Below are 72089 nucleotides of genomic sequence, written 5' to 3'. Positions count from 1 at the left end.
GTTTAAAAGCTGTGAGCTGTCTGGGGAAGTTAACCTTGCATTACTGCGCAATTTTTTCACCAGGTATCCAGTCTAGCTTACCAAATTCCCAACCAGACTAACATTAATTATAATCTTTTGATAGTCATACGACCACCGGTGATATATATATATAAAGAGAATTTAAATAAAAAGAAATAAATCAGTTTATATTTGGAAATTTATTTTAACATTGATCATTGAAATATCAGCATATTAAATTTGATTCATAAATAAACTGGTGCCTTATTTAGGATTGTGAAAATGTGAGATTGTAATCTTACAGAACACATCAAATATGGAGCCAAGATTGGGAGACTGCATACAACACTGCATTCATAAAACAACACACAAAGAACGTTGAAACATATGCAAGAGAAAATTAACCACTACCAACCGATTCAATTTTCACCCACAGAAGTTACGTTCGTAGCACAAGCCTGTCCGTCATGTAATTACCACACACTGGTATACTAAATTCATATTAACTCTTTGTGAAATCTTCCCGAAAAGAATAGCTGAGGGCTACTTTGATGATTACACCACATGCTTCACGTGGTCAACTTGGTTTACACAAAGAGTGTAACTCCACAATAATTTTGATAATTAAAATAAATTAGATCGAAAAGCAATTTACAAAAGAAAAACCTCGAACTGGTTACTAACGTCTTACTGTTAACCTGACGGGTCAAACAGTTATATAAGCACGTGGTACTGGTCTCGCAAAGTACACCCCACGTGGGTTGAACATAAAGAAAAGTTGCTATATTGAAAAATATTGTCAAGACGAGACGTTATAATCTCACGCACATTCGCATTTAATATTGATGAACTTAGTTAGAGTTACTGATCAACATGTGGTTCCACTTTACTCACAAAGTAGTGACAAAGCAACTACCGGAATATATTCTGAACTTCACACGAGAATTACACTGCGCTGCAATTTAAGATAACATTAGATATTTTAGAGCTAAACCTGAAATAAAGGTGATTAAATTTTCCGTTAGGCTGAACTTAAGAAATCCATTGTCCTACGGACTTAGCAGACACGCGCTTAGCCGGAGATCTTACCACTTCAGACGCTCGCCACGGACAGACTGACCTGGTCCCTTTCTGAGGGTGGCTCACAAATACAAACGGAAGTGGCCAGAGGGGCAGCTTCCTATACCAACATGACAAGAGACTGACAGGACCATACTAAGGATAGAAACCTCTTTGCTTTTAGAAAGCGTAGCTACCTGTTCCGATGTTGGTCCTACTGTTCTCTAGCAGACAGGCTTGTCTGCTACCCTGAGGCATGCAACTAGAAATACATTTGCTCATTCATCCTCTCATAATGAAGGGAAGGGGGTTGACAGTATCTTATCATATACAGTATATAAAAGGAAGCGGATGTAGGTTCCGTATGGGACTGTGTGACATGAATTAAATATAAACTGTGTTTTAAAGTGTAGTAGTGTGACAGATCGTTCTTGTTTATGTGTAAAAATAACACGTTCTACTACTCAGTCTCCTCCCAGATAGTCAGAAACGCCACAGTAAATTTAGAAGAGGAATTTATGCCGTAAATGACAACAGATTTAAGAAATTAACATGAAAGGAATCCAACAGAGACATTTCAATATGAACTAACTGTTCTGTTTTGAAACACGTTTTTACACCAAATTCAGAAATTCATCGTAATATGCCTAGGAAAAAAACAGCAAGAGACTAAAAGTATGGCTGTAGAACAATAAACTGGTAGCCAAGATTGCAGGAATTCTTTTTATTCCATGATTACCGGTTTCGGCGAAACTAAAGCCGCCATCATCGGACCTTAGGACACATACGGGTTACAACATCAAAGCAGACATTGGTGATATTAATAATTGCCTGCAAAACGCAGACCTTACAAAATTGTCATACGTAGCACATAAGCGTCCAAGAGAGATGACATTATAAATGTTAAGTGTCTCTATCACACATAAGCGCAAGCTATCTCTCTTGGACGCTTATGTGCTACGTATGACAATTTTGTAAGGTCTGCGTTTTGCAGGCAACTATTAATATCACCATTGTCTGCTTTGATGTTGTAACCTGTATGTGTCCTAAGGTCCGATGATGGTGGCTTTAGTTCCGCCGAAACCGGTAGTCATGGAATAAAAAGAATTCCTGCGATCTTGGCTCCCAGTTTATTGTTCTACAGCCATCTAGATCGCTCCCAATGAGCACAATGTGCTCCCTGTAAGAATATGGCCTTCTCGAGGACTTCATGTTACAGTAGAAACGTGTAAATACGAGAAACTTCTACTTTGCGGTTATTACCAAAAAAAAGGAAAAGTCATCTCTACAGCGTGCACACTTTTTTTCTCAATTTCCCCTACTTACACAGTGGAGTTGCGTTTAGTGCATGCCTCGCTGCCGTTGTGAAAGCTAGAAAGAAAAGCATATCCCAGAAATTATCTTCGACAGTCATTAAACAGCGAAGAAAGCTTAAAGTGAATTTATGTGGTACATCAAACGCCCTCAAATAACCCGATAGATTAAACAGAAAACATAAAATACATAGAGACGAAATATTTTAAGCAGTGACCATAGCGCGCTCTTTGCGAGTACTATTCAGAGCAGTGGTTCCAAGTGTTGCCACTGCCAGTGATAAACGCTTTTCCCCTCAAGACACCGAGTCTTGAGTTCCCTTCCCTCATTTTTTCCGATTAAGTTCACATCTTGTGAAGCGAACTTCAGTTAATTGGAAGTAATTTAAGAACTTTTCGCCGGGATAAAAAGTAAAGGTCATGTTCAATTTTGCGGTTTATTATTCAATAATAATGAAGCCCCAAGTTTTTCGCCAATTCCCTGCCAGCAAGTCGCGCCGACACGTTTGATGAACTGCGATAACGTCGTTTCCTTTGCTACTTTTCCTTTCCATTCTTTCTTTTTTATGGTCTCTTGGTGCCTTGCATAACGTGCTGTAAATTCTGGAGTACGCTGGACGCAGTTTGAGATTAGGAGTTAATATTTCACTTCGTAGAAGCTTGTACCGCCTTTTGAGACAACTATTCATCTCTGCCGACACCAATGACAGAAGGAAACGTAATATTTAGATCAGTTAACAGAAATATAAAACTTTAGTGGTACTATAGTATTACAAATTTAAGTATGAAGAGTATCTACGGTATTAAGTGTTACATCGATGTTGCAGAAACAATTGAGAATATTTTCAGCAGTAGATTGAGAAATAAAGTAATTTCTCACGAAACTAATTAACTTGTAACGCAGCATGTGCACCACGAACATGCTGGGATAAGCGTAATAAGGTATCGCGGCCTCTTTCAGGCGTTTTTCAAAAGGATCAGATGCAGTGTCTATGACGCCAAACCCCAACTTCAAACGATCAGTGTTTAAATTATTATTCGGTCTTCCCGATTTACGCTTTTCGTCGTTTTTCCTGAAAGAGTTCAGGTGAACTCCGAGGCCGTTCTTCCAAATTAGGAGCAGTGAAATCCTTCGCCCCAGTGTTCTGCAAATAGGTAGATGTTCTGCCTCTCGTGCCCTTGATTTCGAATATATGTTACCAACTAACGTAGAATTGCAGAATGTGGCTTGGTGGCAGAGAAATTGGACTCGTAATGGCATCTGAGGTGTTCAAATAGCATATGGGCTAATCAGATTTTTGTTTTATGTTGCTTGCCTGATAACTTGTAGGCGAATGTCGGGATGATTCCTTAAACAAGGCTCGGTCGGTTTTCTTCTAAACCTTATTCAGTCGAAGAAACTGCGCTGCTTCTGTGACCTTGTTGCCAATAGGATGTTAAACTCTGTTATCTCCTAAGGCAGAAGCGAATTACAGACATTGGCTGCGTGTGGGAAGAGATTTAAATAAATGGGGAAAGTTGAAAACTTATGCCGCACTGGGATTCGAACCCGTCGCTCCAGCTTTGTAGGCAGATGCTCTGACCAGTAAACCACACGGACACAGTCATCGCAGCTGCACAGACTACCCCAGCACGCCTGACGTCGGACCAAAAATCTCAGCTTATCCGCAGACTACGGTTGTAATGACCTCTGCCCATTATCCTCATTACTAGCGATATTTACCTGATTCCCGTCAGAGTTCGAGTTTGTGGTGTATTCGCACCTAAGAGATTCTAGCCTTAATTATAAGTGTGTGGTATCCGCTCTTGCGAACATGAGCGAAAGAACAGAGACCAGATACACATGTAATATCTCTGTCATTTCCACTGACATTCCCACCCGTCAACCTTCTAGCAGATTTAAGAAAATACCTCAAGAACGTGAAAAATACTGCATATTTGCAGTAAGTTTATCTAATAATTATATCTCTTTTTGTCATACATGTTGCCGTTACAGCTGCTAGGAATTAAATTTGTTGGCAAGCGGGCAGTATTTAACTCTTTTCGAACATCTAGACTCAATCATTACCACAGTGTTATTCCTCGGAAACTCAACGCACGCTGTGGGTCATAGCGAAGTGACAAGGGATGACCTGGATGACACTGCTTCGAATTTAGTGTGGGATGTTATAAAAGGCATTGGAAGACACGGAGACCTGAAGGACCAGTAAACGCCGTGCTCGATCATAGCTCCTCTGGAAACACAGAGACCAGCACTTCATATTATGTAATTAGCACATAATTCTTAAATAAATCACCATTCCACCTTTAAAGATATTTCATTCACAATCTTCAGTGTAGCATCTACTGCAAATCACTGTATTACTTACAGACAAAAGTCAGACTAAACAATTCTCAAAGGTTAGATGTTTCAGTATTGGTTAAAAAACAGTCTTGGTTGCAATACCAAAACCGTTAATCACTGGTGTGCTGTGTGCCACGTATGGATTGGAATAATTTCTTAGATGTTTCAGTTCAAAAGTGTAGAAGCAACTCTTATAGCAGTGTTATCATTTAAGAAAAAGAATTAGTAAACGCGGTTATACTCCTCCTGTAATCAAAGAACTGACACGTATCATAATGATAATTTTAACGTTGGGCCCATCTTAGTACAATGGTTGAAATGGCTCTGAGCACTATGGGACTTAACATCTTAGGTCATCAGTCCCCTAGAACTTAGAACTACTTAAACCTAACTAACCTAAGGACATCACACACATCCATACCCGAGGCAGGATTCGAACCTGCGACCGTAGCAGTCCCGCGGTTCCAGACTGCAGCGCCTATAACCGCACGGCCACCGCGGCTGGCTTAGTACAATGGTCAGCCTTCGGCGGTGCTAAGGTGCGGACACCTTCATTGTGGTTCCTCAGCGAGGGGCAGCTGGAAGGTGTTTGTGTTGACCGCGCCCGCAACCGCGTGCCGTCGTTTACCTAACAATACACAATGGAATACAACTACCGCAAAGTGACATAGCGATTCAATTGTTGCGCCTATTTCGCTCGTCTCATAGCGCTCCGTGTCGAACGATATCCCGGCGACGAAGCGAATATACCGCCGAACGACATCGTAGGAATCCATCTTTCCACAGTCAGTAGTACTGTCTACGTGAAAATGATTGACGACGCGGCATGTGAGGAAGTTGTACGCGAGGCCCAGTGTGGACTACACTTGTGTCTGACGGCAACATAGGAGCAGTCACCCTTGATCAACGCCAGTTTCTGTGTCAGAACGATCAGAGTATTCGAACTACAGCTCAAACTTCCAACGGACGTTGTGATTGAGGCCCTTCGATCCTACCATACAGTCATCGAACACTTTGCCGAAAAGTGGGCACATTCCAGCACGTATCCTGTCCTGAATGGTGTTAGGCAAGTTCGCACCGAACCTCGCGGCCATGTACCCTTCTACATCCAGATCGGAGGTTCCAGAGCCATAATTTTGTAAGACGGTCAACCACGCATATGCCCTGGTTGAGCGAAAGAGGATCATCTACGGCCAGAATGCATTCAACGACGTGTTATGCACGTGACTCCCCCGACTACTGCAACAGTCCTGACGGTGACGTTTGCGGTGACACCGTGACAACGACAGCCCCAAGTCCGTCGCATGGCCACCTTGAACAGCGCCATACGTCTCCCCATCATCACTAGGACGTCGTTGCGGTCACTAATAACGAGGAGGCCGCCTTACGGTTGTTTTCGCCGACCTCCAACCTATGGCCGCTCCACGCAGTTATCCTGCCTACGGCCGGCTTCAATTAGAGACCTTACACCTCCTTCCCGTGCTCTGATGCGGACGAAAACGTGCGTAAACAACGATCACCACGCCGAAGCAACCGCCGCCGTCGGTCAGTCACGGTGACCGGCGATATTCCCCTCCACGGCGACACTGATCCTGCCTAGCCGGAAGCCACACAACAATGTCAGCCGACGTCGACGGCTTTGCGTCACCTTGGCACCATCGACGAACGCGCGGGTTGAGACCACAGTCTCCTCGCAGTCGGCCCAAGACAGCCCTCGCTTCAAAGAAAACTGTATGGTTACAGCACAGTCCTCCAACTTAGAGAAATGGGGCGACGACGTCCAGGCCGAACCGGCACCTTAATTAGGTATGTCGATGCCATCCTGCACCGATACCGAACAGAGTTTCCATCCACATCGTGATGTCCGCTTCTGATGACGGCAGACCCGCTCCAAGTACTAACACGCACGCAATGATCGGTACCAATATGGTCAGCGACACAGCCAAGTTGCAACTCCTTCACGAAATGCTCAGGATATCAGAAGTTGACGTCTCCCTTCCACAACAGATGTGTCTTGCTGCCGCTCTATTTACGTATTCGCGTTGTTTTCCTTAGTCGGCAGTCAAGCAGGTTTGCGGAATGACTCTCTACATCCAGAGAGGTATACCGGTCACAGATGTGGTCATTCTCCCATCCGGACCGAGTATGCCCCTCACATTGCTTTGATACATGGGTTATCAATTTACACACCACGTCAGACTCGGCACACCGACGCCAGCGAGCTACGTTGTTACCAACCGTTGATTATATTACCAACTATCGAATATGTAACTGAAGCCCGCACGGAGTGGCCGCGCGGTTTGAGACTCCATGTCACGGTCTGCGCGGCCCCTCCCACCGGAGGTTCGAGTCCTCCAGCGGGCATGGCTGTGTGTGTGTGGTGTGTTGTTTTTAGCATAAGTTAGTTTAAATAGTGTGTACTCATCGGTTTGGTCGCTTAGGTATTCACATTCATTTATTGTAACTGAAACTTCTTCGCACTTTAAACTATGCGCCGAATTCGGACTCGAACCTGGGATATTTGGCTTTCAGGGATTGGTGGTCTACGGGTTGCGCTATCCAAGTTTCAGATCAGCACACACTCTGCTGAAGAGTGAAAATCCATTCTGGGGTCGAATGTGTGTTTGTAATATCAGTGTTCTGTTTGTATGTGTTTACTTGTGTGTGTGTATGTGTGTGTGTGTGCGTCCGTATGAGAGGTTCCTCCTTTCAATCGTACTTCAAATGTGGAAGTGACAGGTATTGTGATAACCGATCGTGGAACAGAAAGGCAACTACCGTTGTTAAGTAGTGGAAAGGCACAAGGACCAGATGAGATACCTGTAAGATTCTACAGATATTATGCTAAAGAAGTTGCTCGCCTTCTAGCAACAGTCTACCGTAGTCCACTCGAGCAATGAAGGCTACCTAGTGACTGGAAGAATGCGCAGGTCATTCCCGTTTTCAAGAAGGGTGGTAGGACAGGTTTACTTAATTATAGGTCTATATCGCTGACTTCAATCTGTTGCAGAATTATGAAACACGTCCTATGCTCAAGAATTAGGACCCTTTTGGAGAATATAAATAGCTTGTATAAAAATCAAAATTGATTCCGCAAGAGAGATCTTACGAAGCTCATCTCGCTCTGTTTCTGCCTGCGCTGTAGATAACGGCGCCCTGGTTGGTACCGTATTCCTTGGCTTCAGGAATGCATTTGGCTTTGTCCCGCAGTGCCGTTTAGTGAAAATTGTACTAGCTTCCCGAGTATTGGACCAAACTGATTACTGAAATCAAGACTTCCTTGCAGATAGTACCCGACATGTCTCTCTTAACGATGGACAGGTGTAAAGGAATTTCCGGAATACTCTAAGAAAGTGTGATAGGACCGTTACTATTTATAGTAAACGAAAGCGCCCTGAAAACTAATTCCTTCGAATTCCATATGCAAAAACTCGTAAAGCTTTTGAAATAAAACAAACATTATTAACATTCTACATCGGTATTGTTCATTTCTGTCTATTTTCAGCCCTCTACCGTAACAGGCCCCCGAATTGCAGCGTATGACATTGCGGTATGTAAGGTAACTACGTGAGTCATGATAAGCAGCGTGCTGTAGCCGTATTTCGAAGTTTAAGACTTCTTCCATACATGGAGCATCCTCTCCTCCAGCATGACAGTGCCAGACCCCACACGTGTGTTGCGACATCTGCAACAATCCGACGTCTTGGGTTCAGTGTCGTCGATCACCCTCCATACAGTCCCGACTTATTCCCATCCAATTTTCTTCCGTTTCCAAAACTTAAAGAACGCTTACGAGGTCTTCACTTCGATAATGATGAAGCGGTGCTAGCAAGTTGTCGTTACATCAACAATGCCAAACATTATACAGTGACGGTGTCGACAAACTGGTCTCACGTTAGAAGAAATGTCTTGGTCGCCAGGATGACTACATAGAGCAATAAATACGTATATTTGAAGAATAAAGAAGTAGAATTTTAATAACTTTTGTTTTATTTAAACAGTGTTAAGAGTTTTCAGTTAAAAATTCGGAGGCATTTTGCAGTACACTCTCGTACTTGGACCTCACCGAGAATGAGCATACCTACAGTCTAAGCTGGGAGCGGGCTCGGGGCCATTCATATTACTTTCGCTGAAACAGAGGAGGTGGGGGAAAAGAAGCATAACTTGTTACAAAATTAAAATCAGACTATTAAAAACTATTGATATATTAGGTCTACAACTTTACTTCCGCCGTTTTTTCAATAGATGGCTGTAGCGGCAACTGGTGGAGCAGGTGATAGGTCATACCACACAACAAGCTCAGGCATTAGTAAGCAAAAGGCCATCAAAATATTAGTCGATTTTTGATTCCGTTATAAAGATATTCTCGTTTGAATATGTCAACTTACAAGTCCAATTCTCGTTATTTGCGGGAGGTTTTAAATCTCTGCTTTAACGAGAAGAAATCTGCGGCTGGGTTTCCTAAAATGCTGCGTGAGACCTATTGGAAGGTACCTATTAGTAAAAGAACATGCAAAAAGTGGTTTCAGCGCTTCAAGAACGGTGATTTTGACTTGGAAGACAAGCGCGGTGGTGTAAGAAAGAAGGTCTTTGAAGTTACTGAAACGGACGGAGACAATCACCGGAAATCATACTTGGAAACGCTGAAATGGTAAGTCCTACCCACTCTTATTCCCCAGACATTGATCTCTCTGACTACCACTTTTTTTGAACAATGGCACACGGCCTGCTGACCAATCTTTTGGTCATATGAACGCGTACAAAATTGGATCGCTTCATGGATCTCCTTAATGACGCCCACTTCTTCCGCCGAGGAATATCTATGCTACCCGAAAGATGGGACAAAGTAGTGGCCAGCGAAGGCCAATACTTTGAATTCTAAATTTCCTTTAATTCTTTCACAATAATGCCTCGAATACCGTGAGAATACGACAGAACCAAAATTATAGATCTAATATTAATCACAAAGCGCATTAATGCTACCACTTCATTATGGTTACATACTACTTGCAGCGTACTTAACCGAAAGAATACATTTTGTACGAAATTACTTTGCAGGTATTCAGTAAATGTCATGATACATGTGAATACTAGTATGTGTTCTTGACATTTGGTGAAGGCATGAGAAAAAACAAGACGAGCTCAAGGTTCCAGGCAACTGCAAGCTTTTAGAATCAAGACACCTCTATCATTTCCCTGCCTTCCGTAGTGAGGAAAGGCAAAGCAGTTCATATATTTAATGACAAATGACTCTGAGTATATTTGCTACTGGTAAGTGTCAAAGTGTCAATGACATGGTCTTTCTCTCTTCATCGGCAGTAAACTGGTACTTCTGTCTGTTGTTAGGGCAGGATAGGAATTCGGTTTGTCACGGTAACTTTTTTTTTTTTTTTAGGGTTTTGTACCTCAGTCCGTAAAAACGGACCCTTTACTGGATCACTCTATCGTCTGCCTCTCAAGAGCCCTTTTTCTCACCAACGGGTAGAGACATCAGGTTGATATTTATATCAAGCTAGCAGAGTACTCTGCATTGCCCGTCCCATATATTTACTTGTTTCAGTCCTCTATTAGTCCATCTCCTGCTTCCCCCTGTTTCCATCTCCTCCTTTAACCTGTCTCCGTCTATCTCCTTCTTCAACTGCTCTCCGTAGATTTACTCCACCCCCTCTGTTTGCACACCACCTCTACCACCCTCTGACCATCTGTTCATGGCCCTCTCTCTGTTCATCTCCTCCTCCCACCTCTCTGTCAATCCGCTCCCTCCCACTTTATTCAGCTCCTCCTTCTCCTCTTCCTTTCAATTCCACCTTCCCTTCTCTTTTTTCCCTTCTCCTCCCAAATCTTTCGGTCAGTCTGCTTCCCCACCTCTGTTCATCTCTTCCTCCCCCCTCGAATTCCATCCCTCCCTTTCTCTCTGTCCACCTCTTCCGTCCCTCATCTTTTCCTCTCTGTCTACCTTCTCCTTTCCTCTTTCTCTGTCCATTTCCTCCTCCACCTCTGTCTGTTCATCTCCTCCACCCCTGTATCTGTGTTCATATCCTCCTTGTCCCTCGGTGTCTGTTCATCTCCTCCCTCCTCGACGTTATCGCGCTCATCCCAATAGGAGACTGGTGGTCCTTACCCCAACAGTATTTCTTTCCAGATTGTAACTAATATGTGTATCAAATTCGATTGAAATCATTGCAGGGGCTTATGATGAGCTTTTTACCAGTGGTTTTCCCAGCGGACTCACATGTCAGATATATTTCACATGTATCTCACATAATTCATATATTTTTGTACCTATAACTTAACTTGTGCTTCTGGCGAATTTCGTCCTACAGTTTCATTTTCATGCATTTCATTTTTATGGCGTCATATCTACTGGACATTGTGTCGTATGAAGATATATTTTTGACCATGCATTCAGCGGAAGATGTGAATACGGTCTGCAAAAGTGTCACGAGTAGATTTCGTGGCAACTAAGTAATAAATTTAAGTGTTTTGGATGATCTGGCAGTTTCTCGTGCTTCTCAGTGTTTATGACGCATTATCACCTCTATTACATGTCGTACTATGATACAATTTTTCTGGCACGTTCTATATTATATGCGAATACAGTCTTCAAAATGTGTCTCGAAGATAGTTAGTGGTAATGAAGTAATAAATATAAAACGTCATGCTTCACGCGCCAGTTTTACTGCGTGAATAGCGCAACTGTAGTAAGAGATAAACTTTTCTATTTTAATCATTTTATGGGGGGTCGTGAGGGAGAGAAAGTTCGTAAACGTTTGAAATTATATTGTGTACTGTTTTTTTTTTTTTTTTTTTTTTTTTTTTTTTTTTTTTTTTTTTTTTTGAAGTTTCGAAGTGCTCTCTTTCTCATATGCTGGGTGAATAAAGTATGGTATTCGTGAACTACACTGCTTTTTCATCAGCAAACACTACTTCGCCTTCGATAGGTTGGTGGTTCGTTCTGCCATAGTGTTGATCTCCAGACAGTAAATGACACGTGTTCCAAGTTTGAATGAAATCGATCCTGCGGTGTGGAAAGAGACGTATATATACCGGTGTCCAAAATTAAAGCAACAAACCACTATTTCCCCGTCCTGAGTCTAGTTCACGATATAATCAAACAAACTGTCAACAGGTGTCCGTGCGATCGTGTCATCCACTGAAGATGGCATTCTGGTCAACGGACAACCATGCCGACGATGACGTCAGGGCACCCATCAAACCGAACAGTATTTACCGGTTAGTCCCACATCCACAGTCGCTGCGTATACAGTCGCAGATTGTGCACTATGACACAGGGAAGACGCCTCCCATGCACTCTGTCGTGGAGAGCCACGGGAACAACGGAAGCAGGACAGTCACAAACTTATGTGGCTCGTTTGCTTAATGTGAATCGTTCTGTTGTGTTTCAATGTGGCGACAGTTTATAGAGGTCTAAACTGTACACAATGGTACCGCCTTAGTACTGCACGGCAACTGACATCTGACCTCGCTGCATCCACTGGATGCGTAGTAGCGAAGCAAAAGATGAACAGGAGGCCTCCGCAAAGTGACCTGTGTTGTTGGAGACCTGCTGTATATGCTTCTCTGACGCAACTTCATAGACGAGAACGTCTAGATTGGATCCATCAACGTGCCACGAGGACGGTCGAACAGTGGGCCAATGTTGTTTTCATATACCCCCTAAGTCCCGATTTAGACTGGATAGTGATTCTCAACGGATTCGCTTCTGGAGGGAACTTGAAACATTGTTTCCGGACCCAAACGTTGTGGGAAGGTATTATGTTCATCGCTCAAGTACCTAATCATGGAACTATTCAGTTAAATCTAAGGTTTAACAGCTGTCAGGTATTGTGACGAGATCTTGGGACCTCTGGGCGGTTGTTGGTTGGTTGGTTGGTTTTGGGGAAGGAGACCAGACAGCGTGGTCATCGGTCTCATCGGATTAGGGAAGGATTGGGAAGGAAGTCGGCCGTGCCCTTTCAGAGGAACCATCCCGGCATTTACCTGAAGTGATGTAGGGAAATCACGGAAAACCAAAATCAGGATGGCCGGACGCGGTATTGAACCGTCGGCCTCCCGAATGCGAGTCCAGTGTCTAACCACTGCGCCACCACGGGTTGTTCCGAGGAGCTGTAGGCCCAGACGTCGTGTTGCTGGACGACGATGATCGACCGCAGAGCAAGCGTGGTTGATGTTTTCTTGGAAACGGAAGATATCGCACGCCTGGCGTGGCCCGCTCGCTCTCGCAATCTGAATCCCATAGAGCACGTCTGGGGTGCAGTGGGGACACGGTTTGCGTCGCGTGGGCGCCCACCAACCACTCTCCAAGACCTGCGAGAAGCTCTGCAGGTAGATTGAGCGATATTGCCTCAACATCATTCTCAGCGTGCCCCGTCGTTTGTCAGGCTTGTATTGCTGCCAGAGATGGTCACTCCCCATGCTGAGCGCATTAACCAGTTGTAGGAATGTGTGGGTAAATCCGTTAAGTCGGAAAAAACGAAGAAAATTTTTGTCTGCCGTGTTTACGTTCTGTATTCTTTACAATGTTTCTACTTTACTGTCACCTAATTATAATATTTAGTTTCAAAATAAACACAACCTTGCAAAATTTCGTTTTGTTGCTTTAGCTTTGGACACCATTATATACTGCTATCCAAAGTTAAAGCAACAAAACGATATATATATAATCTCCATTTTCATTAAATGGAAAGATACTAAGGCCTGTGGCGCAGTGGTTAGCACACTGGACTCGCATTCGGGAGGACGACGGTTCAATCCCGGCTCCGGCCATCCTGATTTAGGTTTTCCGTGATTTCCCTAAATCGTTTCAGGCAAATGCCGGGATGGTTCCTTTGAAAGGGCACGGCCGATTTCCTTCCCAATCCTTCCCTAACCCGAGCTTGCGCTCCGTCTCTAATGACCTCGTTGTCGACGGGACGTTAAACACTAACCACCACCACTAAGGTCTACGATCGCTTGATTGCGTAACCGTAACAGATAATTTTCTAATGAAAAGATACGGCCATTGATTTCACATCTTTCGACAATCGCGAACTCACAAACGAAAACCTATTGGGTACTTCTCGTTGACATAGAATAATGAACTTTGGCAAGAAGAAAGGTTTCACCGGACAGGTAAGGGAAAAATAGGAAAACTGTTAATTTGTATTTATATCTCTTTTTTGCGAACGGTTGTTACTCTGTCTGTTCGTTCGTCTGTACCACATCTTTTGCTCAGGAAAGAGTGAACGTATCAAGTTGGAATTTATGTCAAATGCGAAGGTCTACAGTCAGTTTTCGGTGTAAAAAATTAAATTTCTAGCTCAATACGCTCAACACATGCGGGCATTTATATCACATATTTTGATGCCCGCAAACTTACTCATCAAAATCTATAGATGAACTATCTATATACACAATAAATATTGTACGGAACCCTTAGAGCGCAATTCTTACTGTCAATCTCTCTCTCTCTCTCTCTCTCTCTCTCTCTCTCTCCTGTTTTTTATAGCTCCTGGCTGGTTACTCCCCAAGTCAGTAAAGCTGGATCCCTCTTAAATACACTCTGAAGTGTCAAAGACACTGGTATAGCCATGCGTATTCAAATACAGAGGTATGTAAACAGGCAGTATAAGGCGCTGTGGTCGGCAACGCCTGTATAACATGTGTCTGGCGCAGTTGTTAGATAGGTTACTCCGGCTACAATGACAGGTTATCAACACAGCATCTCCGAGAAAGCGATAGAGTGAGGATTTTCTCGTACGACCATCTCACAAGTGTACCGTGAATATCGGGAATACGGTAAAACATCAAATTTCCGACATCACTGCGGTCGGAAAAAGGTCCTGCAAGGACTGGACCAACGACGACTGAAGAAAATCGTTCAACTTAACGGAAGTGCAATCCTTCTGAAAATTGCAGCACATTTCAGTGCTGGGCTATCAACAAGTGCCAGGGTGCGAACCATTCAACTAAACATCATCGATATGGGCTTTCGGAGCCGAAGGCCTACTCGCGTACCCTTGATGACTGCACCACAGAAAGCTTTACGTCTCGCCTGAGTCCGTCGACACTGCCATTGCACTGTTGATGACTGGAAACATGTTGACTGCTTTGACGAGTCTTGTTTCAGACTGTATAGAGCGGATGGAAGTGTAAGGATATGGAGACAACCTAATGAATCCATGGATCCTGCATGTCAACAGAGGACTGTTCAACCTGACGGAGGGTCTGTAATAGTGTGGTACGTGGGCGGTGTTATGTCTAGATATGACTGTGACAGGGACACGTACGTAAGCATCCTGTATGATCACCTACATCCATTCATATCCATTGTGCATTCCGACGGACTTCGGCAATTCCAGCAGGACAATGCGACACCCCATCCTTCAGAATTGCTACAGAGTAGCTCCAATAACAGTCTTCTGGATTTAAACATTTCCACTGGCCGCCAAACTCCCAGACATGAACATTGTTGAACATATCTGGGATGCCTTGCAACGTGCTGTTCAGAAGAGATTTCCACCCCCTCGTACTTTTACAGATTTATGGACAGCTCTGCAGGATTCATGGTGTCAATTACCTCCAGCACTACTCCAGACATTAGTAGAGTCCATGCCACGTCGTGTTGCGGCACTTCTGCATTCTTGCGGGGACGCTACACGATATTAGGCGGGTGTACTAGTTGCTTTGGCTGTTCAGCGCATGCACTTAAAGGAGTAAGTTTCACCTGACCTGCAATGATAGTTGTGGCGTCAGAATCTATTACCTATTCAGAACATGAACAATTCCTTAAAACAGTTGTTAAGCACGGAAATAAAATCTGAGGTGCTGTAAATCTGTGGAAGGTTCACAGAGCCGACTCTCATTGTTGTGGTAATCAGCCGGTATCCAGAGTAACAGCTGCGTGGACAGCGGAAGACGGGACTGTAAGCGACGCAGCGTAGGTGTAGCACTTAAGGTACGTTTCCTGTAAGCTTTTGATTTTTTGCGAACTCTCTTTAAATTATACTCAATAATTTAAGACGTGGACGATATACAAAGTGATTCTTACTAACGTTTAAAAAACCCCGAAGCGACGTAGATGACGATGAGACAAATGATTTGAGACATATGGGGTCACAAATGTTGGGAAATACCCCAAAAGTGGATGACACATGTTGAACATGTGACCTCATACGCAAAACACGGAGTGTATTTTCTAGCGCGTGCGTGAACGGTTGACTGAGCGATGCGATACTTCCATTGTAGCAAACGGTGCAAATGTCGAATAGCTTTTACAATGTGATCTATTATAAACGCACAAGTTAAAAAAATATTGTTCTGACTGTAACCAATCAAAAAGCTGTTCCTACTTGAAGTGTCTTTCCTTTACCTACGTTTTTGTTTACAGACATCGTATGGTAAAGCAAACGTTGGTCATTCACTGGTAATGACGCAGCTCGGAATCTTATGCTTATTTGCTTGCGACGCAATACGGTAAGTTTTTGTTGTATCGTACTTCGCAATAAATGTGCGGAGACTATGCGACCGGAAAACATATTACTCTCTCTATGTAAACACATAACTGTGTCAGGCAGTGAAAGAAATACTTCGTCCTAAACGCATGACTCAAACGCCGAGCCCCACGTGCTGAAGTCATGCACGTAGGCGCGCAGCCATACCGATGTGAATACTTGACTTGCGTTGGAATGATCATGTGCGACAGAGTGATAGCCTCAACCGCTGTAAGTGCGGCGAGGTACGTCATCTGGTGACGTCACATCTACAACATTCATCATCCACTTTTGCGGTATATACCGACATTTACGACTCCATGTGTCTTCTATTAAATTACTTGTCTCATCATCATCTACGTTGCTTCGGATTTTTAATCGTTAATAAGAATCACCCTGTATAAAGTTCTTCGCAGCTGACTTATTTCAGGCCCCTCATTAACATCAGTTCCTCATAATCACGCACAGTTTCTACAGAGCAAAAGAAATGCAATTCGGATTCCGGTTATTAGGTATTACACATTAGACTTTTATTCTTGGAGATATACTGCCAGAGGCAGCAAGGCTAATCAGTACAAGTATTACAACAAAATGATTTCCTATTTGTCTTTATTGTGTTAATGTGATTTGCAGGTGAGGTTCAGAAGCTTATTATTAGCTTTTCCACACGTACAAGGTGAAGTATGGCATGTTTACGACTAAACGCGAAGAATAAGTCATTGTAGAAGCAACACAACGAATTATGACTTTAGAAACAATGTCGTGATTGTGCTGAACTAATTTTGTTTTGGTGGGTGTCGATACAGATAGAAATAATTACTTCGCAAATCATTTGACGATTAGTTTAAAAGGTGTATGTGTGTTTGCATATGCTTTAACAATTCTCATAGGTATTGATAGCCAAGGCCTGATATTTTAATCATGTGCAAGATGTAATATGAAATGCCACGAAAATGTTTGTAAAGGTTCCTACGTGACCAATACCTCTAAAATTGTCACACACAAACACTTTCATATAAATGAGCGCTGAGAGAAATGTTAAGGCTACGCTTATCTGAAAATAACACAAATTGATAAATAAGTAACCTCATCAAAACAACAATTGGTGCTAACTGGTGCTGTCTTTTCGCTTATAGCGATTGTCAGTCCAGAGGCCAGAACATGTGTTAATCAGTTCACAGTTAGTGTAATTATTAACCGTTCAGTAGAACACCAACACCTCTCGTAGGTGAAAACCAATAATTCGGTTATTTTCTATGTGTAACACACTAGAGACCTGCAGCACAGGAACGTACATTGCATTACCGTATACCTACCTTGAAAGAGACAGCACCAAATTTTATCAACTGATTTGCAACACCCTATACCCACCTTGTAAGAGATAGCACTAAATTTTATCAACTGATTCAGGTCATGTCGTACATTGCATTACCGTATACCTACCTTGAAAGAGATAGCACCAAATTTTATCAACTGATTTGCATCACCCTATACCCACCTTGTAAGAGATAGCACTAAATTTTATCAACTGATTCAGGTCATGTCGCGTAACATGTAAACCTCAGCCACTGTTTTGCAGGTCGTGTCAAGATGGCAGCATGCTCTTTAAGGCACATTTAAGTAAAGCATAAATCCAGGAAAAAATGAGTAAAGCACTCGTTTTCTTAATAACCAGTTGTATTATTCCTCATAAACCAGCACCCAAACTACAGTCCCATGATGACAATCACATCCATAACACTATTTACAACACCAAGCTTTTATCGTTGAAGATACAGTCCGATGCCATGCAGATAACAGATCTTGCACTTCTCGTGAATTTAGAAGTGACTGAATACGGATGAAATGAGCTTAGAAATGATGCAGTACTAGTCCCCAGATAATATTTCGCTATCTCTTCAAGCCTGCACTACAGCACGTGACTACGCGGAGCCATACCAGTGCGCGGAGTGATACAAAAGCACGACCTAACCAGACTATAGATCAGAGTTCATCAATAAACAAATCGAATTATCGTACTGGTAATATGGTTGTACGTAGAACAAACTATTCAAAACCCTGGCTGCCCGTCAAACACAAGTAATTTCATCAGAAAAGCATGCTCCTTTAAATACAGCTCCAGAACTAGACACGTGTTAATACTTCCAGGCACTGTACATGACACACTGTGTAACTAGAAGAGCTTACCTCTTTTCGAATAAGCTAACACATGCTATTCTCAGCAGCCAAAGCACGCTACTGGCGGAGGACCAACCGCTCACCAAAGACCAAGTTTCCGACGCAGTGGCTGATCGAAGAGTTTACGAAAGTGTCTGAATAGATACATACTGAAACTACTTAATATCTCACAGATAAGATCATATCTCTCGAAAAAGAACAGTAAGTGGCAAAGGAATGAAAGAGGCAGCAAACAGATATCTTTCAACCTACCTTCTTTCTACATAAATTATGTTGAGTAGAAACGAATACAAAAACAAATTTCAGCATTCGAACAAACTACCAGTTATTCTGAAGAACCATCGTCACGCCTCCATAACTAGATAATGACAATGAAAGAATGAAGATATATGAAAACATGGAAACGAAGGTCCTTGACTTCAATAACCGAGCACAAGTTTATGAATGTAGGGAAGAGCTAGTAACCGTAACATATGTCGCATTCGAAATAATGTGCTACATCTGACCCTTCTTTAGAACAACTGAGCTACGAGGATTAATACGGACGATCTAGGGACGAGAATCAGCTGTAATCTTCCTGTCTGCATTTTTCATAACATCCAGCTTACAATTACAGTTACATTAATTTCCCCCCCCCCCCCAAAAAAAAAAAAATCCCTTTGCACTCATACAAACACACACACACACAATTTACGGAGATTGGTCTGAGTAGAGACTAAATTGTGAGACCTTAGTTTCTCAGGTCGTGTACAATATTCAAATAACTTAAGGAATGCAGCCAATTAACGTCGTCGACAACCGCCGAAATTTCGACAGGACCACACCCTGACATTTTCAAGGCAAAACTGCAGCAAGTAAGCACTGCGAAAGCGAATTTAATATCTCGGTTTTCAATGAAATTCCGTATTGATACACACACACACACACACACACACACACACACACACACACACACACACACACACACAACACAACACAACACACGCACTATAACTACTAGCGCCATCACAAGTCAAAGATGACCGACGTCAGAAATAATCGATAGTGTAATTAATAATCAACGCACGGGGTAGCATAAATTTCGCTTCCACTCATTTGTTGTATGGGGCACGTCCACCCAACAGTAATATCACAGCGGCTGAGAGGGTTGCTTTATGTTCACAGAGTTGATCTATACTATATGATCAAAAGTGTCCGGACAGCACTAAAAACATACGTCTTTCATATTAGGTGCATTGTGCTGCCACCTACTGCCAGGTACTTCATATCAGCGACTTTAGTAGTCATTAGACATCGTGAGAGAGCAGAATAGGGCTCTCCGCGGAACTCACGGACTTCGAACGTGGTGTGTCATACGTCTGTACACGAGGTTTCCACGCTCCTAAACATCCCTAGGTCCACTGTTTCCTATGTGATAGTGAAATGGAAACGTGAATGGACGCGTACGACACAAATGCGTATAGGCCGACCTCGTCTGCTGACTGACAGAGACCGCCGACAGTTGAAGAGGGTCGTAATGTGTAATAGGCAGATATCTATCCAGACCATTACACAGGATTTCCAAACTGCATCAGGATCCACTGCAAGTACTATGACAGTTGGGCGGGAGGTGAGAATACTTAGATTTCATGGTCAAGCGGCTGCTCATAAGCCACACATCACGCCGGTAAATGTCAAACAATGCCTCGCTTGGTGTAAGGAGTGTAAACATTGGACGACTGAACAGTGGAAAAACGTTGCGTGGAGTGGCGAATGAAGGTATACAATGTGGCGATCGGATGGCAGGGTGTGGGTATGGCGAATGCCCGGTGGATGTCATCTGCCAGCGTGTGTAGTGCCAACAGTAAAATTCGGAGGCGGTGGTGTTATGGTATGGTCGTGTTTTTCATGGAGGGGAGTTCCGCCCCTTGTTTTTTGCTTGGCATTAACACAGCACAGGCCTATATTAATGTTTTAAACACCTTCTTGTTTCCCGCTGTTGAAGAGCAATGCGGGGATTACGATTGCATCGTTCAACACGATCGAGCACCTGTTCATAATGTACGGCCTGTAACGGAGTGGTTACACGATAAAAGCATCCCTGTGATGGACTGTCCCACACTGAGTCCTATTGAACACTTTTGGGATATTTTCGAACGCCGACTTAGTGCCAGGCCTCACCGACCAACATCGATACCTCCCCTCAGTGCTTCACTCCGTGAAGAATGTGCTGCCATTCCCCAAGGAACGTTGCTGCACCTAACTGAACGTATGCCTACGAGAGTGGAAGCTGTCATCAAGGCTACGGGTGGGCCAACACCATACTTAATTCCAGTATTACTGATGGAGGGCGCCATTAACTCGTAAATAATTTTCAGCCAGGTGTCCGGATACCTTTGGTCATATAGTGTAGATATTTTTAGTTTAACTGCGGACAAGAGCAATCCTGGACAAGGAGGATTACGTTCTAAAGATGAAGTGTTTACTGTTTGATTCAGCGTGTCGCAGGATCGGTGCTGACCCAACAAAAAGAGATGAGAGAAAAAATAAAAACCTCATGAAGGTAAGTTCATGATGACAAGAGACCATCAAGAGTCTCAGTTCTTACTGTGCTTTCCCCCCATGGTTATATCGGTTCCTTAAGGTCCACAAGGAGGAGGATCCACTTCGTCCAATTGTGAGTGGTATTAGTGGGCCGACATATCGTGTAGAAAAACTCCTTGCTATCCTGTTGAGCCCTATAGTAGGTCGGTGTAGGCGCCGCGTTAAGAGCTAGGCAGATTTCTTAGTCACTTAGAGGAAACACGTTTGAATGACTGATATTCTAGTAAGTTTCGCTGTGCCCTCTCTTTTCATTCGTGTTCCTCTGTCTCACTCGTTTCGCTTGAGTGGGGTTATGTTTGGTGCTGAATTCACGAAACTATTTAGACATGTGTTGACTTCCACTTACTTTTTTAGTCATTGACCAGTACTACGAACAGACACATGGAATTGCGATAGCAAGCCGGTTGTCTGCTATTATCGCCAATTTGTTGACGGAAGCTTTCAAGGAACGTGCTGTGGAGTCAACTGCCTTGAAACTTGCGTGTTTTTACCGATCTTGTAGAGGATACTTACGTTGGTTGGCCTTGTGGAATTGAGAAGTTGAACGACTTTTTTTAGAGCATCTGAATTCAGTCCACCCGAACATTCGTTTCTCGATGGAGGTGGACAAGGTTGCCTGTCCCCCATTCCTTGATGTACTGGTCTGGAGGAAGGTGGATGCTACGTTGGGACTTGCTGTTTATGAGAAGCCTACTCGCACTGACTTCTATGTGCAGGCTGACAGTTGTCACCATCCGGCTCAACTTGAAAGGATACTTCATATCTTGGTTCACAGGGCTCATGTCATCTCGGATCCTGAGAGTTTGTCAGCTGAGTTGGTAAATTTGGAAGTCACGTTTCGTCAAAAATGGTATAGTGAAAGACAGATTAGACATACGTTGCCCTGTCTACCAAGCCTGCAGCGGAGATTCTGGCGTTCAATTCCAACTATTGAGATAGTGTTCTGAACTAGCAAGTAACATTATAAACAGAGATGGTGGTTATCGTTTAGGTTCTGCTTCGAATCCTCCTTTCTCACTTGGTGTGGTGTACGTACTGTAAGACCTTCGGTACACACACCATCAGATTATTTGACTTGTCGCTCTAACAAAGTAGGCGAGTGTCAGCAATATGTCTGTCTCGTGGTCTTATCGTGGCGTGCTTATCTTCTGCCGTTAGGTCAGACGATAGAAATGCCACTTGCACGCTTAGAGTAGCAGATTGACAGTGACCAACTTTAAACAGAACTTGATTAATTTTCACACACATTTATTAAAATAATAAGAATCATAAACATTACTTAACTTGGTTCTGGATGCTATTTACAATTGACAATCTGAAGTTCCTTTGGTCTTGGTACGTTAATCTTATTCTCACCTTCACGGCTATGTACAGGAATATGATAATCTTCTTAGGTGCAGACTGAAACTTAACTATAGACTGGTACAGACTGGTGCAGACAAATGCAGACTGATTAATCGGAGGTCTGTACACTCGTTATAATACCTCGCACGTTCAGGTATCACTGCGCGAGTGTGATCTGCGAGGAGAAAAGGTTCTACGTTAGCAACAATCTCATTGGCTGCGTTACATATTAATACGCGGATCGGCGAAAGCAGAATTTGGTACGTCTCTAAGGCAGCGCCATCTCATAGTGCGGAGACGGACGAGCGCTGCGCCTGCGCTGTTGTGCTTAGTGGGGCGCGCTATAGTGGGAAAGTTGTGTACGCGCTGACTACGCGGAACTATGTACACAACACTTGGCAAGAAACAGAAGGACAGAGTTCGTGATACCTCACCCATTGATTATAAATTTCACTATCGATAACTTCTGGTGTCGGTTATTTTTGGTTTGTGAAGGCGTTAGTGTTTACAGTCTGTGTTTGTGTACTGTCTTTACGGAATTTCTATGACCACCAAGTTATTAAATTCGCTAGCTGCAGTTTTGCTTTGAAAATGGCAGGGTGTGCTCCCGTCGATGTATCGGCGGTTGTCAGCGACGACACTCAGCTGCATTCCGGTAAGTTATTTGAGCAGAGAGTAAACTGCGTTGAAATCCATCCCAAGGGTGTTGATTAGGATTAGGGGTTGTTTATTGCCGAGGCTACGTAAGAATTTACATGTCCGTGTAGATTTGATGGTTCTGCAGAACGTATTAGTAGCATCCTCCCGCTATCGCTGATACTTGTGGTCTGTGACACTGTATTGTCAATCTGAGATAGAGCAGAACCGATTGGTAGGCTATAAATTAATAATAACGTGTTTAAAGTACATTTTTCAGACGCATATTTCGTTGTTTTTTGTCATCAGTCTACTGACTGGTTTGATGCGGCCCGCCACGAATTCTTATCCTGTGCTAACCTCTTCATCTCAGAGTATTACTTGCAACCTACGTCCTCAATTATTTGCTTGACGTATTCCAATCTCTGTCCTCCTCTACAGTTTTTGCCCTCTACAGCTCCCTCTAGTACCATGGAAGTCATTCCCTCATGTCTTAGCAGATGTCCTATCATCCTGTCCCTTCTCCTTATCAGTGTTTTCCACATATTCCTTTCCTCTCCGATTCTGCGTAGATCCTCCTCCCAGTCCTCCTAATTTTCAACATTCGTCTATAGCACCACATCTCAAATGCTTCGATTCTCTTCTGTTCCGGTTTTCCCACAGTCCATGTTTTACTACTATACAATCCTGTACTCCAGACGTACATCCTCAGAAATTTCTTCCTCAAATTAAGGCCGGTATTTGATATTAGTAGACTTCTCTTGGCCAGAAATGCCTTTTTTGCCATACCGAGTCTGCTTTTGATGTCCTGCTTGCTCCGTTCGTCATTGGTTATTTTACTGCCTAGGTAGCAGAATTCCTTAACTTTATTGACTTCATGACCAACAATCCTGATGTTAAGTTTCTCGCTGTTCTCATTTCTACTGCTTCTCATTACCTTCGTCTTTCTCCGATTTACTCTCAAACCATACTGTGTACTCATTAGACTGTTAATTCTGTTCAGCAGATCATTTAATTCTTCTTCACTTTCACTCAGGATAGCAATGTCATCAGCGAATCGTATCATTGATATCCTTTCACCTTGTATTTTAATTCCACTCCTGAACCTTTCTTTTATTTCCGTCATTGCTTCCTCGATGTACAGATTGAAGAGTAGGGGCGAAAGGCTACAGCCTTGTCTTACACCCTTCTTAATACGAGCACTTCGTTCTTGATCGTCCACTCTTATTATTCCCTCTTGGTTGTTGTACATATTGTATGTGACCCGTTTCTCCCTATAGCTTACCCCTACTTTTATCAGAATCTCGAACAGCTTGCACCATTTTATATTGTCGAACGCTTTTTCCAGGTCGACAAGTCCTATGAAAGTGTCTTGATTTTTCTTTAGCCTTGCTTCCATTATTAGCCGTAACGTCAGAATTGCCTCTCTCGTCCCTTTACTTTTCCTAAAGCCAATCTGATCGTCACCTAGCGCATTCTCAATTTTCTTTTCCATTCTTCTGTATATTATTCTTGTAAGCAGCTTCGATGCATGAGCTGTTAAGCTGATTGTGCGATAATTCTCGCACTTGACAGCTCTAGCCGTCTTCGGAATTGTGTGGATGATGCTTTTCCGAAAGTCAGATGGTATATCGCCAGTCTAATATATTCTACACACCAACGTGAATAGTCGTTTTGTTGCCACTTCCCCCAATGATTTTAGAAATTCTGATGGAATGTTATCTATCCCTTCTGCCTTATTTGACCGTAAGTCCTCCAAAGCTCTTTTAAATTCCGATTCTAATACTGGATACCCTATCTCTTCTAAATCGACTCCTGTTTCTTCTTCCATCACATCAGACAAATCTTCACCCTCATAGAGGCTTTTAATGTATTCTTTCCACCTATCTGCTCTCTCCTCTGCATTTAACAGTGGAATTCCCGTCGCACTCTTAATGTTACCACCGTCGCTTTTAATGTCACCAAAGGTTGTTTTGACTTTCCTGTATGCTGAGTCTGTCCTTCCGACAATCATATCTTTTTCGATGTCTTCACATTTTTCCTGCAGCCATTTCGTCTTAGCTTCCCTGCACTTCCTACTTATTTCATTCCTCAGCGACTTGTATTTCTGTATTCCTGATTTTTCCGGTACATGTTTGTACTTCCTCCTTTCATCAATCAACTGAAGTATTTCTTCTGTTACCCATGGTTTCTTCACAGCTACCTTCTTTGTACCTATGTTTTCCTTCCCAACTCCTGTTATGGCCCTTTTTAGAGATGTCCATTCCTCTTCAACTGTACTGCCTACTGCGCTATTCCTTATTGCTGTATCTATAGCGTTAGAGAACTTCAAACGTATCTCGTCATTCCTTAGTACTTCCGTATCCCACTGGTTTGCGTATTGATTCTTCCTGACTAATGTCTTGAACTTCAGCCTACTCTTCATCACTACTATATTGTGATCTGAGTCTATATCTGCTCCTGGGTACGCCTTACAATCCAGTATCTGATTTCGGAATCTCTGTCTTTCGTTATAATACTAGGAATAACTGTATCCGCGAACTGGATAAATTCACATGATACTAAGCGTCCATGGGACGTATGATAAATGCAACTGCCAATGTTACTCTTACGTTACTCTCTACGCTTCCGTTACTCATGGTCGGTAGAATCAAATACAAAGTATGTGCGCACATTAGACTTACGTAGCGCATTATTGGGCCTCATGGTACTGTGGTACATTTTTGTTAAGTGTGTGCGTTGATGAAGAGGGTCAGCTAAAATGAGTTTTTATAATGTTATAGTTTTCCTGTTCAATCCTTGTTAACTATCGAGATGTTCTATCGGTCATGATTTTTCGCCATCTGATATCTAACTGCAATAAGAAGTCAGACTGAAACGTTTTCAGTTAGTACAGTTACGTACTTTTGAGCTATGGAGCTCGCCCAAGTTCATCGTTGGTTAATGGTCCTGAATGACATGAGAGTGTTTTGTTGCCCTGGGTAGTGCTCCGGTTAACGATATGTATCTGAAATGAAGTCGTTGCGGTTAAAAATACAGTTTTTGTATGTTTCCACAACCAGCAGCTTCTGTTTCATAAAATTATAGGTTGTTCTTGAAATAAATGTAAGGAGAGATTTGGTGGGGGAACAGTGCCCACCGACTTAACAGTTTTTTATGTCTCTTTGCGGTCGGAGAGGAAGGCTTTTAGACTCTCGGATTGTGGCACTTCCTGCCGAGCTACTGTGGGTAGAGTCGCGTTCTCGATGTTGACCATGCACTGGGTAGATATCCACCTCACGAAATGGGACTATTTACACCTCCTGAAAAGGCCGGTGACCTTTGTATTAGATTAGATTTTATAAGTCAATGTTTTCGGTTACATGTTATCTCATTAAAATTTGCAGAATTTGTGCCTTCGTGTCGCGTTACTAATGTTTAGATCTGATGATAGCTGTAAAGCCGTCACCAGATATAAATTCTAATAAAGTAATTCGTGAGTAGAAAGACTTTTGTGATCTAATTAGGTGTGTGCCCAGTAGAACAGTTCGTGATGTGAAGGACGCTCCATGCTGTCATTGCAAAGAAACTTACAGAGACTACTGCTTATGCCCGCATCTCGTGGTCGTGCGGTAGCGTTCTCGCTTCCCACGCCCGGGTTCCCGGGTTCGATTCCCGGCGGGGTCAGGGATTTTCTCTGCCTCGTGATGGCTGGGTGTTGTGTGCTGTCCTTAGGTTAGTTAGGTTTAAGTAGTTCTAAGTTCTAGGGGACTGATGACCATAGATGTTAAGTCCCATAGTGCTCAGAGCCATTTGAACCATTTGAACTACTGCTTATCAGGTGTAAAACGAAGCATAGTGCTACAGACAGATGCTTAATTAAACGCAGTTGTCTGTCAAGAAAACAGTACGTGAAGCCTTCGATGACTACCGTAGCAGAATACTATCGAAAGACTTCTCACAAAGCCCAAAGGAGTTCTGGTCGTTTGTGAAGGCTGCTAATGGCACCAAAGGTAGTGTCTAGTCACTCACAGGCGTGACAACAACTGAAATTGAGGGTAGAAAAGCAAACACAAAAATTACAAAGCAAAACCCAAGGTTATTTCCGCATTTTAATACTCATACCACTGATAAGATGAATGAAACAAATATTAGTGAAAAATTTGGAAATTTGTGGTAAAGTCTTATGGGACCAAACTGCTGAGGTCATCGGTCCCTAGGCTTACACATTACTACCTAATCTAACTTTAACTTACGCTGTGGACAACACACAAACCCATGCCCGAGGGAGGACTCGAACCTCCGACGGGGGGAGCCGCGCGAACCGTCACAGGACGCCTCAGGCCGATATATTAGTGCCAGTGTCGTTTAGAGACAGTAGTAAACGCTAAAATTTAATAAAGCTCCAGGGTCCCATGGAACCCCTATCATGTTCCATGAGGAATTTGAGGCTGATCCAACCTTTCTTTTAATAATAAAATACCGTACATCATTCGGTGCCCAGTAGTTTGAAGACAACTCACACCCGAATAGCAGGAGCAGCAGTACAGCAGAAATGATCCAGAAAATTAACGTCGAATATCCTTGATGTCAGGTTTTTGCAGAATCCATATCGTGTTCTGACCTTAAACGTTATGAAGTATCTCCAACATATTGCCATCCAGCATGGATTTCGAAACATCGTTCGTGCAAAATCCAACATGCGTCTTTCGTATAAGACATTCTGAAAGCAATGGACAAAGGTAGTCAGGAAGGTACAGTATTTTTTGACTTATTAAAAACCTTTGACTCAGTACTACATCCACGCTTTTTATCGAAAGTACTAAAGTATGAATTGCCAAGCGAAATTTGTGACTGGATTTAAGAATCTTTTGGTTGGGAGGGCGCAGCATGGTATTTAGGATGGAGAATCAGCGACATAAGCAAATGTAATTTCAGGTGTGCGCCACAAAAGGTGTGTTGGAATCCTTACTGTTCATATTATCTTGTAGTCAATACTAATAGTAATTTCATAATGTTCACCGATGAAGCGGTTATCTACAACCAAGTGCTGCTGTAAAAAGCTCCGTAAATGTTTAGTTATATTGTTAGTTTAAATTTTAGATGTCCAGAAACGTTAAATTGTGCTCTTCACGAAATGAGGAGACTTAGTACCCTATCAATATAATATCAGTGAGCGTAATTGGAAATTATCAGTTCAGAGAAACGGTTCTAGGCGCTACAGTCCGGAACCGCGCGACCACTACGGTCGCAGGTTCGAATCCTGCCTCGGGCATGGATGTGTGTGATGTCCTTAGGTTAGTTAGGTTTAAGTAGTTCTAAGTTCTAGGGGACTGATGACCTCAGAAGTTAAGTCCCATAGTGCTCAGAGCCATTTGAACCATTTGAACCAGTTCAGAGAAAAATCTGCGTTTAACACTTTGAAGGACGTGAAACGGAACTCTCACGTAGGCACAAGCGTAAGTAAATTAGGTGGCAGACTTCGGTTAGTTGGTAGAATATTAGGGAAATGCAATTAGTGTACACTACCGGAAAAAATACGACACCATCAAGGTAAAGGTCATTTTAGTGAGAAGTGAAGTGACAGCTAACTCATCATTGTAGCGGTATGTGAAGACAAATTCAGACTAAATGAAACACATATATCACAGTAGAGGCTGCCCAGCTAGTGGCAATAATACAGAGTTGGTCAACCTCTGGCGGCAACACAGACCAATATTCTTCCACGCATATCATCAGAAAGGTTCTGAATGGCATCCAGCGACAGATTGACCCAAGGTTCTTGCTACAGTTCGGCGATGGTTCTTTCAGACCCTGGAGACGAGTAAGTTCCCGTTTCATCATGTACTGCACGTATCCAGTTATCAAGAGTGATCTTGCTGGCCAGGACAGTAATTGTACTCCACGAAGTGTTCGTTACGTCGCTGCAGCTGTATGTGGACGTGCGTTGCCCTGCTGAAAAAGTACATTCTTTCCTGCGAAAGAAATAGTAGTAGAATGCGGATAACAGCCTATGCAGTGTTGCAGGCGCTGGTGTCTTTACCCTGCGGAAACACCAACTCAGACAGCGAGTTGTAACTAAATGCTCCCACACCATGAAGCTTGAGACTGGACCTGTGTGTTGTAAGTGAATGCGCTCTGGAACAGGCAGCTCACCAAGTCTACGCTATACACGTGTACGTCCATCATCAGCAAACAGACATAACTTTCATCACTGAAGACAACAGAACTCCATTCCACTCTCCAGCCGGCTCTTTTACGGTACCAAGGAAGCCATGCTTGGTGGTGTCGTCGTGTAGGCTCTTCCTTGGCCAGGGACACAAATGATCTTAATCCTGTTGTACGAAGATGGTTACCTATTATCCTTGACGCCCGGGTTTCGTCTCTGGATGATGTTCGGTCGGTCATCGCTGCTAGCAAAATGCATCAATTTTTACTTGCGTCTGTATTCCGTGGACGTCCAGAATATGGACTAACCGTGGGTAAATGTTTCACAGATCGCTACTCAATGCAACGGTACACCTTGATACGTTGTGCCCAGCAGGTGCAGCAGTCCATCAAAAGTTCAGTGGAGCTTCCCACATACTCACAATGCGACCCCAATCATATGGTTCTTCTTCACCAAGATTAAATACTGCCGGCCAGTGTGGCCGTCGGTTCTAGGCGCTTCAGTCTAGAACCGCGTGACTGCTACTGTCGCTGGTTCGAATCCTGCCTCGGGCATGGATGTGTGTGATGTCCTTAGGTTAGTTAGGTTTAAGTAGTTCTAAGTTCTAGGGGACTGATGACCTCAGAAGTTAAGTCCCATAGTGCTCAGAGCCATTTGAACCATTTTTTGATTAAATACTCGTAATATGGAGAATGGTTGTACCGTGATGCGAATGTTGAAAACATTGTTTTCACCTCCAAACTCAACCCTGGAGAGTCGAAACATACGATGAAGATGATGATGGTTTATGGGGCGCTCAACATTGTGGTCATCAGGGCCCGTGCAAGTTCCATAGCTTTCCATTTTCAATCTCGACACTTCCTGAATGACGATGAGATGATGAGGACCACACAAACACCCAGTCCCCGGATGGAGAGAATCCCTGACCAGGCCGGGAATCGAACCCGGGAGCCCGGTGATCCAGAGGCAGCAACGCTAACCACTAGACCACGAGCTACCAACGAGTCGAAACAGAAGGAGCAAAACCGGGCCTCACAGTGCCAGCTGATCGTCAATGATCGTGGCAACACTACAGCCCCCCAGTACATGGTTAACTATTATATCCTTTTATGACTGCAAGCAGCCCTTGAGATTTTTGCTTTTTTTCGGCAGTGTACAACGAAGATTGCTTACAAATCACTCGTGTAGCACATCCTAGAATAATGCTGAAGTGTGTGCGAACCATACCAAATAGAACAGAAAGGGGATAGTGAAGGTATAGGAATGAACGACAGCACGAATGGTCATAGGTTCGGTTGACTGTCACGAAGATGCTGAAAAACTGAACTGACAGGTTCTGAAAGATAGACGTAAAGTATTCCGAGAAAGTCTGCTTAAAATGATGTGTCTAGGCCATTTATTACAATCCCACATCTCGATTTTTATGGTTAGAGAAAAGATGATTAGACTAATTTACATTTCTCACAGAGTATAATGTCAACGCCAGTATTTTGTGTCACCAGTGTATGGGACAGTGCTTGAGATTTATGAAGTAATGGATATTTTTTCCAGAAATGACTTTTAAGCCTATATGTGAGGACTGAGAAAAGACTTATTATTGTGTTGTGACTTATTCTTATATTTTGAAATAACGACAATAGTTTTTATTATTTTTATAACCAGTTTTCCACAAAGAATAATGATGTTAACAAAAGATAATACCATGAAAGGAATGTATTGGCACTGTACTGTCCCTGAAATTTTTCTTCCTTCTGTTGTTCTATATGCTGTATGAAGCAGATGAGATTGAGGATACACTGAGTTCTGTTCTTTTAAATACTGTTATCAAAAGAAAACTACAACGTACAATTTACTAAATGGAATTCTAGTGTACGGACTTTTATTTGTAACCAGATAACCAACTATGAATGGTTTAAGTTTTGTGTCCGCAGCAGTCCAGAATGTGCTTTGTCTGCCGCCATTACGTGAGCGTATGGAGCGTCGATTTCAAACTGCAGAAATAATCAGACATTAATTCTTTCGATCAATATTACACTATTTGATCTCCGAGGGTAAGAACCCAGAGAAACTAACATTCAGTTGAACAAAGTTAGATTTTACATAAATGAAATAATTTTTATGGCTGGTGCGTAAGATTAATTTTTCTCAGAATAATTTATTAATGACTTTAAATAAAAATATTTACGACATCATTGTTGTTATGGATAGAGGTTGTGGTGCAATAGATTAAATATTTGGTGCATGCATTTTAATGTCAAGTATTGAATTATTGAAACAGCATTTCAGTATTTATTTGTAGTGATAATGTATGAAAAAATATGATTCTTGAGTTTCTCCCGGCGTATTTGATAATCAAAATATCCACGAGTGTACTGCCGGTCTACAGTGTCCAACGGGCACAATATTTCGGCGATCATGCATGTCGCCATCATCAGGTGAACTGACGGACTGAGCTCCTGTGAACGTGCCGGCACGAAGATCCGTACGCTATGGCTGCTCAGGGGGAACTGGGTTCGGTCGCGGCGGCGGCCGATTTAAATACCCTCCGCCCGCGGCACGCTCCATCCGCCGTCCGTGCCCCGCGCCACGGTCGCGCGGTGGAACAGATTGCGACGGCGTCTGAGATGACGTCGGTGTGATGGCTCTGTCCGCCGTGGTCGTCACAACTATACGTTTGCTCGATTTACTCTTGATTAACTCAATCGCTGGTTCCCAAGCCTTGCTAATATTATAGCCACAGTCACGGTTTATGAGGTCGGCTTTGGTGCGAATTTCGATGGTCTCTCTAACAACGCTGTCCCAGTATCTCGACGTCTGTACCAGAATCCTCGTGCATTCATACTCCACAGCGTGATTTTCCGACAAACAATGTTCAGCGACCGCCGACTTGCTCGGATACATCTGTCGAGTGTGCCTCTGGTGTTCACGGCATCGATTCTCGACGGTACGCATCGTCTGACCAATATACGACTTGCCACACTGACACGGAATCTGCTACACGCCGGCCTTCCTCAAACCGAGGTCATTTTGGCGCTCCCCACCAGTGCATGAATTTTATTCGGAGGACAAAACACAGTTCCGTCCCGGTGTTTCTTCAAAATGCGGGCGATTTTTCCCGAGAGTGCGCCTGTATATGGAATAAATGCAGTGCCTACCTCCTCCCTCGTGATTTCATCCATCTCCACAGGTTGTGCTGTAGTGGTTGGACGGAGAGCACGTTGAATCTGTCACTCTGAGTACCCATTTTTTCGAAACACAGTTCTCAGATGTTCCAATTCCTGGGGCAGACTCTGCGTCAGAGATAGTGGGCGCCCTATGTACTAGAGTTTTAAGTACCCCATTCCTCTGTGAAGGGTGGTATCAGCTGTCTGCGTGCAAATACAGATCAGTGTGCGTTGTCTTCCGATACACCACATGACCTAGGGTGCCGTCAGCCCTTCTCTTCACCAAGACGTCAAGGAAAGGTCCCTCCGTTTCAGTCTCCATAGTGAATTTGATGTTGGGGTGTATGGAGTTTAGATGTTTAAGGAAGTCAAGGAGTTTATCCATACCATGTGGCCAGATGACGAACGTGTCGTCCACGTAACGGAAAAAGCAAGTAGATTTCCATTCGGATGACGACAGGGCTTCGTCCTCGAAGTTCTTCATGTACAAATTCGCTACCACCGGTGAGAGTGGGCTACCCATGGCGACTCCCTCCGTTTGTTCGTAGTATTCTCCATTAAAAAGAAAATACGTGGAAGACATGCCTAAAAAGTTCAGTAGTCTTCTCGTCAAACTTCTGACTAATCAATTCTAGTGACTCTCGCAGGGGTACCCTCGTAAACAAGGAAAACACGTCAAAACTCACCATGATATCTGACTCATCCAACCTGAAGCTATCAAGGCGTTTAACTAAATCCACGGAATTACGGATGTGATGAGGGCATTTACTCACATAAGGACTTATTATTCCCGTCAGGTATTTGGCCAACAAACATGTAGGTGCCCTGATGTTGCTGACAATGGAGCGTAATGGTACCCCCCCTTTGTGAACCTACGGGAATCCATATAGTCTAGGCGGTACCGGACCTTGGGGTAACAATTTCTTAGCGTCACCCTCCGATAAATCTGCGTCCTTGAGAAGCGACCTCGTCTTGTTCTCCACCTTCTTTGTAGGGTCAACGCTGATCTTCCGGTAGTATTCGTCATTCAGCAGGCTCTGCATCTTATCAGTATAGTCCTTATGGGAGACAACAACTGTAGCATTGCCTTTGTCAGCCGGTAAGACAACAATTTCAGAGCGTTCCCTCAGATCGCGAATGGCCGCCCTCTCTTTACTGGTGATATTTGACTTCATCGGATGGATTTCGTCAACGCACGACAAGTTTCACGACGTATTTCCTCAGCTGATTCAGGCGGAAGTCGAGCTGAGACCTGTTCAACAGCACTAACAATTTCTGCGACCGGAGTGAACTTGGGGGTGGGAGCGAAGTTGAGACCTTTCTGTAAAACCGAGACCGCATCATCACTCTACATCATGCCACTCAAATTGATGACAGTCTTGCACGGAACCTGCAGAGATGGTTTGCCAAGGAGACGTGCGAACTTAGCTGTTTGACGTCCCGTTGCCTTCTTATGGGCGGAATCAGCTGCAACCCAGGTGACACCATCAGTCCAATCCCAGGAAGAAGAAGTGAAATTACTAACCAGTTGCAAATGTAGTTTGAGTAATTCCTGTGAGGTAACTCAAGGCTCCGGCGGGTGAATTGCACTCTCCGCCGCAGGCGGAGGGTATTTAAATCGGCCGCCGCCGCGACCGAACCCAGTTCCCCCTGAGCAGCCATAGCGTACGGATCTCCGTGCCGGCACGTTCACAGGAGCTCAGTCCGTTAGTTCACCTTATGATGGCGACATGTATGATCCCCGAAATATTGTGCCCGTTGGACACTGTAGACCGGCAGTACACCCGTGGATATTTTGATTATGACAAAATAATTCATTATAGTCGGGTTCAGCACACGTAAGTAAGAATTATCAGATATTATTTCTTTCTTTCAAATAATACTGATGTTCTTGCTGCTACATTTTCATACGTTTTACGACAGCACTTACACACCACCGCAATAACTTAAACGAACCAAAAAACTCATTACAAGAGCCATTTAAGCAATCATTCTTTCAACGCTCCGTACTAGAACGGAAGAAGAAGATAGACTAGTAACTGGCACAGTAAGAATTACCTCTGTCATGCACTTTTTTGTATTTTGCAGAGTATTGATGTCAGTGGAGAAGTCATCCCGAGTCGAACAGAGGTGGTAACATTTGAGACACACGGTATTGCATTCACGGAGGTGACTAGAGTTGTGGTCTGCCAATACTGCGGTTCAGTAGTTTTGATGCAGTACATAACTGATGTAATAAATTGTAGAGTTATCGGTAGTATTGGTAGCATTGGTAGGAAAATGAACGTAAGTGATCCTGTAAGACAAAAACTGGAATATTTCCTTTTTTTCGACATAGTTTGAACTGCACATCATTAGGTGTTACTCCATTGTATATATTTTATGTCCTTACAGCATACAAAATTGCATTTTGTAAGTAAAAAAATAAGTTGATCGCATAACTTATATACTTTTATGTAATCAAAGCAATTACCTTCGATGCAAGTACAGTTTATATACACAAACGTTAAAAAATATATGTGTTATAGTTATCTTGTACTCAGTAGAATGTTCTTCCTGACGGCCAAGGGCAACAGTTTCCTGTTGTTATAGTTAAATGCGAAATCTGTTTATGAATATTAGAATCATGTTTTATGTAATTTCGACATATTTTTGTTTTTCTTTTTTTTCCTTTTTTTTAATTTTACCTTTTTTTAGCGATGTATGATAAATCTGTACTTTTTAATTTTTTTATTTTTACTACAACATCACACTGTTCTACGCTACAAGACAACATTTTTCCAATAAATCCTAAATTTTACACTGACAGCTACAATTTTCTGCAAATAATCTTTATTTTTAAGTAATAGATGGGAAGATAATAATGAAAAAGAAAACGATCCGTAGCTTATGTTGACCTTTATTCACTCTCGCTCAGTTTCTAGACGGTTCACCGCTTTCCAGTTGTAGGGGAGCCTAGTAAGATACTGATCGCATACGTTAAGAAAGCTCCCATTATGATTTAACGCCCAATACGTACGCAACACATCTAACGTACGATAACGTGTAACTGTTTGTGTGTGCGTGTGTGTGTGTGACTGTGTGTGTCTGCATGCGTGTGTCTGGAGCTTACGGGCGCTCACCGGTGAGATTATCAGCGCCCATACGGTAATGCGAGCACAACCTTAACTGACCACAGCTTCTGGGAAAACTACTGTAGACTGCGCTTACTTATGGTAATCTTCCATAGTCTAAGGTAGTTTTACAACTCCAGAAGTGACAGGATACATTTTCTTCCAACAGGGAAACAGTTCACAATTTAAGTTTTTATTACTGACACTCTGTAAAATGACATTTTTTTAATAATATAATCAATATTTATATATGTGTTTGGAGAGAAAGAGATTGATTTTTGATTGGGATTTTTACTTTAAGTCGTAACTGGTACCTGAATTTTTGGTTGCTGCCTCCTTGAATGATCAGCTTCTGCACTAGTTGTTGACGTATTGCAATTTGGAGGAAGTTATTGTTCTTTAAGGTTTAAAATACGACTCTGTTAGTTACTTGGCCGTATTGTGGATAGCTTTGAGCCCAAGTTTTCGTAGCATTTCATACCTAAGGGACCACTGTTGTAAGTAAGTAAGATCAAACAGTAATTTGCTTTTCGTGAGAAAAGGAGATTGCTTGACACACAAACTTCCTTCTAACTACACGTCCTGCTACATCAAAATTGGTCACTGCAGTTCAGCACCATACTATTGCTCAAGAACATAATCCAATTACTGTAATTAAGAAATTATGAGAGGTTGTTACTTATTGAATGAAAACTATAGAGAATGCATTTGTTTTCCGGCATTTTAGTGATCTTTGTACACTTACAATTCTGTCAATTGATTGATGGCGAGCCGGCCGGTGTGGCCAAGCGGTTAAAGGCGCTACAGTCTGGAACCGCGTGACCGCTACGGTCGCAGGTTCGAATCCTGCCTCGGGCATGGATGTATGTGATGTCCTTAGGTTAGTTAGGTTTAAGTAGTTCTAAGTTCTAGGGGACTGATGACCTTAGAAGTTAAGTCCCATAGTGCTCAGAGCCATTTGAACTATTTGATTAATGGCGACAACAATGAAGTTCACCTCCTTTTCCAAAAACAAGACATTTCTGTTCTTCACTTCCAGAAAATTGGTATACATAAATGTTTGGCAAGTCTTACACATACTTCACTCGGTTTTTTCACTAAAATATAAATTTTCATTAAATGTAACAATACGTTCTGAGCGACGGCCTAGCAACACATCCTCTTTCCACAAGATATAGATTGACAGTCCTCTTTTTTTTTTTAATAAAATCAATTGTCTTTTTTTTTTTTAGAGTCCATACTCATAGATTCTCTAATACTATCGTTGCGAGGATTGCGCGCTAAAGAGTTTCTTGCTGTCCTGCTGCGCTTCACTTCACTTCAAGTAGTTTTTGAATCACATTTACATTTTCGGTATTTACATACATTACTGAGCTTCTCAGAATAAGATCAGACACAAATTAATTAAAGGAAAAAAAGCAGTGAGGCACACATAACATTACAACTCCACTAAACCATGTTCATTTCAATTTGTCATACACACCTAAATGAGCTAATTTTTTTTTTTTTTCAGTACTGATACAGCTGTTGAGAAGGAAGTGAGGCAGCGGCAAGTGAACCATTCGCAGGCGAGCCGAGCGCTAGCCCCCACCATCGCCCCTACAGGGTCGTAGGGATTCGAAGCCGGGAGCGCCTTTGCGCGGCCTCCGGGTATAAAACGTTTATTGGAGGCGCGGCTTGCGGCGGTCGTAAAAGCCGGGAATCCCCGGCTCTGTAAGATAGGGGGGCTGCGCTGTGCCGGCCTGGGCATCCACCACCCTGCCTCGCTTCCCGCCGCCGCAGCCGCAGCCGCTCCTCGAGTAGTCGCCTTCTGACTTCAATTAAATCTCGGTTCTGCTCACAGGCAGAGCTCACCAGTTAGGAATGTCTGGTCCCCGCATGAGCCACCCTCTGCTGTCTGTCATTTACATAACGTCAACAGATCCCTCTCGACAACCGGGATACATTCTCCATATCGGAGGCGCTCTAGCTTCAAGACGTTAAGCAGAATCAAGAAATAAAGTCGTACGTCCTCAAGGGCATGCTGCTCACGGCTACAAACAGAACCAACCGTTTTGGGACTGTTATCGAGACATCGCTCCCACTTTTTCCACCAATTTCCCCTTTCCTCCATTTTGTATTACTTTTGGATTGTAGCTTGGATAAATTAGAGATTCATTATGTCCAAGCGGGACACTGAGACATAACATGAAATGGAACGAGCTCAGAAGATCAGTTTTAGGTAAGACGAATGGCCGACTGCAGTTTATGCGGAAAGTTCTGGGAAATTGTAGCGCACAAGTCAGGAGACAGCGCTTAAAACGCTTGCGCGACCGATTCTTGAGTACTGTTCTCTTGTTTGGGATCCGCATCACGTCAGATTAAGGGAAAATGCTGAAGATATCCGGGTTATACTGCCTCCAACATTCATGTAGGGTACGGACTGCAAGGACAAAGTAAGGAAGATTAGGACTTATATTGAGACATTCAGGAAATTGTTTCGTTCCCTCGCTCCATCTGTGAGCGGATCAGCAAAGGGAATGACTCGTTATGGTACAATGTACTCTCACCCATGCACCACACAGCGAATTTTAGATTCCTTGTCGGACTTTTACGCCGACTCTGACGATCAAAACCTTTTTTGTTTTTATCTTATTTTATATTTTAAATTGAGAGCAGATGTGAACAAGTAGTTTAAATACCTGGGAAGAAACGAAAACAACAGTTTGACACCGCACTAAGATAGATGTCGAACACTAGCACTGTCTGCTAAGGATAACAAACAAAATTGGCACTCAGTTTCTTTAGGAAATCACTAGTCTTCAACCCCTCTATTAAAAAGTGCTGCCACTTATGATGTTAACCAATTGTAGGCTTAAAGTACATTGCCTGAAAAGAAAGTGAAGCACACAGAAGACATGGTAGAACGTCAGTATGTACTTATCAGCGTGTAGATGATTATTGTTGAAGTTCAATGTCACGCATAGAATGGCGATCAGAATGCATTATCGTTGTTCCTGTTTAGTATTGTTGCCATTTCTGATAGGATATATAAGGAACGTGGACAGCGTCAGATGTTTAGTGGTTGTTGTGGAGGGCACGAACATGCAGCATACTGGTGCGGGACAGATTTAGAAAGCATCCTCTTTGGGGATCTCCTTTAGGCAACAGTTAGAGTTGTGAAATATCCAGAGTGGGGGTGTGGAGTAATCTCATGTGACGGTGACCCAATACTGGGCTGCATAGAAACGTGAAGGCTGGCACAATCGCCGTCAAAGTTCTGTTGCCCACGTCTGACCACCACAAAGGACGATCGCCAATACACCACGTGTATCGTAACCCCTTCATATATCCGCGTGCCATTCAAGAACAAGTAACGGACTACCTGAAACATCCCACACTATGGTATGGGAATAGCAGCAGTCAGAAAGAGAACTTACCATCCTACGCATAGTTTACCATTATCATCAGACCACAGATGGGTGCATTTGAGTAATACCATGACCGGGAAGCATTAACTACTGATGAATGGCACTGCACTGTACTGCGTTCAGTCGCGCACTATCCCAGATCACCATCGGCAAGTACGGCAGTCACATGCAGAAAGGTCCCACTCTTCCAGTTTTTGGATGTGCCCAGCGGTTTTAGTCCTGGTTTAATGGTGTGGGGAGCTATCAGAAATGGGTTGACATCGCGGCTGGTAGTGATTGCGGGAACTCTGAAAGCACAACGATACGTCATTGCATCATGCACCTTCATGTGTTATTTATTGTATGATCCTGCCAGATGTGGTCTCTTATGTGTGAGTGTAGGATAGAGGGGCGGAGGTGCAACAGTGGTGCCCTGTGGGGCAGAGCCGCAGCCGGAGGGTCCAGCGGCTGGTGTGCCGTTACAGCCCAGCGCAGCTACGGATGTCAGAGCCTCAGCACTCTCGTTGAGTGAAGCTGCACTTAGGGTCGGCTCGAGAAATCTGCATGCTGTTGTCTGTCGTTGAGATGGCGTGCATATGGAATGGGCGACACTGACATGGACATCTCAAGAATCGGTCCCAGCATACAGTCGGTAAGGCGGTATTTGCACTGCCCAGGAGTGGCGGCACGGGCACTGCATACAAGTAGAACAGCTCGCAGATGGACAGATCGATTTTTCATCCATTAAAAACTGGCCCAATCCTTATCTTTCTTCAGCCACATTTCTGACCAACAGGAGTGCAGCTCTCAGAGTTAAAGTTCCCTTCACAGTTAGAAGGCTCTTGATTCACAGCAGTGGAGTCCAAGGTGGAAGAGGCAGCAGAAACTTGGTGGTATTCAGCAGGGCATCTGCAGCTAGTAAAGCTGACCTTCCATCGGTATCAGTAATGGAGCTGGAGTGGTCTGACTCTGAAAATGAGTAGAAGGAAGACGAGGGTTTATAGCAGTCAGTGACATGTTTGCTCGGATACGAGTGACCGAATATGCTAACATTTTCTGAGCCTTCAGCACTGTATGCTAGCCTGATGCTTAACTTCAGGATATAAAATGTGTGATGTTGAGGTAACCAACATCCAATGATCTGTCCGTAATAGATCATGTGTGGGACCAGCTCGGACATGAGATCTGTCTTAAGGCTAGGATCCAGGATATCAAAGACCTGTTATAACAATTGTAGACCAGCTTGCCTTAGGGACCTTTACCAAAGCTTTATTAAATGATAATTAAATGGACACCCTAGCTGCAAACAGGCGTTGATGTACTTCATTGGGGACATGTTGAAAATGTGTGCCCCGACCGGGACTCGAACCCGGGATCTCCTGCTTACATGGCAGACGCTCTATCCATCTGAGCCACCGCGGGCACAGAGGATAGTGCGTCTGCAGGGACTTATCCCTTGCACGCTCCCCGCTCCCCGTGAGATCCACGTTCCCAACAGGTCCACACCACTACATTCGTAGTGGATCCACGGTAGCTGTTCTTTCGGGAACAGATACTACCGTCATATGTAGTTAATATATGGCTTCCGGCACTTGACCTTCTCGTGCGAACGCACACGCTATGCCCGAACTCGTGCGGGACTTGGTAGATTAATCTGCCACGAGTAATGAGTATGATGGGCAAACATCTATTAGGCGCACTACGAATGTAGTGGTGTGGACATGTTGGGAATGTGGATCTCACGGGGAGCGTGCAACGGATAAGTCCCTGCAGACGCAATATACTCTGTGTCCGTGGTGGCTCAGACGGATAGAGCGTCTGCCCTGTAAGCAGGAGATCCCGGGTTCGAGTCCCGGTCACGGCACACATTTTCAGCATGTCCCCAATGAAGTACATCAACCCCTGTTTGCAGCTAGGGTGTCCATTTAATTATCATTTCATTTCTAGCAAAGCTGCAAGGTCATCCACGGTAACTGTTCTTTCGGGAACAGATACTACCGTCATATGTAAAGATTTATGACTTGTTTGTCAACTGAGTGCAAGGGAGTGCAATGTCATACTGATAAAAGGGCTAATACTGCGGAGGTCCCTGCAAATATCACTCTATTTTGTTATCACTGAAATAACATCACGTACAATCTCAAAATCTGAAGTTTCGTTTTTTTATGTCTTCTTTTTATGAGTGCTTCAAATTTTTTTATCCGGCAGTGAATTTTAAGTGCTACACTGAAGTGTTTCTCCGCCTCTGTAGTTGAGTGGTCTGGGTGGCTGACTGACGTGCGGGGGACCTATGTTCAATTCGCGGTTCTGTCAAGGACTTTCCTTGGTGTTGGTGCTGGAGCTGGGTGTACTCAGCCCCATGATGCGAACTGAGAAGCTACTGAGGACAGTGGCCAACGCCCTCCAGGATCACAGGGACCTTAGGCGAGTACCTGTACACAGGACAGACACTGTTCTCTCTGCAGCTGTGGATCGACGGCCACGTCACTTACCTTGAATCAGCTCATGGGATTGTCAACAACAAGCTAAGTGTTTACATGGTGTTTTTTGACGACGCATGGAGCACCACGGACTGTCAGCATGCCGGCATTGATGCGGCTTCCCTTGACGCCCCAGCAGGTAGATGAATGCCGAGATTGATGCCACTCATTGAGAAGACTGTAATATGACAGCCCACCACAGCACGTTCTCAGACAAGTCCTGGTTGTGTGTACAACATAAAGGTGGATGTATCTGTGTGTGTGTGTTCTGAGGAGAACCATCATTGCCAGACTGCGTTCATCGTAATACAGGACCAACTCCTAGTGCAATGGTGCCGACTGCTACGGGCTGCACAATATGATTATCAATGCTTCGGAATAGCGGTAATTTCAACTGCAGGCACTATATTGCTAACGACTTCAGGCCTGTGACTATCCTTTGTTTTTAAGTCTTTGTAACATTACCTTTCGACAAGATGGACGTGTTGTTAGTATACTTATGGGGACTTCAGCCCCAGTTCAAATTTCCTTTGCTAGTCAGCACTGCAGTGACGGTGGTGTAGTAATAGATGGAGGTGAATAAATAAAATGTTCAAGATGGCAGACGTCATGGATTTAAAAAATCAAAGATGGCCCTTGCAGAAAATTGAAAACGCGAGAAGCCACTGTTAGAAAAGCAAAAAATGCAAGATGGCAGAATTTAAAAACAAAAAGAATAAAAAATGAAATCCTAAATATCGTAAATTACAGAGTAGGCCCAGCTGTGCGGTATAGCACCTCCCTTCAACTCTCATTCCCACTTCGCCTCCCCTCTTCTCCCTGAACTGCGTAAAATGATACCATACTAAAAAAATACAACCAACTCTGATATCACAATTTACTAAAAATGTTATGTAATATACTGTATTGTCTTGTCAGTAAATTTCATCTCACGTCTGCAGTTTTCATCGAAAACTATATAGCTTCAATATGGAATATGATTACAAAACATACTACCCATAAATAGTTGAAAACTAACGTCCGCCTATGCAATGTAATTAATGAATTAGAAATATGTAGTTGCCAAAGATGAGTTTCCCTTTAACTACGACTACTATAATCGGCTAACGAAGAATTGACAGAAGTTTCAATAAATGAAGAGCTGGAAAATTCAAAATTTGATACAAAAGCAGCTTTACTATGTGATCCTATTGCTTCTCATCAGCAGCAGATGTCAGCACTTGTAAAAGTTCATAGTCTGTTTACCGATCTTACAGGTTGCAAGGCAGAACAAACACTCAAATTAATTTTTCTCCACCTCTAAATTCCTGTATGGTGCGCTTCAGGTGTCCTAATATTCCTTCCATGTGTAAAGGTATGCAATCATTTGTCAGCGACAAATTATTCTTTACTTCAAGTGTCACGTTCCTATATTCCATAGATACGCTGTCAAGAACTATCTCGATACAAGAAGTATTTGCTCTGAACAGGACCTCCTCCAGATCTGTCACTCATTTAAAACATCGCGATGTGCTGCCAGAGGCAGGTACGCTTCTGCTCCCCAGCCACATAGAGTTGATGCCGCCCGGTAGTCTGGAAGCTCAGTTCAGTTCGACATGGTATCAATTTTAATGTATTCATGAACAATTCCTGACTTTGGTATCGTTGCAAGACAGTCTTTCGAATTTCGAAAATTTGACCATGGGCTGTTGTCTCAAGAAAATTATCTAAGAGGAAAGATTTAACCTTAGTAAGCATTTGGTTCTTATTTTGCAAGAGGACTAATAATCAAGCCATTTAGCGCCCTGAAACCAATACCACCTTCATCACCATAACTGTCATTATAATCATCGGTATCATCATACGTGTTAGTGTCATTGATGCTGCCAGAGATGGCAGCTGTGTGTATTAAATATTGGATCCTCTGCGATCCCAAATCACGTAGCAATTTAACCGCGTTTTCTTCCTACTATAGTGCATGCAGACAATAAATAATATTTCGTTTCTCAGTGTTCTTCTTTGTGTAGCAGTTGTAATCGCCAGTAGCGTAATATTTATCAGAAACTGAAGCTAAGTATAATAATGCTTGTTTGTCGGAAAACATTATCAAGCACACCACGGGTGTTCCAGTGCATTATTACAAAGAAAATCTTCGTGTAGAAGCTTCGTTGTAGACTATAGGTTCCCAACTTATCTTTGCCTATCACCCCATTATATTAAAAAAAAATACTCGCTGACCCCTTTACCGAAGAAATACACTTGTGACGAGCCAGTTGCTTGGACACCATTGACCGGACGTTTTCAATTGGTGACAGATCTGGAGAATGTGGTGGCCAGGACAGCTGTCGAATATTTTCTGTATCCAGAAAGGCCCGTACAGGACCTGCAGCAGGCGGTCGTGCATTATCCTGCTGAAATGTAGGTTTTCGCAGGGATCGAATGAACGGTAGAGCCACGAGTCGTAACACATTTGAAATGTAACGTCCACTGTTCAAAGTGCCGTCAATGAGAACAAGAGGTGACCGAGACGTGTAACCAATGGCACCCCATACCATCACGCCGGGTGATACGAAAGTATGGTGATGACGAATACACGCTTCCAATGTGCGTTCACCACAATGTCACCGAACACGGATGCGACCATCATGATACTGTAAACAGAACCTGGATTCATGCGAAAAAATGACTTTTTGCCATTCGTGCATCCAGGTTCGTCGTTGAGTACACCATCGCAGGCGCTCCTGTCTGTGATGCAGCGTCAAGGGTAACCGCAGCCATGGTGTCCGAGCTGATAGTCCATGCTGCTGCAAACGTCGTCTAACTGTTCGTGTAGATGGTTGTTGTCTTGAAAACGTCCCTATATGTTGACTCAGGGATCGAGACGTGGCTGCACGATCCATTACAGCCGTGCGGATAAGATGCCTGTCATCTCGACTGCTAGTGATACGAGGCCGTTGGGATTCAGCACGGAGTTCCGTATTACCCTCCTGAACCCACCGATTCCATATTCTGCTAACAGTCATTGGATCTCCCTCCAACGCGATAGGCTACAATCCGACCTTTATCAATGTCGGAAACGTGATAGTATGCATTTCTCTTCCTTACGCGAGGAATCGCAACAACGTTTCACCAGGCAACGCCGGTCAACTGCGGTTTGTGTATGAGAGATCGGTTGGAAACTTACATCATGTCAGCACGTTGTAGGTATCGCCAGCGGCGCCAAACTTGTGTGAATGCCCTGACAAAGTCAATCATTTGCATTTCACAGCATCTTCCTGTCGGTTAAATTTCGCGTCTGTAGCACGTCATCTTCGTAGTGTAGCAATTTTAATGGCCAGTAGTCTAGTTACATAGACGGCCAAATTTCCAAGAACATAATAATAATAAAATTTATAAAGTTTGTCGTTTACGCATCAATAGCTGTATTCTGATAACCCTTCTGCGACACGATCAAAAATGTATGCGTCTGTGTATGCTATTGAGAATGGAACTCTCTTATCATGGCTCAGTACCGTGAGAACCTGAGGAAGATTGTCGCCAGTGGCTGGGCGATAAGAAGTCTGGTTTTAATAAGGCGGCGATCTGGCCTGCGCGGACGGCGCCTCTCCCAAACAATAAGAAGGGCCTGCGCCTAGCAGTGGCGGGGCGGGGGTGGATGGTTGGGGACGGCAGACGGGGGCGGCAGACGGCCGTAATCATCGGCGGCGGCAATCTGGCCCGCGGGAGCCATCCGCCCAGATTTATCCCCGGCCGGCGCGTGCTGCCGCATCGCGTATTCATGGCGCGCGCCGCCCAGGTGCTGCGCCGGGGCCAAAAATCCCCGCCCCCCACCAGCCGGCGTCCGCCCCTCTGCTTGACCTTATTCCCTCCTAGACACCTCCCGCTGCCTAGCCTTCATTGTCTATGCACGTGCACGACGATTTCTCAGCCCTCGCAGCCTTCTTGCCTGAAAGGTGAAGATGCCGACCTGGAGCTAAGGTCGTGGCCAACATCAGCGCTGCCAACCCACTACCTCTGCGTGATTACCGCTCCGCACGCACGTCCCAGGGCACTCTACGCAACTGCTTGAACAGAACAGTGCCTGCCACTTTGGTAACTGATTACAGCTCATATCTCCCGTCCCTTGTGGATTCGCTAATATGTTATGACGACCTCAGGAGGAAGATTTCCTTCTTGTTATGACGAAGAAATGGAAGATATTGATGCTGAAGCTGTAATCAAATACGTGCATTTTTCAGTGAGTTCGTGTCCATGGATGTGTAGAAGGAATTCCCGAATTGTTGGAAACGCGGAGACTCGTCCTGAGTCATGGCTGAAAGTATAAAAAATAAGTTACTATGGTTTCAATATTTCTACTTTTTACCAAGCACTGTTCGCTGTGTAAATGTTAGAACATGTATAATAAATACTGATTTTCACCCCTGTTCCCCCCGAATACTGATTATCTTTACGCACTTACATACGGCTTCAGTACGACTAGGTCACATTACACTATCAGAGTAGCGGCCTACTCTTCACACATGTCCTCTGCGTAGAGTTGTAAAACTACCGTAAACTACCATAGTAGCTTTGGTCATTTACGGTCATATCCGTGTCACCCGAACATTAACTGTGGTCCAGAATGAGATTTTCACTCTGCAGCGGAGTGTGCGCTGATATGAAACTTCCTGGCAGATTAAAACTGTGTGCCCGACTGAGACTCGAACTCGGGACCTTTGCCTAGGTGGTAGGTAGGAGACGAGATACTGGCAGAAGTGAGGACCGGGCGTGAGTCGTACTTCGGTAGCTCAGATGGTAGAGCACTTGCCCGTGGAAGGCAAAGGTCCCGACTTCGAGTCTCTGTCGGGCACACAGTTTTAATCTGCCAGGAAGTTTCATTAACTGTGTTGCATGCCTGTCAGGCGTTACCTCATAACGAGCGCTTTCTTACATATGCGGTTAGTGTCCTACAACATTCCCCTAAAAATCAGAAGCAATGAATCACATAAAAACTGAGAAGGAATATATAAACGGCTACATAACCTACTGAACATTTTTCTTCCACATAGTTATCCTCCTGTCCGTTACTTAAGCAGTATTTATAGTTTAAATTACGTTTTATTCGAAAATTGTTGATTTGTAACCTGAAACAGAGGAATGATGTAGTAAAAATAAAGAAAACAATACAAATTTATCACATAGCGCAGAAAACGCAGTTTACGAAAAAATGTAAAAGAAAAAAGAAAAAAAAACACAAAAGAAATATATATGGAAATGCTTGCCTTTGACCGTGACGAAGAACACTACTGGGTGCAAAGAAACAACAGTAATTATGTATATTTTTTAAGTTTATCATGTAAACAGAACTATCACCAAACGTAATTGCTTTGGTTGTATAAAAGCGCAGAAGTTATGCTTTCAACTAATTTTTATTACTAGTAAAATACTATTTATACTCTGTAAGTATATGAAGTAATCAATGAACTAACACTGAATAATGTGAAATTCTAATTATCTGCAAAACAAAGGGCCTAACAAACAAAAAATCAAAGAGAAGTCTTCGGCTCCCCGTTTCTCTCTTACAAATTCATTTATGTTTCTGTCCCTATCAGTGCTGCCAAAACTATTGGCAATTCTATCGTTTACTACGTCGTTTGTGGAGTGTACCTAAACTACCGAACTCCAGTGTTGGCAGAGCGCAACTCTAGCTCTGCATAAGGAAAATTCCAGGAACGTTTCTCCACTACCGAAATATTTCTATACTGCTTACACTTGACCTTTGTTGTCACACTCAAAAACTTCTGAGCCTCATAGTAGAACAAACTACACGTAGTTATTGGTTTACTGGCGGACGTTGCGTTCCAGTTTCATATGTTGTTGTCCACAGCAATACCAGAAGAACCCATAGATTTTTAGTTATCCCGTCGAAGTAATAGTTACATAATCAATCTTTTGTTGGTCTGCTGATACATGCCTGCAGTCCTCGTGTACATGGAAGTCCTACGGTGGCAGTACCGTAACACGCTACTAGAGGATCCAAAAGGAAATAGCATGGCACAGCAGCACATTTATTGAGTGGAGGTTGGAAATGGGCTGAGCAACCTTTTTTCTTTTTTTTTAATGTGGCGCTAAGATTTTCACCATCACCAGGACTGCAGGCTTATATCTGCAGAAAAAAGCAAAAACTTAATTGTGTAACCTTACTTTTTCGGAATAATAATCAAAATTTTATGACTAGCCATCTTAGAGTTCTGTCCTCGCGTCGGCACACAGCCCACTTATTTCTAACTGCACATATGCACGTCTCATATTAACGTCCCATCCAAATGACGAATGCGTATCAACCATATTCCATATACCCAAGTGATGCCGCACTGTTAAACAGTTTGTGGTGTAATTCACTACACTGTTCACTGCTTTGTTTCTTCCGTCCAAAACAATTCTGCCACGCACGGCTAAGAAGCTTCAACATTGGCCTTTTTTATTGTCACAGTACAGTACCAGTACGAAATATTGGGCCAGCCCACGTCGAAACATGCAAGTGGTGACATCCTTTCTCACCGTCCTGTTTATCCCGATTCTGAATTCGATACTACTGCCGAATCTTGTTGTCAGATCGATGAGCGGGACATTGAACTTTTACAGGCTTTTCCACTGAACTATACGAAAATTGCAGAGGCCACAGAAGCAGGTCCTGACCTGAACCGCCGGCCTCTGTGGCCGCGCGGTTCTAGGCGCTTCAGTCTGGAACCGCGTGACCGCTACGGTCCCAGGTTCGAATCCTGCCTCGGGCATGGATGTGTGTGATGTCCTTAGGTTAGTTAGGTTTAAGTAGTTCTGAGTTCTAGGGGACTGATGACCACAAGTGTTAAGTCCCATAGTGCTCAGAGCCATTTGAACCATTTGACCTGAACCTCTTATTGCTCTACACCCATATAGCTTGGCCTCCTTCAGTGAAAAGCATTTAGATTTTTTTTGTGCGTCGGTACTTTGCTCTTCAGCATAGCCTCTCTGTCCAGCTTAATGTGATATTACTGCGAAACGATTCTGGAAAATCGCGTTTGCTTATTTCTGAAATATTGTAAAACGATGTCTTTTGATTGCTCCTCGAAGGATTTAGGGGAATTGTACACACAAAACAGCGTGTCGGCACTGTGATGGCTGTGCATGGACTACGACATTGAACAGATGACTTAACAGTTTCACGCTTGTGCTCAACATCTATCGGCCCTGCCGTTAACGTTTTCATTTTGGCCTAGCTCTCAATCGCCGTGACAACGACTTTGCTGGCCCCTTATGGAACACTCGATGGCTTATTGTTATGGACTCTTTTAGCAAATATCCCCCTGCAGTGCCAATGAACTGAACTACATTGCCTAGTACCATCCAGACTTTGTCATCTAGTTTCTTGCTTAGAAGGTTAGAGTGAAGTGTTGTTTACAGACAGCGGGCCACAGTTTACGGCTCAGGACTTTGAACTGTTTTGTACCGCCAACGGTGTCACCCACCTTACCACTACTTCATTGCGTCCTCCGTCGTACGGAGAAGCTGAACTATTTGTGCGTACGTTCAAGCAACAGACGAACAAATTACGTTCCTCCCAGGCACGGCAGCAACCACTGTTGCTCTTCGTCGCTACACACCGCTCCCAGCTCCGCGAAGTTCTGGCGCTGGCGGAGCTTCTATGTGACTGGCGCCACGACAAGCTGTCCCAGTTACTGCACCCACCCCCATGCATGGCAGCTACCAAGCTCTGGAAGTATCTCTTTGCGCCTAATGGTTCTTTTCAGAGATTTTGATCGCAGAAGGTGCTGGGAGAGAGGAAAGATTCTTTCACATTTGATTTGCGCGCTTGCATGTATTTAATTCAAGTTCCTGATGGTTCGCTGCACCCCCATCGGAACCAGATTTGTGCCTGAGGATTGAGAGATTATTCTGCAGATTTTCTGTCCTCAGATTCGCATCCTACCAGGATCTTGCGGCCGACCACAGATGCCTCTTTGGCACCGCCCACAGAACCGATGGAGCTTGACCCCTCGCCTTCACCCCTGCAGTCGTCCTCGTCGTCGTTACCACGGCCGTCATCATCGCCATCCTGTTTGTTTTTCGTAGGTCCCGCTCAGGAAGAGGGCGAGCGCCTTTTCGGAAGTATCCGACCCACGTTCCCGTCAGAGCGCAGGACGGATGTCGTGGCGCGGCCGGGCGCTCGGCGTCGATCCCAGTTGCGGCTCCGGCTCCTCGCGTCACCCTCCATCCTGCCTCCCCCCCCCCTTTCCCACCGTAGTCGTAAAATGGACCCTTACTTGACAACGGAGCGGCACTTTGTGGGGGACGATTGTGCAGTCCTGAAGCATCCAGTGCACACCAACCGCGAAACGGCATCAAGAAGGCGCTGACCTGCACACCAGTGGAAAGAGCGGGCAGTGCCACACCTCCAAGAAGACAGAATTCAGAATTCAGCGCCTCCTGTCAACGCTGACTTAACCAGACCAGTCACCAGTAGCTGGAGGGCCGAGTTCGGGTGCAGACGTCGAGAGCATCGGTACTGAGATATAGGAAAAAATACACTCCTGGAAATGGAAAAAAGAACACATTGACACCGGTGTGTCAGACCCACCATACTTGCTCCGGACACTGCGAGAGGGCTGTACAAGCAATGATCACACGCACGGCACAGCGGACACACCAGGAACCGCGGTGTTGGCCGTCGAATGGCGCTAGCTGCGCAGCATTTGTGCACCGCCGCCGTCAGTGTCAGCCAGTTTGCCGTGGCATACGGAGCTCCATCGCAGTCCTTAACACTGGTAGCATGCCGCGACAGCGTGGACGTGAACCGTATGTGCAGTTGACGGACTTTGAACGAGGGCGTATAGTGGGCATGCGGGAGGCCGGGTGGACGTACCGCCGAATTGCTCAACACGTGGGGCGTGAGGTCTCCACAGTACATCGATGTTGTCGCCAGTGGTCGGCGGAAGGTGTACGTGCCCGTCGACCTGGGACCGGACCGCAGCGACGCACGAATGCACGCCAAGACCGTAGGATCCTACGCAGTGCCGTAGGGGACCGCACCGCCACTTCCCAGCAAATTAGGGACACTGTTGCTCCTGGGGTACCGGCGAGGACCATTCGCAACCGTCTCCATGAAGCTGGGCTACGGTCCCGCACACCGTTAGGCCGTCTTCCGCTCACGCCCCAACATCGTGCAGCCCGCCTCCAGTGGTGTCGCGACAGGCGTGAATGGAGGGACGAATGGAGACGTGTCGTCTTCAGCGATGAGAGTCGCTTCTGCCTTGGTGCCAATGATGGTCGTATGCGTGTTTGGCGCCGTGCAGGTGAGCGCCACAATCAGGACTGCATACGACCGAGGCACACAGGGCCAACACCCGGCATCATGGTGTGGGGAGCGATCTCCTACACTGGCCGTACACCACTGGTGATCGTCGAGGGGACACTGAATAGTGCACGGTACATCCAAACCTTGATCGAACCCATCGTTCTACCATTCCTAGACCGGCAAGGGAACTTGCTGTTCCAACAGGACAATGCACGTCCGCATGTATCCCGTGCCACCCAACGTGCTCTAGAAGGTGTAAGTCAACTACCCTGGCCAGCAAGATCTCCGGATCTGTCCCCCATTGAGCATGTTTGGGACTGGATGAAGCGACGTCTCACGCGGTCTGCACGTCCAGCACGAACGCTGGTCCAGGTGGAAATGGCATGGCAAGCCGTTCCACAGGACTACATCCAGCATCTCTACGATCGTCTCCATGGGAGAATAGCAGTCTGCATTGCTGCGAAAGGTGGATATACACTGTACTAGTGCCGACATTGTGCATGCTCTGTTGCCTGTGTCTATGTGCCTGTGGTTCTGTCAGTGTGCTCATGTGATGTATCTGACCCCAGGAATGTGTCAATAAAGTTTCCCCTTCCTGGGACAATGAATTCACGGTGTTCTTATTTCAATTTCCAGGAGTGTATTTAGGCTGCGTTCTGCGAGTAGTAATAATGTTAAAATTAATTTCATGTAGAAGGCAAAGGAAGCCCATCGAGCCACCACAAAAGGAGAAATTGTGTCTCTTTCCTTTTCAAGAATAAAGTGTTCTATTAATCGGCAAGTGTTTTGTACAGATCATGTTCGATTCCTGCCGCCTTATTTGTGTCGGTGCTGACTCCTACAGTAACCGACACAACACGTTGTGCTGAGAAATAACTGGTAAGAAGAAATCAATATGTAGTAGGTTGCGCTGAGAAATAATTGTTAAGAGAAGTTCGATATGCAGCGCTGTTCCTCAGTTAAGGAACACTGAAACGAGCCTATTGGGTCGTTGGGCACATAAATTCAAGGTTCCAGCCAGCTGAAATTAGTATCAGTTGTTCTCATAGCATAGCTGACAGCTCACGAATCTGTGCAGCCTTTGGCTTGGTTTCGATCCTTCCTATCGTCACATGTACAATTCTTGAATATCTCTCCTGTTAGGTTTTAGGAAACCAAATGAAGAACACGTTTGGCGAAACAGTTTCCCGTGGACTGTATGCATTTGCACGCACAGTGATCTGCTTTGCTAACATTAGTATTAATTACCTGAGAAATGGTACAATGTAACGAATATTTTTCTTCTCAATACTTCTCAGCACAACCTACCATGCGACAAACTAGCAACCTTTTCATGTCGGCCGCGAGGGATTAGCCGAGCGGTTTAAGGCGCTGCAGTCATGGACTGTGTGGCTGGTCCCGCCGGAGGTTAGAGTCCTCCCTCGGGCATGGGTGTGTGTGTTTGTCCTTAGGATAATTTAGGTTAAGTAGTGTGTAAGCTTAGCGACTGATGACCTTAGCAGTTAAGTCCCATAAGTTTTCACACACACATGTTTTCATATCGTTTTTTCCCACACTGCATATCGCTAATTTTCGCATCAGCACTTTCTTGTCATCAAGGCTATTCCTATCTCTTCCATCCACGCGTGCAGCCCCTGCCCCCTCATATGCTCCCTCCCGACCTCGTGCGCCCCTAGCCTCCACTCAGCCAATGGCTTTCTAGTTCAGTGCCCGATCCTTCGAGCGTCTATTTTATAATAATTTGATTTCCTGTGCGAAATCATTTGCGTCTACCATGAAACATGCCCATCAGCAGCGATCGGCTTGGAAGAACAGGGTTGTTGGCATGTATTTTGTCAATTCATCACTTATTATTATTATGTGTGTATACTGTTACACTCAGAGCATTATTATTGTTACAAATGAGGACATGAAGGTGTATCACACATCACAGCAGCAGCCACTCTAGGCAGGAGATCTTCCTGACCCAGTGTCGTTCACCTACGTAGTCGTACAGTTGCTGCTACAGCTATAGCAATGACCACCTTATCCAATGCTGGACGAGGGTCCGTAGATGTTTCTGCCTAAACCACAGATCTTCCCGACTTTTCGCACCTGTTGTCGTCAGAATATGCTGTAGCACAGTCACAGAAGTCAAATCCCACTGGAGTGTGTTGCTCACCGACACATTCAATGTGATTTCCAGTGGCTCTGAATACGTGAAAGTAGGCGTAGCACATGTCATTGACTTTGAAGCTGTTGTAGCAATAGAAAATGCACGTCATGTCGCTACTAAAGTGCAGTATTCATGGTATCACGGGGACTATCTATGAGTATGGTGGAATATGTGGAGAGGAAAATGATATATGAGTATGACCCGTGTTATACTCCCATTGCCATTCACACGTTTGGTGTGTCTGTATTAGACATTCATGATGAGAATATGCTGGAATTAACCAGTTAGGACATGAATACATGTTTAAACATCCAAGTGTTCTTAAACTGAAAGACTCGTATTCTGCATTATCAATTGTAACAGGTACTTTGGTGTTGCCGTCTATATGTAAGAGGGACGTGTTACAAATTTATGAGTACTTGCACATCAACAGTGTAAATGTAGAGCAAATTGGGCTGTGTTTCAATGCCTGTATTCTCTCTGTACCAAAGTGTGAATGAATTCAGGCCGTAACTCTATAAGTTGTGGAAGCTGAATTTACTGAAGAAATGCCCTTGTACATAGCTTCACAAATAGACCTGAATACGATTCAGGCTGAATTAAAGACAAATAGAAAACAATTATTTGGGCAATAATGTTAAACCGGGTGATTGTGAATATACAGTGTGTTACAATACGATACCAACAAACTTGCAGGGGCTGTAGAGGATGTCTTAATGAACAAATTGAGAATGGAAACCTATGTCCGAGAAAGTTATCCAGTGTGGAAGTTATAGACGCTGGTGCTTGCTGCTACGCTACCCCTTTTGCAGCAAACGTCGGTGGAACGCCTCGCAATGTCGTTTGTTGTTCATTGGTCGTGAATGATTGCACTATCGTTAGTGGAGAAAATGGAGCTAGCTATTGCATAGACAGACCTTGTCTCTTATGAATGTGATGGTCTCTTTCCTCGGTGGAGGACGATTTCACACATGAGTTTTCACCCACAGTTTATGTTTCTCCGGTAACCGTCTAAAATTTCCAATGTTTATTGAGTTACGGGAGAAAATAAACTGCAGTTGGATCCATTATCTGAAACTGACATCTACCAGGGCAACAGAGCGGTGACTTCATAGGAGACAACACCTGTCTCTACAGCAACTAGCTGGATCTTATGCAATGACAATTGTGGCAGTCAGTCGCGATTACTTAGTAACAAACATCACAAAACATTCCACCTATAGTCTATCAGCGTACAAAGACATGCGTGCCGGCAAAGGGAGTGCCTAGCAGAACATGTGGGCGTCTGTAACGTCAGAGGATCAAATATCCAGACATCAGTTCCTATCCTCAATTCGTTTGTTAGGACATTATCTACGACCCTCCAAAGTTTGTTGGCATCGTTTTGCAACACCCTGTAAAAGCCTATGTGTAAATAAGAAATATATTTTACAAAAACCATTTTTAGAATGTGCTACAAACCTGTATTAACGTTAATGGCAAAAGGATGAAACAGTAACACAGATGTGGCAAATTAACTCATGGTTTATTATCAGTAACAATGCGTTTTATTGTTTCAAAATAACAAGATTGCAAAAATACTTCATGTTATACGAGGAGGAGAATGATTTTACACCCATAATAGCGACCGATCAAGTGCTCTGGATGATTTCTTTAAATACAGTGTTTGTACCATCACACACTATATACACTCCTGGAAATTAAAATAAGAACACCGTGAATTCATTGTCCCAGGAAGGGGAAACTTTATTGACACATTCCTGGGGTCAGATACATCACATGATCACACTGACAGAACCACAGGCACATAGACACAGGCAACAGAGCATGCACAATGTCGGCACTAGTACAGTGTATACCCACCCTTCGCAGCAATGCAGGCTGCTATTCTCCCATGGAGACGATCGTAGAGATGCTGGATGTAGTCCTGTGGAACGGCTTGCCATGCCATTTCCACCTGGACCAGCGTTCGTGCTGGACGTGCAGACCGCGTGAGACGTCGCTTCATCCAGTCCCAAACATGCTCAATGGGGGACAGATCCGGAGATCTTGCTGGCCAGGGTAGTTGACTTACACCTTCTAGAGCACGTTGGGTGGCACGGGATACATGCGGACGTGCATTGTCCTGTTGGAACAGCAAGTTCCCTTGCCGGTCTAGGAATGGTAGAACGATGGATTCGATCAAGGTTTGGATGTACCGTGCACTATTCAGTGTCCCCTCGACGATCACCAGTGGTGTACGGCCAGTGTAGGAGATCGCTCCCCACACCATGATGCCGGGTGTTGGCCCTGTGTGCCTCGGTCGTATGCAGTCCTGATTGTGGCGCTCACCTGCACGGCGCCAAACACGCATACGACCATCATTGGCACCAAGGCAGAAGCGACTCTCATCGCTGAAGACGACACGTCTCCATTCGTCCCTCCATTCACGCCTGTCGCGACACCACTGGAGGCGGGCTGCACGATGTTGGGGCGTGAGCGGAAGACGGCCTAACGGTGTGCGGGACCGTAGCGCAGCTTCATGGAGACGATTGCGAATGGTCCTCGCCGATACCCCAGGGGCAACAGTGTCCCTAATTTGCTGGGAAGTGGCGGTGCGGTCCCCTACGGCACTGCGTAGGATCCTACGGTCTTGGCGTGCATTCGTGCGTCGCTGCGGTCCGGTCCCAGGTCGACGGGCACGTGCACCTTCCGCCGACCACTGGCGACAACATCGATGTACTGTGGAGACCTCACGCCCCACGTGTTTAGCAATTCGGCGGTACGTCCATCCGGCCTCCCGCATGCCCACTATACGCCCTCGCTCAAAGTCCGTCAACTGCACATACGGTTCACGTCCACGCTGTCGCGGCATGCTACCAGTGTTAAAGACTGCGATGGAGCTACGTATGCCACGGCAAACTGGCTGACACTGACGGCGGCGGTGCACAAATGCTGCGCAGCTAGCGCCATTCGACGGCCAACACCGCGGTTCCTGGTGTGTCCGCTGTGCCGTGCGTGTGATCATTGCTTGTACAGCCCTCTCGCATTGTCCGGAGCAAGTATGGTGGGTCTGACACACCGGTGTCAATGTGTTCTTTTTTCCATTTCCAGGAGTGTATGACCAGTAGATTTGTATTGTACTAAGAGAGGAAGACAATTATTTTTATTTACAATATTTACACAACAGCCAATGATCAATAAGTATGGAGTGTACAATATTAGAACACATAGGGACTAGCAGCAGCAGTTGAAAATCCACGCATATACACATACACCCAAACATATATAGAAGCATACACAGTTTGCAAGGGAAAATGTGTACACAATACACATAACAACATAATTTTGAAGCACATGCAGCTATGACAAACGCTTCATATATCTATTCCAAACACAGACACACATACACAAACTCTCACACATGCACACACTCACACACGCACACACACACACACACACACACACACACACACACACACACACACACACACACGCACACACATACTCACATTCACACAAGGGAATATTTTGAGTATGATAGGGTTCAGAATCATCTGCACACGTGAAGCATTTGTCATAATCGTACAACAGACTGACTTTCAGTTGCAGTGAAGTATGCACTTCATGTCCATATGGCCAAAAGGCTACTTGGTTCAAATGTCAGCCCTTGTGGCCGATCGGTTCTAGGAGCTTCAAATGGTTCAAATGGCTCCTAGCACTATGGAACTTAACATCTGCGGTCATCAGTCCCGTAGAATTAGTACTAGTTAAACCTAACTAACCTAAGGGCATCACACACATCCATGCCCGAGGCAGGATTCTAACCTGCGACCGTAGCAGCAGCGTGGTTCCAGACTGAAGCGCGTAGAACCACTCGGCCACATCGGCCGGCTCTAGGCCCCTCAGTCCGGGACCGCGCTGCTGCTACGGTCGCAGGTTCCAATCCTGCCTCGGGCATGTATGTGTGTGATGTCCTTAGGTTAGTTAGGTTTAAGTAGTTCTAAGTCTAGGGGACTGATGACCTCAGATCTTAAGTGCCATAGTGGTTAGAGCCACTTTTTTTTGTCAGTCCCTTTTCATTCCCACCCCTATGGAATGTAAATGATTCTTAACCCCTCACTGATGGTAAATAACCAGTGAAGTCATGATTTTTTAAAGAGTGCCCTGTATAAAACAGCGTCAAACTTTTGATTACTTAACAACTGAGTTAATGTGTTTAAAATTTGACGTTAAACATGAAAGCAAGAAAGACGTTTGAAATTCTTCTTACTCTTCATTGGACTCACTATGCGCTCTCATTGTTAAAGGCAGGATGAATATTATCTGGATAATTTGGCCTCCATTTTAAGAAAAGCTAGTTTTTCTCGTATCTCGGTATTTAAGGTAACATATATTCTGAAATATGTGCCGTACAATGATATAATTTTGCAGATACATCCAGTGGTATATGAGTTGCGAATAGAGTTAGTAAGGAAGTAATGAAACACTACATTGTACCTTCTATGGCGGTTTTACTTCATGAGCGGCAAAAACGTAGTAGGCGATAAACCTGTTTCCTTTCATCATGTTGTGGGAGTTGTCAACGAGAAAAATTTTGATAAGGACTTAAAATTACGTGTGTACTTTGCTGTGAGTCATCCTCAAATACTACATGAATATAGCCAAAGATGTTTGCCCAATAGGGGCCCGCCAGATGTGGCCTCCTACTTGAGTGTATGATAGACGAGCGGGTTGTGGTAGTGGAGTCCTGTGGAGCACCTGGACCCTAATGAGACATCATTTAATGAACAGTCCTTCATCAGCAAGAGTTTGACATGCATTCCGTCTTCCACCCGGCGCTGCCTGGCGGCGGCCGTGCTGTGCCCGCGTTGCACGAGGGCGCAGACTAACTCGTCAGCGGCCGGCGAGGAATTTGCAGGTGCAAGCTCTGGCGTTGTAGGGGGTCAGTGCTGCAGCCCCATCGTAGGAGTGTCCGGTAGCTGGTGCGTCAATACAGCCCAGCGTAGCTGTGGACATCTGTCGGGGCATCTGCGATCTCACTTAGTGAATCTGCTCTTAGGTTCGGCCCCAGAAATCCCCACACCTCTGTTATCAATTGTCGAGATCGTGTGTAGACAGAAGACCCAGCAGCGGCACTAGGTGGTCACAGCATAAAGGCAGCAAGGCAGTGCACGTCCTGTCCAGGAGTAGCGGAACAGGCTCCCTGCTCCCCAGATGAACTGCTCGCAGACGGGCTGACAGGTTCTTAATTCACAGAGGACTGTCCCAGCCCTCATCTTCAGTCACTCACTGTCACAGCTCACAAAGTTGAACTTTCTTCCTCAGGCGGATGGCTGTGGACTCGTAGCAGTGGACTCCAATGTGGCAGCGGTGTAGATACTTCCTTGTATTCACTAGGACATCCTCTACTAGTAGAGCTGACCTTTCATTGATATCTGTCATGCATATGGAATAGCCCACCTCTGAGAGTGAGTGGAAGGAAGGTGAGGTTTCCATAACCGCTGATGTTGTGATTCCCCCGTATGGGTGACCAAATGTTCTGTCGCTACTATTTAAATTCAGTGCTTCAGAGCATTCCTTTAGGCAAAGTTTGTGACCTGAAAGGCGTTCTTGTGTCAGCCCAGTGTGGAGTTACTGCACGTATCCTCGTTACAGAAAAGTGTTGTCTGCACTGCTCTGCTTTCTAAGAGTTGACTCCAAGCGCTTCTGGCATCCTCTATGCCACACTATGAGGCAACAAACTCGCTGTATATTTGTAATTCAGTTCTTCCTAGTGTCGACATTGGTTACACCATTATAGCAAGACCAGCGGACGTGTTCCACTTCGCATTGTCCCAGGCGGTTGCAACAAAATTTTATTCCTACAGTTAATCAATGTTTTGTTGTACAATAGCGCTGGACATTACACTTCTTTTTCACTCCACCTCTTTGCGAGGTGGGTGGTTCCTACTTATCAAGTGTTATAGTACCAAATTTAGTTCAAATCGATCCAGTGGTGTAGTAGGAGATGTTGAATATACGAGGGTCGTTCAAGAAGTAATCGAATAGATTTTCAAGCTATGTATAGCGCCGCAACCTATCGGAACTTCTTGAAACTGTAGGGACTGAAGGGGAAATATTCCAAGTCATCCCACAACAAATTCCGCGTTTTTTTAGTCTAAATTGGTCGAGAAATAAAATGTGTTGCATTATTTACTGAGCGTCCGTCGTACATATATACGTGCATACTTTCACATCATTCTTGCATTTTTAATAGGCACGGAGACAGATATGCTGATTTGTTGTTACTAAAATTTGTAACTGTTATTACCCAAGTATCAAACAGTTGTTAATGTATATGGTTGTCACTACATGTTTCACAAACTTGGCTGTGACGATCGCTGCTCTGAGTGAAGTTGTCTATGAGGCCTCTTGCTAATTGACTCTGTTTTCCCCAAAACGAGCAGTGCTAACATATGGACGATTAATAGGTGGTAACAGATGGGATACAACAAATGGTCGACAGTATTGACAACTGTGACCCCTCAGGACAATATATGCCTCTCCATCCAGACATTCATCAATCAGAGCACAACGTTGCAGACCAAACACGTTTTTCGTATGTCCCTGATACATGCAGCTTCTTCACAACAGGACCGTGTATCCACAAAAATGGCACTCTCTACAACGTTCTTATTACTGAATCCGCCACCCTCTCCTTAGCATTGGAAGTGTGAACAGAATCGCTGTGTAAGAGTAAGGTGATCCTAGGTTTAATCCTTCACTCTGGAGCGGAGTGTTGACTGTTTTGAAACTTCCTAACGGATTAAAATTGTGTGACTGTCCAGGACCTTAAACTGGAATCTATACTTTCACCAGCAACGGGGATCCATCTTTGAAGACTACACATGCCTGTGTACTGCTGTGAACAGGACATACCATGTCGAAAGTATGGCTTACAGACACGTGGACGGCCGTGGTGGCCGAGCGGTTCTAGGCGCTTCAGTCCGGAACCGCACTACTGCTACGGTCGCAGGTTCGAATCCTGCTTCAGGCATGGACGTGTGTGATGTCCTTAGGTTAGTTAGGTTTAAGTAGTTCTAAGTTCTAGGGGGACTGATGCCCTCAGATGCTAAGTCCCATGGTGCTCAGAGCCATTTGAACCATCGAACAGACACATGGTATGGCTGAAACTCTTGAGAAAGCTGTAGGCACTGCAGTTGATTTGCTGACACACGACGTTGTGTTTCTTCATAAACTCTGGCCAGATGTCGATCAAGTTGTGAAGTGTTTTGCTATTGGTCAACCTTGTACTGACTTACCAAATAAGACTCAGAATCGTCGTCAAATCCCTGATACTGAAACTGGTCTTTCTCTTAGCTCGTTGAAAGCGTCAGCGTGTGGTACATGCAGATTAATATTTGTGACTGTTCGATGTAAACTTCATGATGATTCTGTAATATTCTAACAGCGAAAGTGCGAAAGGGTCTCGGAAAAAGAACCAGATTATGATTTCAAGTCCTGTTAGTGACTAGGTGATTAGTGGTGGAGAACAAGTCCAATTGGGGATGGTTTGGGAATGATATTGGCGGTGTTCTTTGCTTTAAGCGATTTTGCAAACCCGTACGCTAGTGTAGTGCCTTGACCACTGCACCATCTACCTCGGTGGAATAGTCTCAGGCACTTTATATTTAATTCATAGCTTTTCGTTTTCCGTGGATCAATCACGTATTTGTTGTAGGCCGATGTCTTCCATTGTACAGTTTGCACTACACAGAGTTTTGTGGAAGTTATTTGCAGTGACTGCTTACGTTTCTTCTGTCCATTTCTTTCTTTTTACAATCGTACTTGGCAGTAGAGCGCTGTTTTTCCTTATACTAACTGAAGAATCGTTTCCGTGTGTTCAGTTAAAAAAGTTACGACTTTAGACATAAATTTCTAGATATATTATAACAGGAGTTTCTGTGCTAGTGTAGGAGACGGACTAAAGATGCTAATGGGATGATGTTAACTAAATGAACACAAAATCTCAGAGAATAAAATCAGTAATCTTCAGAAATTAAGTAGAGTAACTAACATCAGAAAACACAGCCTAAGATTTGCTCTTATCAGCAAGTCACTGACTGCTTCTCCTTACTGAATGCTGTGATACCACTCATTCATTTCGTTTCTGGGCGGGAGGTCTAAGCCCGAAAGTTGTTACTCATCTCCATATATGTCCATAGAATAGATGAAGTACAGCATACGGTAGCCCTTTAACCCTCACTTTAAAATTCCATGTATCTGTCGATCGGTATAGAATTATTGGAGTTATTGAGTCAATATAGAAGGGAAAAAAACATAAAATGCCCTGAAGCCATACAGACAGAGCACCGATGGGTTCACTGAGCTTAACGTCCATGTCCGACGGACATATCTCCACCACGTGCGTTACATGCCCTTATTTTCTGGGACTCTGCGAAGAGATTCAGAATTTGACCAGGACATTCTGGAAGTCAGACCTGTTTGCCTTTCAGTTGTTTATCAGTCATGAAACGCTTCTACACGAGATGAATTCGAAGAATTCGAAACAGGTACTTGCAAACACAACGCGCTGAAGCAAACCAAGCACTGTATCGTGTGTGAAACACAGAGTCGGGCGACTGTGCCGGGACTTACCACACTTCACTGCTAGTAGCGTCACGTCACCACAATGCGTCTGTGCGTGACGCACAAGTATTGCACTGTAATTAAGTATAAAATTAAAAGTCAAAATGTGCGTTTAAAACTTTGTTATCATATATTTTATTGTAATAACGTTTCTAATATCATGTTAAGCTACCTCTTATAGTTTTTGAGTAATTAAGTGAAAATCAATTTTGTAACTAATATACACCCAATTACAGTAGATTAAGTATCTGCAATTTTAATTATAGAAAATTTTTGTTAAAGCACATGATAAAACCTACTAAATAATAGAGCTAAACCAAATTTTAGGGTTCTAGTATTAATAACAGCCAATACAATTTCTAGTAAAGGTATGGTTCAGAGGTAACAATCTACCGTTAGTTCCATTATAAAAATTATAGAAAGTAAAGTTTTTTTCAAGAGAGCTGAAACTTTTTCTGTGCTTTCAAACAACTTACCTAAACACATGTAAAAATTAAGAAGATTCTGCGTTAATTCATGGCTGTGTTATTAAAGATTATGTAAAATATGGAGTTTCAGTCTTCGATCGCTATTCTTTATTTCCAATTACCGGTTTCGGGCTAGCTGCCCATCTTCAGATCTGTTAGACAATGTTAAAAATGTAATTAATAAGAGAGATACAGTTAGTGAAAAACTATCTTAGTTTACAAAATGAAATTTTTTTTTTACTTACTCTTGAACGCAGCAGCACGCCCCAGTAAGAAACAGCTACAGCGGAACGGCCCTCAGCGTACTGGCGGCGAGGTGAATTGGGCGCGGCGCAAGACAACTCGGCGTGGCGTTGTATACGCTCAGGCATAGGGAAATCCACTCAACCACCAATCAAAAACAAAGAAGAGTAAACGCACATTTTCGGAAGGATATCTACATTTTAATTATATTTTATATTTCTTTATAAAGAAATTTTAAATTAATGTAAAAATTTTTCGTTTCATGGTCCACTCAAAAAGATTATTCATTTGTTATTACCTTAAAAATTGTTTTATTAAAAAGAATATTCGCCAATAATATATACGGCGAAATAATAACAGATGCACAATTGTTATAGGTAGAGGGCACTTTTTACTGTTACCAATCAGATTACTCTTAAATACTGCGATATAATGTTTTAACAGATTGAAATTTACTTTACTTATGACAGTGAACAGAGTGTTCTGTACGGACAAGTTACTCTGTAACTACAACACTTGGTATGTTGGCATTTTATATGTTCCAAAATTTCATTTTGTAAACTAAGATAGTTTTTCACTAACTGTATCTCTCTTATTAATTACATTTTTAACATTGTCTAACAGATCTGAAGATGGGCAGCTAGCCCGAAACCGGTAATTGGAAATAAAGAATAGCGATCGAAGACTGAAACTCCATATTTTACTTATTGAACGATCGCGGAATTCCCAGTGAGACAACTATGTCTAGTTTTGATAAAGATTATGTGTCTGAGAAAGCGGTCGTTCTGAGACTGCTGCTGTGTGTTAAGCCAGTAGACAACAGATGTTCTCTAGGCCGTCCGCTGCGGAACCTGTATAAATACAGTCCGAGAGGCAGCAAAGAGGTTCACTTCACACTCAGCCACTGGAAGATCAACGTCTGGTAATCGTCGGATAGCGCTCTGCCTCGGATGACGTCAGAGACGAACTGTGACAAATAGCGTATATGCGGTAAAAAACGGATAGTGAACTCGAGAGGACTGTACACCGTCCTGGATCGCTTAGAATTCGCTAAAGTAACTTTTTGTGTGCCGTCCGTGATAACTACAAATCCGCGTGGCAAGTGGTGAATATTATTTTCACTTTTGTGGCGAGCATTTATGTTGAACATTTGTTTTGAGTATTAGTAGTCAGGGCGAAAGACAAGTAGATAGAAACGTACCGTAGAGGTCGCCTCTCAACCGATAATAGTGCTGTTTAGAATAGAAAGATTTACTGTCAATTGAACATAGTGCATTTCGAAGTGTTGTACGTGATAGATTTTACTCAATATATGTTTGAACTGATCCCGCTAAATAGAAAGAAAATAGGAACATTTCTTTCAGTGGGCTGGACCAAAACGTGGCCATGCAGACTGGAAACTAAGGTCAGTATGTTCTCCTTCGCCTTCTTACTGACCACAAAATTAATTGCCAGGCTCGCATGAGAAAGACGGCGAACAATCCTCAAACAACCACCAACCATCATAATATTTAACCCGCCACCCCACAGCGCCATATCAGCATGCTTTAAAGACTTGACTTCGGAAGATGATTTCACAGAATTCTCCGGTGTAAGATCTTGATTAATTCAGTGGGTCTCATTTAATTATTCTGAAGCATCGTAGATTTATTGAGTGCATTTTGCTGTTCTATTTCATTTGGGAAAAATACAGGACTAGTCGATGATATAAAAACAAACTGGTGGAGTCGTAGAACGATAGGTAGTGAAGAGATTAGGTAGTGAAGAGCATACGTCTATCACAAATTTCTTCAGTGCTGTAGGTAGTGTGGTAATATTTGCTACTTTACGGCTACCTTCTAAAAAATAACTGTTATTCGTATTTGCAAGTGAATGACTTGTTCTGTCCAACATGTTTCACTTGGTTGTTTCAGCAAATTTTCTGTGGTCTAGATAGAAAATGTTTATTAGACGTGACTGTACAACTTAACACAAAATATTTTTTGTTCAGTAAATAATTATTATAAAACTTTCAGTGTAGACCACTGAAGAGGCTAAAACAATTTCATGAAACCTATTTGGTACAAAAAAAATCAACAAAGACGAATAACAGTTATTCTTATCTCCAAGATGAACGGCACTGGGTGTTCTAATCAATATAACTTTTTTATGAAAATAGATTTAGATATTTGTCTCGCTATCTGTAATTCTTTAGAAAGGAAATAATTTATCTCTCACTAGATGTCGAATAAAAGCCTGATAAATTACTTTTTATACAGGAAAATAAACGAGGAAACAGAATTTGTTACACTAACACACTAACCCATGGCATCATCAAATTCCCTTCAAACAAATGCGTACACTCCATTGGATACGTCCGGTGACCGTAAGCTCACTGAATTTTAAACTGTGTAAATAAAAGTCTCCATTGTCACGATCGACTGCATTTAAACAGCCGACTCGTCAACTCGAATCATTTTTCAGCAATTGTATGTGCATTAACAGGTGGTCGTCATTGCAGTTTTATGCCGCCAGTGCGCGCAACAGAACGAATTAAAACAACGCACGGCCCAATGACCTCGCGCTGTTCTGCAATTCGTTTTGGTGTTTATTTATGAATGAACGAGCGGTTAACATTTTAATGTGGGGAGAACAATGACAGGTGACTGCTGTGTTGCGTTCTGTACATAGCGTCCGAAGTAAAAACGGAAAACTCAGTTTATTTATTTGTGACTCTTCCGTTTGCTAGCGGAGTGGCAGGATCAATATTTCAGGGCACCTCTGGCACAGTCCCATAACTACCTCGTGTAGTTCAGCTCCGTATGTCAGACTGTTTTAAATTGTGAGATATCTTGAAATAATGAAAGGTATTGTGGCCAGCGTCTGGGAGAACACATTGATCTAAAAGCTGCTGTCTGAAAACTTGAACAAATGACGATATGTGTGTGTGTGTGTGTGTGTGTGTGTGTGTGTGTGTGTGTGTGTAAGGGTGGGAGGGAGGGAGAGAAGGTCGGGGGCTGAAGGAAGGAGCAAATAAGGATACAGGCTATTATTAGGCCTTCTAATGGTGCTGAACATTTTTCTGTGGACACTTGAAATTTTGCGGTTTATGAAATCACACTGGAGTCATACACTCCTTATGATTTTTTTCCAGTCAACTTGAATAATAATGACCATTTGTCTGATGTGCTTTGACAATAGAAACACTATTTTCTCCCTGTTCACGTTTCTATTTAATCCCTTTACACTGAAGAGAATTGTTCATTTCCATAAGTCTCCACTATTTAAATATGGATCTCTTCTTCTTATCACATTGTCCAGTTGCAGAATTATCGATAAGTGCTCCCCTAGCGGAAACCTCGTAGACATTAGCTGGTGTGTTGTTGGATAAGGTTGTTGTCCTATGTCTGCATTTACGACTCGTCGAACTGTCTCAGCAGCAATCTACAGATTCCCTTCACAAAACTCTCAGCTGTTTATCAGATATTTAGGTGTATTATTGAGCTACCTGACTAACAAGAAGAAACAGTAGTTTGTGGAGACTGCAGTGTAGACTTCTTGAAAGACACATACAAGGAAAATGAACTATAATCATTGGTTGAGTGTTTCAAACTGATTTCAGTAGTTAATTTTCCAACTCACGTGCAGCAAGAAAGTAGGACCCTGGCGGATAACATTTTCATAGATAGTGCTCTAGATGGAACAATTAATGCGTACCATGTTGTTAATGGACTATTTGATCCTGACGCACAATTAATGGAAATAAACAATATAAGAGCCTACAGCCCTGAGGAAGATTCATACAGAACATTGAGGCTAATTAATGAGAATAGGATAGAGTATTTTAAGAGTCAGTTAATAGGATGAAAACTATATGGAATATTGTCAAACAGGAGACAGGACAGTCTGTCAGTGTCAAGGTATCATAAAAGCTAAAGTAAATGGCAATATGACTGCCCATCCCCAAGTTGTGAGTACTTTTAACAAACATTTTATAAATGTAGTAGCAAAAATATGATTAAATGGTTCACTTTAAGAAACGATAGAACATATTAAAATTACATTCCTTAAAACTTTAAGCAATCAGAAGTAGTACTAACATCCTTTACTGACATTAATAGCACCATAAAAGTTTTGAAAACGAAAAGCTTGTATGGTGTTGATACAATTTCAAAACTGAATTCTAAAAAGTTGTTATAAATTTATAAGTAACGTCCTTAGTGATATATGTAATGCATTACTGGCACAGCGAATTTTTCTCGATAAGTGAAAAAATGCAGTTCTCAAACCTATTTATGAAAAAGATGAGAAAAAAACTTAAATAATTTTAATATATATTCTGTATAATTATTATCGTCAGTTTTCCTTAGTGATATATTTTTCCGAAATATTTGACAAAGTTATACAGTCAGGAGTAGTCTTAACATGTTAGAGTTTGGATTAGAGAAGGGTTGCTTAACTGTGAATCCTATTTATACATTGACCCAGCATAATTCAGAGGCTCTAACAATAAAATGTCACCAGCTGGTATTTTCTGTGATCATTCCAAGGCTTTTGATTCTGTAGATGATATTACATTAAGACAATAATTTAAATTGAAGGCTTTATAAACGACCGGTATGAATCATACTTAACAAACAGAATGCATAAGTTGTGCTGAATAATTATCAGTGTTGGAAGGAGATAAAATTATGGTGACTAGGGAGAAAAGACAGAGAGAATCCCACAGGGTTCAATTTTGAGTCATCTCCTACTTTTTATACATGACCTTCCACATAACATTCAACAGGCAGAAGTGGCACTTTGCAGAATTGGTACTAGTACTACAATCAATCCCATTAGAGAGAAAGCAACAGAAGATTTTGTTAATTATGTTTACAGAGAATTATTAAACGGTTATGATGAATAAAAATACCGCTGACAGCCGGTAAAAATTGGCTTTATTTGACCATAATACCGGTTTCATGGCTTGCACCTGCATCTCCAGTTACAACCAAAATATCTGAGAAATGAAATATAATTTGTATTACAGAATTGTGCTCTATTGATGATTGTTTGAAGACTTTTACTCACAAAAATTATTACATTAATCCATCATAGTTAAACCCAACGTTCTTAGTCACGGTATTGCAATTCTGAGAATACTGACATTTTTTAAAATACCAGAGAACGAAGGATAATTGGCCCATGTAGTATCCTCTAAGATTACTGGGTAGATTAAACTCATGTACTAGCCATTCATTGCACAGCATGTGTCTGTATGTAAAGGAAACAATGATGGTGACTAAAACCAATTTCAATGGTATACTCATACCATAGTTAACGGTGGAAATAGTGCATGACAGTAGTCACAAAGTGGTATATACTAGGCAAGCCGCCTTCTTTTATGTCGATCCACATACTGAACGTGCAGCTTGAAAAAGTAGCCCCTCGCTTCTCCAGCGCCCAGGAAACACTGGATGCCTAGGTAAATTATAGCTATCATATGAACACTATGTGCCAATGTACACATGACTAAGAACACTGTGTCAGTCCCTCACATTCAAAATATTCTTTCTTGTACATATTCTTTCTTGTACATATTTTTTTGTATATATATTACTTATAGGAAATACTGTCTTTCTATCTAAGTTTTCTGCCCAGGTTAGAAGAAATGAAATATGGAGGAACGTTGTTTTTTGGGAACCTAAATATGGTAGTCTGCTAAAAATCACCGTTGCTCCTATATCCCATGCGGGACACAACATTATTCTTTCTTATTATACTCTTACTTATCGTATTAAAAAATTTCCGTTTTGATAAACAGTCTTCTGTATCAGTGTGCATTCTTTACTTTGGGTCTCTTTTGAAAGGAGGACTTCACACATACGATTCAGTATGGCACTAACTGCAGCCGGTGTATACTTAAGTGTTTGGCATGAATCTTTATGACTAAACAAATCTGTCGTTTTAAGCTTTCTGTAATTGTCAAAACTGAGTTTTCTGGTAGCTTAATGTCATTGAGAGAACCAAAAATAGAACAGTGCGATCATTTGCATGGTGTAAGACAAACTGTACTACCATTCCTTCTGGTATGTTCCCTCTATTCCATGGACGAATTTGTATTTAGTAGCTGGAAAACTGTAAAAAAGAAAGCGTAGTTGTATGAGTAGGTCTACAAAATAAAGTGTTCACTAATGTTAACACTTAACATGCATACATATTCTGTAGACTGACTTGTTCCACATCGATTCGATAAAAGAATGGTTCAAATAAAGCGTAGAACATGAACTTTGAAACACTTATCACTAGAACACATGGCTTAGTGAGCAGATTTGGAAATTGAGAGAATGCATCTGGGTTTCAGTTGTAGTGGGACAGGGAGCGAATTAATTAGTTTTGAAACTAAAGCTCTCCTTTCTGTGAATATATGTCCACTCCATTCCTTTAATACAACAGAAGCGAAGGAGTTTACAGGCATGAATATAGTTTCACTTCCTAGTGAAATTAAATGACGAATGAATCATCATGTAGCTACCTGACCAAAAACCTACAAAATTAGCATTTCTGTACATTTGACACTGTCTTCGGTTTCATTCCATCCGGTCTGACCTCATTTCGTCAAAAGTTTTAAGCTCAATTTATAGTACATCCTTTTCCAACTAGCATAGCGTGTCCTCATTATTTACGAATACAATAAACCCTGCTACCATTCAAACTAACCCAGGCTGTTTTAACTTGTCCATTCATTCAACACAAATTTTTCATAGAAACATATATTTATTTGTTCTTTTTAGGAATTATTTATTTTCTAACAATTTTCTAATCGATTTGCATCACCATTCTGCAACGCAGTTTTGAAATTCACTTAATTTCTCCTTTACTTTTTTTGTAGCTCTCCACGCTTCACCTTAATATAGGTCTGTGATTTAAACGATCACATAATTTTTCCCCGTTTAAAACAGTTTCCATTAGAAAAGTTTTGCTCATGAAATAACTCTTCATGTGCGTCACTTGGTTCTGTAGGTTTCTGATGCATCGATCGTCTTCCGTATCACAACTTTCCAGACAACAGAATCGTTAAGGCATAGTGCTATATCTCCTAAATGTTCATACTGTTTACCATAAATACACGTGTCACTCCACATTATTTATTTCCTTATTATCATTGCAAATCCTGTACTAAATAGTTTTTGATTGTGTACATTATTTATTTTAATTCCTTATATTTTTGTTTCCAGCAACGAGGACGATGTGATTCGCAACAGCTACGTTGATATCAGTTTCCATCTTAGCTTCCTTCACGTTCAATGAACTTCTTTCACTTTCTTCATTTCCTCTCTTACATATTTTGTACATAGTTTGTCTTTTCTGACCTGTAACATTTGTTGTTAGCACTTGACTCTTCTTCGAATCACAAATAACGTGTCTCGGTCCATAAATCATGCGTATTCTTCTAAGGATTTCTGCGATAATACTGTACCATACATCTCTTCTCTAAGTCCGTTTTTGCCTTTTTGCCTTTTCTCATTACCTCAAGTGCCTACTCAGCGCTCTTCTGAGCTAGTACTGTTTTCTTAAGCTGATCTGATAATCCTCCAACCTTTCTTCCATTATATTCTATTCTACTGTTGAAATTAATACAGAAGTTCGGGTGTTAAAAATGATATGGATCATTATACTTACTTCCTAGTACCTTATTCAGTAGTGTACTTACAATTCCTTTCTCAGAACATTAGACTGTTTCTCCAGCTCTGTAATGTTTCTAGACTGCATTCCCTTAACACAATGTTGTACAGGACTGCTAAGTATGTAACTACTGTATGTACTGTATGCTGTAGGCTAATTGATACAGTCTGGATCAGAGAGCTTGCCTTTATTAAGTGATTTAAGCTGCTTCGCTGAATCTAGGATATTTACTTCTAAGTTACTGATTTGACAGCTCTTCTTGATTTGAATTCTGGAAGATTTTCTTCTTTATTTGTGAAGGAATTTCGGAATAAGGTATTTAGTAACTCGGTATTATTGGCAGTATCGTCTGTAGCATTATCATTGCTATTACGCAGTGAAGGAACTGATTTTATGTTACTGTTGGTGTACCTAAGTACCATCAGAATTTTCTGCCAGTAAGCTGATAGGCTGATTTTCAACAAGAAAAGCTTAAGAATGAGAGCTTCCAAGCGGCTGAAGATATTTTAGGGTTTCGGTTATCCCTTTCCACATGGAGCAGATGACTGGATTTTAAGCAACACACTGGAACGCCACACTGTGCCTAAGTCCTGGAGTCTCTCAGGGGCATAACCAACTATAAAAGACGGTTAGAATTGCTAGGATGCGTTATTGGACTGTCTGTCTTCAGAAAAAAATTGTTTCACCTCTACACTTTTGATGCAAAGACTTCGAAACACCCTGTCTTTATTATAGAAAGGTAAGAGGAAGCAGATGGAAGATGTGGCAGAGCACTACGGGAACTAAGTAGGAATACATGATATTCCTTCAGAATTATACTTCAGAGAAACTTCCATGAGAACGTTCCGCGTGGTATGTTGAATATATGAGAGAAGCAAATTACTCTCACACTTCAGAAAGAACGTAATAATCCCATTACCAATGCAGGCCTCTACTGTTAAGTATATTACCGACTTGTCAGTGTAACAGATCATGGTTACTAAATACTGACACGAATTTTCTCCAGAAGGATGTAACAGTTGGTAGACGCCGACTCTGGGACATACCTCTGGGTTATGGAGAAGTGTAGGAAGACGCGAGACAAAGATGAATTATGATTTGTCTTAGAACAAAACTGGATCATTTGGAGATTAGAAAGTTTTCGACAAAATCAGTGGAACATACTCTGTCAAATTCTGACGGTATGAGAGTTATAATAATTGCAGGACGCAAGAAGGGGGCAGAAACTGAGAAGAACGTGTGACGGAGTGGTAGTCTACACCTAAGTTATTCACTTTTTACGCCGAGGAAGCTGTGAAGGGAAACTAGGAGAACTTTGAAAAGGGAAGTAAAGTTCAAGATGAAGAAAAAAACCTTTAAGGCTTACGGAAGACATTCTAATTCTGTCACAAATAGCAACGGGGTGTGAAAGATTAGTTATAGGGAATGGGGCTATGGAGTGGGACATTAAAAATAGTATACAATTTCGTCGTTTGGGCAGAAAAATAACTGACGATTGCCGCAGTAAAGATAATATAAATTGTAGACCGGCAATAGTAAGAGAAATGTTTTTCAAAAAGTGAGATTTGTTAACTTCGAATATAAATTTAAGTACCAGAAAGTTAATTCAGAAACTGTTTGTATAGAGTGTAGCCCTCTACAGGAGCAGAACGACGACAAAAAACTGTACACTCTAGAGGAGAACAGAGGCGTTTTAAAACTCTTGACGTAGAAAAATTCCGAATATTAGATGGGTAGATAGATAACTAATAAAGGGGTACTGAGTCGATTAAAGAGAGAAAAGTTTCATGGAAGAACATAACTAACTGTAGGTTTAGGTAGAAAGGACTCATTTGCAATAATGTAGGAATCGAGCATTTGGAAATGGAAAAATGTGTAGGGACTAAAATTGTAAATGAGAGTAAAGTTTGACTATAATGAGAATTTTCAAGTCGATATACGATGCATCAGTCTTGTATAAATGAAGAACATTGCACAGGATAGACAAGCCTGCAGGGCTGCATCAAACCAGTGCTCAGACTGAATTACACACTAACAACAATCCGTCTCCGCTCCCTTTGCAGGACAAATCTCACTAGAGAATGAGTTGGAGCCGCTTTCCTCGAATCAGAGCTCTAAACGTCACTCGAGAACCGTTAGCCGTTGACGAACTGCCATACCGATTGATCAGGACTACCAGTTCCTTGCGCTTCTTTCTTGATATGTGTGACTTCCGGATTTTCCGGATTAAGAGTCTGGCACTTCCGTTTCGTATTTCATCACATATTATAGCCACACCAAAAATAACACACACCCACACATCGATGTTAATGAAGTAGGCACATTTCGTACGCAACACTAACCAAACAGTACTTGACACTTCCGCCCAAGACGCGGTTCAACGTCACATATACAGTCAACACAATTACAGTGAGCGGTTGAAATTAGATTAG

The 72089-nt window shown here is 43.1% G+C and overlaps 2 non-coding genes across 2 annotated transcripts; one reads left to right on the top strand and one right to left on the bottom strand.

Moving 5' to 3' along the window:
- Nucleotides 1-40111: 40111 nt before the first annotated feature.
- On the bottom strand, nt 40112-40186 carry Trnat-ugu (transfer RNA threonine (anticodon UGU)). Its single transcript has one exon. It is a non-coding gene; the product is annotated as a tRNA-Thr (tRNA).
- Nucleotides 40187-40553: 367 nt separating this feature from the next.
- On the top strand, nt 40554-40627 carry Trnat-ugu (transfer RNA threonine (anticodon UGU)). The gene has a single exon. It is a non-coding gene; the product is annotated as a tRNA-Thr (tRNA).
- The last annotated feature ends 31462 nt before the right edge of the window (nt 40628-72089 follow it).

The sequence above is a fragment of the Schistocerca cancellata genome, chromosome 1 (assembly GCF_023864275.1).
Source record: "Schistocerca cancellata isolate TAMUIC-IGC-003103 chromosome 1, iqSchCanc2.1, whole genome shotgun sequence".
NCBI classification, from domain to species: Eukaryota; Metazoa; Arthropoda; class Insecta; order Orthoptera; family Acrididae; genus Schistocerca; species Schistocerca cancellata.
This window is presented reverse-complemented; position numbering and strand designations above follow the sequence as displayed.